This window comes from Gymnoscopelus braueri (genome assembly GCF_963280865.1).
Source record: "Gymnoscopelus braueri genome assembly, chromosome: 16".
Lineage (NCBI taxonomy): Eukaryota > Metazoa > Chordata > Actinopteri > Myctophiformes > Myctophidae > Gymnoscopelus > Gymnoscopelus braueri.
In genome coordinates, this window is record NC_137616.1 from 49,743,454 (window position 1) to 49,815,542 (window position 72,089).

Genomic DNA, 72,089 nt, shown 5'->3' on the forward strand with positions numbered 1-72,089 from the left:
GTTATTTTAATTGTTTTATACTATCTGCGGATCGTTTCTCTTAGCCAGTGGAGCATTAGTTACCATGAGCTGTGCTTTCTTTTTCTGTTCTTTTTCGATCTTCCAATCCTACATTCTCTTAACCCATTAATACCTGGGACGCATCTGTGTCACTTTTAGATTTCTTTAGGCTATTCAAAAATAGCAGATATACAAGCTCATAGCGCGGCACCGAGTGCCGCGCTATGAGCTTGTAGATCTGCTATTTTTGAAAAAATCGTGAAAATTATTTCTAAAATATATTTTTCCGATTTTTTTTTTTAGGATTTTGAAAATGTTTAGAAGCGGCCTCAGGTCTTAATGGGTTAAAATCAGCGTGAGGTTCCTTTTTGTTATTAGCGCGGTAGTTCCTGGCCAAACAGGAAACCAGTGCATTTCCGCCTCCGTTTTCCGGCCAGATGACGTCATTTTCCCGGGAAAGTCCCCCCCGTCACCGTTCAATAGAAAATATATAAATAAAAGGCTTCCGGGGGTGAAATTCATGGAGTGGGTGTTGCGAAACTTTTGCCACTCACAAAAGATATACAATTTAACTTTAGTTTTGTTGAACAAGTTACCTAGTATTACTTTAAGCATTCTGACTAATCTTTCAAGAACCACAGAATGTTTATCTCCAGTATGATTGATCCCCTGATGGTTACTAAACACTGAGGGTTTCACTGTTTCACCGTTTGCTTGTTATACCCAGTTGAAAGTAGCATGTTTACATAGTAAAACACAGGAGCTGAGATACACAATATTTCCCAAATACTTTAACCAGGAAGTGAATGGAGCAGTACATCTTTGATCACGTGATCTCCTGGTTCTGTGTGAAAAACAGAAAAAATAAGAAATGATGGAGATCTCCGTCAATGGCAGTGAATGAGTTAAGTGGTTAAACCTCTCTCTCTCTCTCTCTCTCTCCCCCCCTCCCCCCACACAGGAAGTGGCGTCCTCCTGTGACGAGGAGCTCCTCACGCTGCTCCTGGACGCCGGTCTCCTGGTGGGCGTGGCCTCCTCGGCGCTGTACCCCCCGCTGTGCTCCCACCTCCTCTCTCGGCAGCAGGAGCGCGGCTGGGACGTGGAGGAGGCCGCCGCCCGCCTCCTGGCGGCGGGCCACGCCCCCGAGGCGGGCTCTCTGCTCCTGGCGCACCGCGGCGCCCACCCGGCACAGAGCACCTTCAGCACCGCGCTGGCCGTCCTCAAGAAGTGGCTCTGATTGGACCACAGTGGCCCCTCCCCCTCTCTGCTGTAGCTCTGATTGGACCACAGTGTGTGTGGCCCCTCCCCCTCTGCTATAGCTCTGATTGGACCACAGTGGCCCCTCCCCCTCTCTGCTGTAGCTCTGATCGGACCACAGTGTGTTAGGCCCCTCCCCTTCTCTGCTGTAGCTCTGATTGGACCACAGTGGCCCCTCCCCCTCTCTGCTGTAGCTCTGATTGGACCACAGTGTGTGTGGCCCCCTCCCCCTCTCTGCTGTAGCTCTGGGACGATTCCGCTGTGTTACGATCATACTGGAAAAAAAACATCTGTTTAACCCATTAAAACCAGGAACGCATCTTTGGGCTATTCAAAAATAGCAGATCTACAAGCTCAAAGCGCGGCAGATCTGCCTGTAGATTGTAGATCTGCTATTTTTGAAAAATATTGTTTGTTTTTTTTGCAAATCTTTGAATACATATATTTTTAAAGCGAACATTTGTAAAATATTTTGTTCTGGAACAAAATATCCCCAAAATGTCCCAAGCGAACATGTGTAACTAAAATCTTTGCTTCTAGAAGTCCCTGGAACAACTTTTTTTTTTTACAAATGTTCGCTTTAAAAAATATATATTCAAATATTTCCCCACAAAAAAAATCACGATTAATACAAAAAATAGCAGATCTACAAGCTCATAGTGCGGCACTCGGTGCCGCACTATGAGCTTGTAGATCTGCTATTTTTGAATAGCCCAAAGACATCTAAAAAATGACACAGAGATGCATTGCCCGGTTTTAATTGGTTAATAATGATTCAGTGCATGTGTACGTGCACTCACTCACACACACATGGCCATGCATGTGAGAGATGAGACACACACACACACACACACACACACACACACACACACACACACACACACTTGCGTGCGCGCATACTGTACAGTATGATAAGTGAGTCATTCAGTGTGTGTGGTGTTATTGGTGTGTGGATATCAGTCTATTGTTCCATGACAGCGTTGGTTTTCCATCGTTTAGCAGCCTGCCTCCTCTCCATTGTTCTAACTCTAATAACCTCTAATTGATTCCATACAAACTAATTGGACCCGCAGCAGACCCCATGCTCCCTGTGTGTGTGTGTGTGTGTGTGTGTGTGTGTGTGTGTGTGTGTGTGTGTGTGTGTGTGTGCCTGTGTGTGTGTGTGTGTGCGTGTGTGTGTGTGTGTGTGCGTGTGTGTGGTATGTGTGGTGCCACGCCCCCATAGAGACCACATCTACAACATGTTGCCATGTGACACGTTGTGAGCTTGACCTGTGTGTTCCTGCACACACTCACACACACGCACACACACACACACGCACACGCACACCCACACACACACACACACTCGTTAATACAATGTCTCTGTCATAGTGTCACAGTTTGTCTTTGCCACGCCTCCTTTCCCTCACTGACTCCAAATAAAGAATAATCTAATCATATCAGTACACTGTATTGGGTGGTTTCATTGTATTGTATAGCATCTTAGCGTGTCGCATCGCATCGTATCCTATTGTAACGTATTGTATTGTTTATGTGGATAGATGGAGCAGCTGTCACAATGGGAAATTGTTTTCAAGGTTCTTTATCGTTCCATCTTGTTTACAGGTACATAGGAGTAAAACTGATTTTATTGTTCCATATAAGAGTAAATATGATTTGCATTTGGCTTCTTTAAACATTGCAGCAGCGATAATAGTACTGAAAGTAGTAATAGTATTTAAAGTAATAATAGTAGCTAAAGAAACAAACACAAAAGACAGTAGGATTATAAGAGAATTAATATATTTTTAAAAAATCAAGGGATGAACAATTGAATGCAAAGTATTATGTGCATGCCCTTCAGTGTGTAACACACACATATGCGTGTGCGCGTGCGTTCTGCATGTCTCTCTCTCGCTCTCTCTCTATCTCTCTCTCTCTGTGCGTAGACCTGCTGTTGTCAGCACTTCTTCATTGCTGATCTCCTGGGCAGAAACAAAGATGTTTAATGACAAGTAATCACTGAACGTAGCAATTATAGCAGCATTCACCCCCCATGTGCTGTACACTCCTACGTCTCAACCACACACACACACACACACACACACACACACACACACACACACACACACACACACACACAAACACAGGTGTCTGTCTTATTTCACTTGTGAGGACAAACTTTAAGTCAGCAACTTTATGAATATCATTTAAACTTTTTGTTTCCATTTTTAATCCTAACCCTACAGCCTGAGTTATACTTTGTTGTGAGACGGTGTCCCGCTCCCACGTCTACAAGCTTGTTGAAGGTCAGTGACACGATGGTTTTGGCAAGATGACATATAAAAAAAATTATTTTAAAGGCATTTATCAGGTTTGTTAAAATGTACATGTTGTAGTCATGTTGGTTTCAATTTTAAAATGAAAATGATATAATGTGTCTGAAAATGTCAAACGGTGTAACAGTGTAAAAATATTGAAATATTGAATATTTTATCCACTGGAAGTGAATGGGGGAAAAGATAATCTGACCTTATTTTAAATATCAAATGCAATGCAATGCAATGCGGTCTAGTCAAGCTTGTATCAGCTATTTTCAGCAGAGATTTAGTATAAAGGGAAGAAAAAACTAATCAGAACCCTGGATTACTATGTGGATCAGAGGACAAGAGGTTATAGATGACTATGTAGAGGACAATATGTTATATATGACTATGTTGAGCAGAGGACAAGAGGTTATATATGACTATGTAGAGCAGAGGACAGAGTCAGGACTGTAGTCCATGTATCTCCAGAACCGTCTCTCCGTCCGACCAACTTCAAACTTGAGTGAGGCGTCAAGTCGGTTGGATAGGTGATCCGCCGATCTAACTTGTATGACAATATATGGGCCTATGGCCTGTGGCCATATATATGGGCCTACTGATGACATTAAGTCCATATGTGGACTTAAACGGGACAAGGCCAGACAGACAGGTACAATGGGTAAAAAGGGTATTGCATAACCGTGCATTCCCAACTTGCATCGTTCCAGAATAGCACACGCAGAGATTTAGCTTTATTTATAGATATGTAGATGCATGGATTTCCTTAAAAAGCATCTCACGGCATCCATGTTTGTTTATATCATGTTGCCATGGTCGTCCAATATTTTTGTGGAGGTCATTCTGGAGCCGTGTGGAACTCCATATTTGGGCAAGACTGACGTCATATTTTATGAGGTGAGATCTCAGTCAGCTTGGTTTAAAAGCTGATAAAAGCTGTGAGGAGAATTAGTCAAAGAGAAGAGAGCCTCACACACTGAAAGACAGATCTTTAGATCCCACATGGAAAGATAAACCGTTTTAGAATCTTTCCAGTGTTTCAGTGTGTAGCAATGGCGCCCGCTAGCGGTCTGCTGTCTGAAGAGCACTTCCTGTGTTCTATCTGTATGGATGTGTTCACTGATCCAGTCGTCACTCCATGTGGACACAACTACTGCAAGACCTGTATCACACATTACTGGGACATTAATGATGTGTGTCAGTGTCCACTATGTGGAAATATCTTCTGTAAGAGACCAGAAGTATCTGTCAACAGTTTAGTTTCTGATATGGTTCATCAAATCAGGAATCACAAGTTGAAAGAAGAATATGAAGCAAAGACAGAGGCTGAAGTTCAGCAGATGATCCGGGAGAGACAAGTCAAGATTCAGGAGGTTAAACACTCAGTAGAGATCAGCAAGAAAGATGCGGACACAGCGATCAGAGTAGTCTTCACTGCTCTGATCAGCTGTATTGAGAGGAGCCAGGCTGAGCTCATTGATGTGATTGAAGAGAAGCAGAAAACAACAGAGAAACAGGCTGAAGGCTTCATCAAAGATCTGCAAGTGGAAATCATTCAGTTAGAGGAGAGAATCTCTGAGCTGAAGCAGCTCTCACACTGAAGACCACCTCCACCTCCTCCAGAACTTCACCTCCATCAACACCCCTCCACCCATCAAGGACTGGACAAATGTTAATGTCCATCAGTCATATGTAGCTGTGGCTCAGCTGGAGAAGGAACTCAGTCAAGAGATGGAGAAGAAGCTGTATAATGCTGAGCTGAGGATGATCCAGCAATATACAGTGAATGTGACTCTGGACCCTGATACAGCACATCCCTACCTCCTCCTGTCTGAGGATAGAAAACAGGTGTATGATGAAAACATATGGAAGAATCTCCCAGACAACAAAGAGAGATTCTCTGAATATGTCTGTGTCTTACAAAGCTTGTCCTCAGGAAGGTTTTACTATGAGGTTCAGGTTAAAGGGAAGACTGAGTGGGATCTAGGAGTGCTCAGAGAGTCCATCAATGGCTGCTGTTGGCCCTGCTGTCCTCCTCCCTGTAAGAGAGAAGATCCAGAAAGTGGGAGTGTTTGTGAATTATGAGGAGGGTCTGGTCTCCTTTTATGATGTGGAGGCGGGAGTTCATCTCTACTCTTTCACTGAGAAACTATATCCATACTTCAGTCCCTGTTTTAATGATGCTGGTACAAACTCTGCTCCTCTGATCATCTCTCCTGTCAACATGGATGTTCATCTTTATGGGGACGGAGGGAACATGTCCCCTCCTACTTCAAAAAGAAGAAAAACATAAATGTGTCCCCTCCAGTATAATATTTACTGTAGTTTTTATTTTAATAAAGTGTACTGAAGAACAATCCCATGACCCTATTTGCTCCCTCTGAGGTGTGTTGTCTCTGCTCACATTACTGAGAAATAAAAAGGATCCTCAATAGGATGAAATCCACTGAGGTCTGCTAAAGTGTGTTTAATAAAGAATAAACAAAACCACATAAAAACATGATCATCAAGAGAAGGAGGGGAACTCGCTCTCATATTTTCTGTCAAGTAGAAACCTCTTATGTTCCAAACTGTTAATTTTCAGGATTCAAATTCAAAAATAGCAAAAGTAGCAGATTTACAAGCTCAAAATGTGTCGCTTCACACTGCTATTTGAGCTTGTAGATCTGCTACTTTTGATGCTTTTGTGTGACGCTGTAGTATGATCAAGTAGGGCGATTTAATTTACGAAAAAACGAAGTAAAAATATGGAGATAAAAGGTTTCTGCCCGACAACAACGATATACCTATTTTTCTGGAATCTAAATTCCATTTATACACTCTCAGACTTACAGACCTGTAAAAGTCCATTTGTTTCCTAGCTATTTATCGTTTAGCTGGGGACCCCCCTGAACCCCCTCAAGGACCCCCTGGGGTCCCCGGACCCCACAATGTGAAAAGTGAACCAGTACTGTTTTTGTCAGTAAACGGGCTCCCTGCGCTCGTCTTTCCACCGAGACATTGTTTGTTTACATCCAGGGTTGAAAAAAAAATCTGTGGATTGTCAAAAAGACTCAAAATAAAGTAAAACCACTGGCATTGGTGGATTAATTCATGAATTAATACCTGGCTATGAATGTGTTAACAGTGTGAGTGTGGTGTATGAGTGTACGGACATTACGGGTCCATTTGGTTACATTTGTATACACTCTCACAGTTAGATATAGTTAAATAATCACTGAGGATTTGATTGTGTGCCAGCCTATTACCACCTGTCTGTCTGTTTTCCAGCCTGTCTGTCTGTTTTCCAGTCTGTCCTCGGCTTCCAGCCTGTCTGTCTCTATACCTGTCTGTCTGTTTTCCAGTCTGTCCTCGGCTTCCAGCCTGTCTGTCTCTTTCCCTCTTATTGTTTTTATTTCTTATTTTTTACATTGTGTTACATTGGTGTGAAGGGAGCCAAAGTGTTGCTATGGTATCCGGCACTGTTGTTCCAGCGTGTTCAACAAACCACTTTGTGGCTGAACTGTACATTAACGTTATGTTGACACTACTGTAGATCTGCACTTAAACGTTATGTTGACACTACTGTAGATCTGCACTTAAACGTTATGTTGACACTACTGTAGATCTGCACATAAATGTTATGTTGACACTACTGTAGATCTGCACCACATTGTTGTGCACACTGGCAGTAAAGTAGATCCATGTTGTTTTTTGTGAATATTATTTAACATTTTGTGAAGGGTCTCAGATCTCAGATCCACGTCCTGCTTCCCCTCCTTATTTTCTTTCACAGGCTGTTGATTTGTTTAAAATTTTCCTTGTTGATTTGTTTTTGTTTTCACAGTGTATTTATTTAGCTGTTGGAAGTCATGGCTGCCAGTTCCCACCTGAGGTCATGTGGGAGTTCCCACAGCTCCAAACTGTACTGAATAACTGCTAGCTTGCATAGCGTCTTCAGACTAGGACTTAAGTCTAATATATACAGGTCATTAGATTCTCCATATCCTCCAAATGTGATGATACGATCTCCCACCATGCAACAGCACATATCATACATCCCTGAACACGGGCCTTTCCCCTTGGGCTCAATCTTCTTCCAGGAGAAGGTCTGTGGATTTAATTTCCACATATCATTGAAATCTGAGTTCAGGTTTTGCTGGTTACGACCACCAAATATGTACAGCTCTCCTTTGTACGCAAAGGCTGAATGATCGTAGCGTCCTTCTGGAAGAAGTTGTTCAGAAGGCGTTCTCAGCCAACAGTTTGTCTCTGTGTCAAACACTCTGATGTTGTAGACAGTCCCCTGGTCCCCCGAGCCCCCAAATACAAACATCTTTGTCCCGATGATGGTGGCAGAGTGACAATCTGAAGCAGGTGGCACAGTTCCTCTGGTGTTAATTAAAGACCAGACCATTGTGGTGATGTCCAACTTGTAGATGGCATTGGTGAATCTATTCTGTGTATATCCTCCAAAGATATACATGACCTTCCTCAAGACACAGGCTGAGTGGTCGTACCTCGCCTCTGGAACAGTTCCAGATATCCTCGGCTTGAACCATCTGTGTGTGTCCACATCAAATGCATAAAGCACATTGTAGTACTTTCTGTATCCATTATTAGTTCCTCCCCAGATGTAGACGATATCTTCTACAAGCACAGCTGTGTGGCAACGGTGCAGGGAGGGAGCGTCATGGAGACGTTCTCCTCTTTCAGTTGTCACCGGTGGTAACTTCCTCCAGCATAAAGACACTGTGTTGAAGACGTACACATCAATCTGAGTATCATAGTCCCCTCCAAAGGAGTACAGCTTGTTTCCCACGGCAACAGCAGCATGAAGACGGTCTTTATTTGGTGCTTCATTGAGATGAACGGTCCACTGCATCATTTCACACATCAGCAACTTTAAGTGGATTCATCCAGTCCTAAAAGAATGGAGTTCTACTTTGTGTGAGACCACTTATATAAGTACAGCAGCACAAACATCATGGGACGTTTGTCCAATCCATGAAGCAGATGCCCTTCGTTCTCCCATATATGGTCAAGTGATCACCATAGCAACCATAGAACTGCTGATCCGACTGACTTCCCACTGGGCACCACACTACCACACACAGAGATTTGTGTAATTTATAGAGATTTTGAAATATTTAAACTTAAATGTTATAATGGAAGTTAAAATTGGTCCTAATATGGAGTCATACGTCATAGATACATCATAGGTGACTAATGTTACAGACTGGTTACATTAAGTTCAAGATCCGGTGGTTTGTAGTGTTGTCCGAGTTTGATCTCAAAAGCAGTTTTGTAAACAGCATTGGATCAAAGGGTGGAAATGAAGGGCATCAGTCATGGCATGGCGGAACATGCTATCAACTCACTTTTTTTTCCAGATGAAAGAAGAGATTCTAATCTTTCTTTTGAGATATTCCATGTGTTCATAGTCATAGCACAAAATATTCTGTGGGTCCTCAAAGATGAGTCAGAATGGTCAAAATTCCTGGCACTGACAGCAGCCTGTTCTAGATAGCCCTCTGACAGGGAATGTGTTAAAGTAGTTAAACTGGTTTTGATGCCAAACACAATGTTGAATACATGTGAATAACGATAGCATAATGTAGTTTTCCATCATCACACCAACTAGTCATCATGTTCATGTGTTTGTTGTTCATTAACTTCTCTTCTGATCTTCGTATCATAACATGCAGCGATGGCTGGAGGAGGTCAACGGTGACACCGTGACATCACACAAAGACGCCTGACTTAATATTCTGAGGCAAGTAAAGTTCCTATCGCACAAAGGTGTGCCGGCTCCCCCTGTAGTAACTCTGAGGACCCCTAGGGGTCCCCAGACCCCCTGTTGAAGACCATGCCATAGACAATGCATTGAAGCTGACTGCTTTCTCAAATAGCACTGCTGCTGTGAGTTCAGTCCAAACACTGGATGGTCAGCATTCCTCCCTGTTTATATTAGTTCATAATACTAATAATACATGTCATGTATACAATGTATAGCGCTTTTCTGAGTACTTAAATTCACTTTAAAGAAACAAGCTAAAAACGACTTTATTAGGGCAAAACATGTTAATTAACACATCGTGTGCCAGAGGTTTATTAATATAGGGTACATCCAGTGCCAGCATATCTTCCATCCACTTACGCTGATATGTTTCGTGCTGTAGAAGCCCCGACGCGGACGTGCATGTAAACAAAGCCTGCGTGCGAGACGGCGGAGGGTCCCGACTAACGCTTGGAACAATAATATTTCTAACGCGATCCTCCATTGCAGAGTGATCGCCGATCGAAAACGGCTCACTTCCACCACGTTAAAAAGAAATGGAGATATTAAGCTTTTAGTCAAGGAGTTAACATTGGAGCGGACGAACGGAAGCATTTTTGACATGGATCCACATCCGGCCTCTCCTTCTTAGAGACTCCTTGGATGATCCCAAAGTTTCGTTAGAGCGCCCTTGGGAAAAATATATATTTTTTAAATGGGCCAAAAACGTCCCGGACCGTCTATGGCACATAACTCATAGCTTCTCAAAAACGATCCGGTCCGGTCCGTTTTTGGCACACAATGTGTTAATTATATATATTAACACATTCCATGCCAGAGTTTAATAACATAATGTACTCACCACTGCCAGCGATTTATTGTAGTTTTTTTGTTTTTTTCACCTCGCCACAGACCTCGCTAAATACCTTATGATCGCGCGTTCAACTGTTTGTAGACACACAGGGTAGCTGTGTGAGGTGGCCCAGAGAAGACATTTTCAATCGGCGACATTCCATTTTGCAGTAGTCGCAGTTTCTATTAAACAGCGTTCAGCGCGGAGAAACACCGAGATAATGGTGATTTAGCGGAAGCTTTAGAGCGGCGGCGGATGGGAACGAAAATGTATGTCGATTGACATTCATTTCCGTTTCCGGTGTGCTACAATGAAATGTGTCACTGCGAGAGAGTGCTACAATGAAATGTGTCACTACGAGAGAGTGCTACAATGAAATGTGTCACTGTGAGAGAGTGCTACAATGAAATGTGTCACTACGAGAGAGTGCTACAATGAAATGTGTCACTACGAGAGAGTGCTACAATGAAATGTGTCACTACGGGAGAGTGCTACAATGAAATGTGTCACTGTGAGAGAGTGCTACAATGAAATGTGTCACTACGAGAGAGTGCTACAATGAAATGTGTCACTGCGAGAGAGTGCTACAATGAAATGTGTCACTACGAGAGAGTGCTACAATGAAATGTGTCACTGCGAGAGAGTGCTACAATGAAATGTGTCACTACGAGAGAGGCCTAAAATGAAATGCGTCACTGCGAGAAGAAAAAAAAGACCACTTCGCGTAGATCTACGCGACTCGCACGCAGCGCTGTTATTTAAGTTTGCGTAGAACTACACGATTGGCACGCAATATGTTAATAATAATATTATTTAATCATACAAAATAATTTATATAAATCTTTTTGGAGATCTCTATGGGGAACATCAATGGGCTTTCTATTTGTGGAACCACATAAATTGCCGCCAATGTTATGCCCTATGGAGGCAAATGCAGTAGTGGAGTCTGAGGACTGAAAGTCGCTTTACAGAAACAAGCTAAAAACAACTTTATAAAAATATCCTGTTATATTGTTATACAACTAGATTCTGCCAAGCCCGGAAAAGACGTGCTGTGATTGGCCAGTAGTCAGGAAGCTTGCCTTCTTCAAAATAGCGCCCGAGATACAGACGCCTCAGAGCCGGAGGAGGCGTCTCTCTTTATATGTCAATGGTTTACAAGGCTCTCTTTGTTCCCTGTATGCTCTCTGGGACCAAGCGTTTGCCACTGCCCCCCTGCTAGAACCGGCTGGAACCAGTGCCCAGGAGGACCAACATAGATTAATTTTCACAGTTACAACAGTTTTGACAAAATATCATTGTTAATACATCTTTCTTTGAGAGTTACATTAGACACAGACCAACAGACAAAGTGATACCTTTCAAAACGATCGGGTAGAAATGGCGGATTTTACCACAATTTCGCGATGTTTGGCACCCCATTCGGATGCTATCAATGCATTGAATGGGACATTATCACCTTTTATTAGACCATTGAATGGGCGAAGTAGGCGACATACTGCCCTACCCGCGATTTATCAGACCATTCATTGGGTGTTATCAAGACATACTGACCTACCAACGGAGATGACTTAAATAGTCCAGTCTCGGTTTTGGTTTTGGTTTCGGACCATGACGAAGGCGCGCAGTCTCAGGCGAACTTGAACCCTGTGAAGGACCACCAAGGGAGCTAAAGCGACCTAGTTGCCGTCCTGAACGGTGTGACGTTCGCCTGAGCCTACTCAGCGCCGTTGGAGTTCTGTACCGAGAGGCACAGAATCGTAAATCATGTTTTGGGGACTGCTCCGCCTCCAAGTAGGTCAGTAGCTCCTGATTAAGCCCAATGAATGGTCTGACAAATCGCGGGTAGGTCAGTATATCGCCTACTCGTCGCCTACTCGCTCATTCAATGGTCTGATAAAACTTGATAATCTCCCATTCAATGCATTGATAGCATTCGAAGCCGGTGTGTTTGGATGGAAACTGAGGATTTGGTTAGCAATGCTAGCAGTTGTTAGCTCTAACTTATATCTTAACTAGATGTTTATGCATTTATTTACATGCCGATTTAAGCTCTGACATTTTTGTCAGACATACTCTAGTATGTGAAGAGTCTAATTGGGCTATTATCTCATTTTGGAGAAAAAATAAAGTTTTTCTGATTTCCTGAAGAAAGGGCACCAGCGAGATGGCTGTCTCCCAGACAAAAACAGTCACATTATTTTGTACACACTCTCGCAGTTAGAAATCGATAAAAAAATCACTGAGGATTTGATTGCGTGCCAGCCTATTATCACCTGTCAGCCGGCTTCCAGTCTGTCTGCCTCTTTACCTGTCTGTCTGTTTTCCTGTCTGTCCTCGACCTCTAGCCTGTCTCTCTCTTTCCCTCTTGTGTTTTTTTTTTATTACTGTACTAGTACTGACACTACTGTAGATCTGCACCACATTGTTGTGCAAACTGGCAGTAAAGTAGATCCATATAGTTTTTTTGTAAATATTTTTTAACATTTTGTTAAGGGTCTCAGATCTCAGATCCATGTCCTGCTTGCCCTCCTTATTTTCTTTCATGGGCTGTTGATTTCCCCCCCGTTTTTTCTTGTTGATTTGTTGTTGTTTTCACTGTTTATTTATTTAGCTGTTGGTAGTCATGGCTTCCAGTTCCCACCTGAGGTTATGTGGGAGTTCCCACTGCTCCATACTGTACTGAATAACTGCTAGCTTGCATAGCGTCTTCAGACTAGGACTTAAGTCTAATATGTACAGGTCTTTAGAGTTGCCACCTCCTCCAAAGAGGATGATACGATCTCCCACCATGCAACAGCACATCAGATACATCCCTGAACACGAGCCTCTCCCCTTGGGTTCAATTTTCTTCCAGGAGAAGGTCTGTGGATTTAATTTCCACATATCATATCATATCCACCAAATATGTACAGCTCTCCTTTGTAGGCAAAGGCTGAATGATAGTAGCGTCCTTCTGGAAGTTGTGCAGAAACGACCCAATAGTTTGTCTCTGTGTCAAACACTCTGAAGTTGTTGGACACAGCACACAGGCCCTCCCTGCCCCCAAATACCAACATCTTTGTCCCGATGATGGTGGCAGAGTGACAATCTGAAGCAGGTGGAAGAGTTCCTCTGGTGTTAATTAAAGACCAAACCATTGTGGTTGTTTCCAACTTGCAGATTTCATTGGTGCGTCCATCCTTCAAAAAGAAGAAAAACATAAATGTGTCCCCTCCAGTATAATATTTACTTTAGTTTTTATTTAAATAAAGTGTATTGAAGAACAATCCCATGACCCTATTTGCTCCCTCTGAGGTGTGTTGTCTCTGCTCACATTACTGAGAAATAAAAATGATCCTCAATAGGATGAAATCCACTGAGGTCTGCTAAAGTGTGTTTAATGAAGAATAAACAAAACCACATAAAAACATGATCATCAAGAGAAGGAGGGGAACTCGCTCTCATATTCTCTGTCAAGTGGAAATCTCTTACGTCCAAAACTATTCATTTTCAGGATTCAAATTCAAAAATAGCAAAAGTAGCAGATCTACAAGCTCAAAATGTGTCGCTTCACACTGCTATTTGAGCTTGTAGATCTGCTACTTTTGATGCTTTTGTGTGACGCTGTAGTATGATCAAGTAGGGCGTTAATTTACAAAAAAACAAGTAAAACTATTAGTGGGGCGGCGTAGCACGACAATCGTTCACTTTTGTGATTAAAGCGCCAAATTTGGTAGAGGTGTTGATCGATAATCGATATATTGGGAACAAATCTGGATATTGGGCCATCACAAATTCTCACCCTTGTGGGCGTGGCAGCCATTTTTCAAATTGGCCACCAGCGGTTGATCAAATCTTCCTAATGTTTGTCGGAGTAGGCCGAAATGTTGCTCAAGTATGTGAGTATGAAGGTGTGTAATAATAATAATAATACATTTTATTTGTATTGCACTTTACATTTGAAACAAACCTCAAAGTGCTACAGTACATAATAAAACAGATAACGAAAACCATTTGCAAGAGAATCAAAAAAATCAAACAGTCTAAAACAGGATTAAAACATGTTTAAAACAAGTTTTAAAAGGAGAGACAGGGTTATTAAAACCGGCTTAAAAAGCTAACCAAATGCTTTGTTAAAATGGTAGGTTTTTAGTGCTCTCTTAAAAGTGTTCACAGTTTGAGGAGCTCTGAGATGGTCTGGGAGTGAGTTGTGTGGTGTGTTCATGCCAATTGCCTAAAAGGGGACGTTGCAATGGGAGTGGCCTAGATAACAGCAATATTATGGGAGAATTGTTCAAATGGTGATACAAGCGGGACAAGTCATCTTTGGGGATCACGCTTCGATATGCTTATATGGAGATAAGAGGTTTCTGTCCGACAACAACGATATACCTATTTTTTTCTGAAAAATCTCCATTCCATTTATACACTCTCAGACTTACAGACCTGTAAAAGTCCATTTGGTTTCTAACTATTAATCGTTTAGCTGGGGACCCCCCTGAACCCCCTCAAGGACCCCCTGGGGTCCCCGGACCCCACGATGAGAAATCAGAACAGTTTTTTTTTTTGTTTAGGAAACGGGCTCCCTGCGCTCGTCTTTCCACCGAGACATCGTTTGTTTACATCCGGGTTGAAAAAAAAAAAGATCTGTGGATCGTCGAGAATACTCAAAATGAAGTAAAACCACTGGCATTGGCGGATGAATTTATGAAATAATACCTGGCTATGAATGTGTAACAGTGTGAGTGTGATGTATGAGTGTACAGACATTACGGGTCCATTTGGTTACATTTGTATACACTAGCACAGTTAGAAATAGATGAATAATCACTGAGGATTTGATTGTGTGCCAGCCTATTATCACCTGTCTGTCTGTTTTCCAGTCTGTCCTCGGGCTCCAGCCTGTCCGTCTCTTTACCTGTCTGTCTGTTTTCCAGTCTGTCCTCGGCTTCCAGCCTGTCTGTCTCTTTCCCTCTTGTTGTTTGTATTTCTTATTTTATTACATTGTGTTACATTGGTGTGAAGGGAGCCAAAGGTAACCACGTTGCTATGGTATCCGGCACTGTTGTTCCAGCATGTTCAACAAACCACTTTGTGGCTGAACTGCACATAAACGTTATGTTGACACTACTGTAGATCTGCACATAAACGTTATGTTGACACTACTGTAGATCTGCACATAAACGTTATGTTGACACTACTGTAGATCTGCACATTAACGTTATGTTGACACTACTGTAGATCTGCACATAAACGTTATGTTGACACTACAGTAGATCTGCACCACATTGTTGTGCACACTGGCAGTAAAGTAGATCCATGTTGTTTTTTTGTGAATATTATTTTACATTTTGTGAAGGGTCTCAGATCTCAGATCCACGTCCTGCTTTCCCTCCTTATTTTATTTTGTGGGCTGTTGATTTTTTTCAGATTTTCCTTGTTGATTTGTTGTTGTTTTCACTGTTTGTTTGTTTATTTATTTAGCTGTTGGTAGTCATGGCTGCCAGTTCCCACCTGATGTTATGTGGGAGTTCCCACTGCTCCATACTGTACTGAATAACTGCTAGCTTGCATAGCGTCTTCAGACTAGGACTTAAGTCTAATATGTACAGGTCATTAGACTTGCCATATCCTCCAAAGAGGATGATACGATCTCCCACCATGCAACAGCACATCAGATACATCCCTGAACACGGGCCTTTCCCCTTGGGCTCAATCTTCTTCCAGGAGAAGGTCTGTGGATTTAATTTCCACATATCATTGTTCAGGTTCAGGTTTTGCTGGTTACGACCACCAAATATGTACAGCTCTCCTTTGTAGGCAAAGGCTGAATGATCGTAGCGTCCTTCTGGAAGAAGTTTTTCAGAAGGCGTGCTCAGCCAACAATTTGTCTCTGTGTCAAACACTCTGATGTTGTAGACAGTCCCCTGGTCCCCCGAGCCCCCAAATACAAACATCTTTGTCCCGATGATGGTGGCAGAGTGACAATCTGAAGCAGGTGGCAGAGTTCCTCTGGTGTTAATTAAAGACCAGACCATTGTGGTGGGGTCCAACTTGTAGATGTCATTGGTGCGTCCATTCTTTGTCAATCCTCCATGGATATACATGATCTTCTCCAAGACACAGGCTGAGTGTTCAAACCTCTCCTCTGGAACAGTCCCAGATATCCTCGGCCTGAACCATCTGTGTGTGTCCACATCAAATGCATAAGGCACATTGTAGTACTTTCTGTATCCATTGGTTTCTCCCCAGATGTAGACGATATCTTCTATAAGCACAGCTGTTTGGCCAGAGCGCAGGGAGGGAGCGTCATGGAGACGTTCTCCTCTTTCAGTTGCCACCGGTGGTAACTTCCTCCAGCATAAAGACACTGTGTTGAAGATGTACACATCAATCTGAGTATCATCGTCCCTTCCAAAGGAGTACAGCTTGTTTCCCACGGCAACAACATGACGACGGCCTTTATTTGGTGCTTCATTGAGATTAACGGTCCACTGCATCATTTCACACATCAGCAACTTAAAGCTGATTCATTCAGACGTCTGTAAAAGAATGGAGTTCTACTTTGTGTGAGACCACTTATATAAGTACAGCAGCACAAACATCATGGGACGTTTGTCCAATCCATGAAGCAGATGCCCATCGTTCTCCCATATATGGTAACGTGATCATCGTAACAACCGTAGAACTGCAGATCTTCCCCCTGGCACCACACTCCCACACACAGAGATTTGTGTAATTTATAGAGATTTTGAAATTTGAAATGTTATAATGTAAGTTAAAATTGGTCCTAATATGGAGTCATACGTCATATGTACCTCCTCATCATCGTTCCCAAAGTGTCCAGCTTCCTGGCCCTGCCCTTAAGTGCCAGGGACCCTAACCCTCAAATATAGTATAGTATGGTCAAATATAGTATAGATCTCAACTATTTCATGTAAAGGACCCCTAAATGTATGTATTTGGCCATGGAACCCGAACTGAAAACATGTAGTGCCAACTGACCCCCATAACATTTTCATTTTTTGCGTTACATTTATTTCAAGATAAAAAAAATAATTAAAAAAAATAGCTGATCTACAACATTTCAGTGGGTTAGGCACATTGTGAGCTGTTAGATTGTCTATTTTCAAATAGCCGATGTACAGGGTTAAAGTAGTTCAACTGGTTTTGATGCCAAACACAACGTTGAATAAATGTGAATAACGATAGCATAATGTAGTTGTGTTTTCCATCATCACACCAACTCGTCATCATGTTCATGTGTTTGTTGTTAAGTAACTTCTCTTCTCTTCGGGGCGCTCGGGTGGCGCAGTGGTTAAGTCCCTGCCCTCCACCACGGAGGTTGTGGGTTCGAATCCACCGCGGTGCATCCGGCTTTGTCGAGCGTCTACACAAACACAATTGGCCCGTGTTCAGGGGAGGGAAGCCGGGAGGGGAGGGTGAAAAGCAATTAATTGCGATTGGTCAGGGCTGGGTTGGAGCTAGGCGGGGCTTTTGGAGACAGGGTTTTTTACGCGAGAAGCTCCTCCTCGTGAGGAGGAGGAGGGGCTTTGATGCGAGGCGGCGAGAGGAGGAGGAGGAGGAGGAGGAGGAGGAGGAGAAGGCGCGAGGCGGAGCTTTGACGCGAAGCGGACCTGGCTTTTGTTGTTACCCCCGACATAGCAACCAGGAAGCTACGCTAGGGGAACACTGAACACACGTTCACTCGCACACGTGATAATAGTTATTGTCCATGACGGAGGCGCGCCGACTCAGCAGAGCTTGAGGCCGAGGAGGCACGCCCGAGCGCCTCTAGGTCGCTATTCGAATCAGCGCCGTTGTAAACCGATAGGGTGAGAATAGATCTTTTCATGGGTTATTATCCACGTGTGCGTGTGTGTCGTGGATAAGGTAAAACAAATGTTAAAAGCCAGAACACAATAAAATTATCTTAACAGTTATGCTTTCAATAAACCAAATTGAAAGCATGAGCATGCGTCCGTCCGCACGAGCGTGCGCTTGTGCATGCGTGCATGCACACGCATGCACGTTCATGTCTATGCACGTCTTAGCACGTAGTGGGACTTGCATTGCCCTCTAGTGTTGGTTCTACAGAATTGCATGGGGGGGCGGTGAAAACGAGCGCCCCTTTTTAAATTTCCCTGGAATGCCAATTTCCCTGTAACATATACACTGAAGAGCGTAATGCTGCACTCTATAGGTAATACTTATCCTCAATCTCACTCTCTCTCTCTCTCTCTCTCTCTCTCTCTCTTTCTCTCTCTCTCTCTCTCAGACGGGGAGTGCCCTGTTACTGAACAAACTCTCTGTAGCATCAGAATATATAGAAGTGTTTTTTTTTTAACCTGTGCGCTCGCCACCAGCTCCAGCATGTCGCCGGGTTTGCACATGGTCAACAAAGTTTTGGCGGAGTACACGTTGAGGTCCTGGTTCTCCTGCAGCTTGGAGAAGATGCACTCCTGGGAGCAGAAGGCGGAGTACTGCACCTCCTGCACCGCCACGGGGCCCTCCTCCTCCTCCTCCTCCTCCTCCATGTGCTCCTTGGTGGTGAAGCCGCAGTGGGACGTGGGCGTGCGGTCGTCCAGCTCCTCCTCCTCTTCGTCTGAGAAGAAGTAGGCACACCGACCCGCAGCTCGTCCTTCTCCAGCCCAGAGGATCCCCTGTGGGATCTACAGCTCGCTGTAGTTCAGGTCTGTGAGATCTGATCCAGTTGGTTTTCCCATCAACGACTTGACTTGAGGCATGGACTGCACTGTCTGGGAGATATGGAGAGAGGGAAGAAAGGAGGAATGGAGAGAGAGAGAGAGAGAGGGGGGGGTAGAGAGAGGGAGAGAATGACTCAGTGACCCAGACATGCTCCATAACAAACCCTCACCTACAGAGAAACTCTAGATAGATGCCCCTCCCCCTCAGCCAGCTGGTTCTGGGACTCTGGACTGTACACACATACAAGCAGAAGTGCAGATGGGGGGGGGGGGGGTGTTACGACCAGTTCCGGGGGCACAGCCACCAGACAGAAAACCCACACTATAACCACATTACAGTGGGTGGCCAGTGACTTTGACCAGTTTCACTTTCATAACCTTTGCATCATGCATGTCACACTAACAGAATGCGGGACACACAACACCAATGTTTTTTATAAGGTGGATTGTGGAAGTTAAATGGTGGATTTGTGGATAGGGCTCTATATGAACAAACTTGTTATATCAACAAAACGCATCGCATTCTGTTTGTGTGACGCAAAGTGTTTTGAAAGTGAAACTGGTCCAAGTCACTGGCCACCTACTGTATAAGAAGGGGAAGAATGTGAAAAAAAAGATACCTGACACATTGGAAGGAATCAAACCAAAACGAGAGCAAATTGGAGTTGAAAACCCCAAAAGTGAGCACAGTCTTGCGATGGAGAAAGGCCACTATATCAGACATGGCTCCCAAGAGAAGACTGCACACCCTCTGCACACAAGATGAGATGGAAACTGAGCTACACTTTCTAACTACCTACTGTACCAAGACATCATACTTCCCACAGATTACAATCACCAAAGGAGAGTTTGAAACATGACTAATGACAACAACAAAAAACATTCCCCATATCTGCAACTATGGTCAAACACAGCAGCACAATCTGTGAGCTGTTGTGACAGGAGAAGGATGTCTAATGAAATACAACCACCTTAAAGACAATCTGTGTGTATTCCAGTTAGTTTATTTTATTAGTTTATTAGTTTACTTTTGAATCTACTGTACTTGACATTGAAGTTGAATTGTTACACGGCTCTGTATATACAGTACATTTATTTATTGTAGTAGGCCTGTATTATATTATAACACTGCTTTACACTTGCAGTAAACGCACATTTCTCATAGAGAGAGAGAGAGAGCGAGAGCGAGAGCGAGAGAGAGAGAGAGAGAGACTCTGAGGCTCCCGTCAGTAGATACAGCACAACACTTGTCAGCAGTCACCTAGATGGAGAGAGAGGTAATCTCTCTCTCTCTCTCTCTCTCTCTCTCGTTACAGAGCCAACAGAGTGAGCTCCGCTAAAAAAAAAAAATCAATGATTCACTCCCTTCACACCCATTAGTCAATCATTCATTCTAGTGGGCTTTAAAACAGCCTCACAGAGGAGACCAAAGAAAGACCACAAGAATGCTTACAGTCCTCTGGGTTTAGTCCCTTTAAATAGAGGAGAAACAATAGACCAATAGAATGGTTACAGTCCTCTGGGTTTAGTCTCTTTAAATAGAGGAGAAACAATAGACGAATAGAATGGTTACAGTCCTCTGGGTTTAGTCCCTTTAAATAGAGGAGAAACAATAGACCAATAGAATGGTTACAGTCCTCTGGGTTTAGTCCCTTTAAATAGAGGAGAAACAATAGACCAATAGGTCCATTATTGGGTCATTTAAACACGCAGCGCAAATGGGAGAGAAACAGGAGGTAAAGTGCAGGTACCTGTGAGCTCCCCAGACAAACAGTTAAACATCCTTCTGTTCCATGGACGCTTTGACTCACATGTTCCCTTCATTGGGTTCCTTCTCTTCTCCTCCTTCTGTCTCTCTTCTTCTCCTCCCTCTGTCTCTCACTCTCTTCTTGTCACAGTCCTGTGTGTCTCTCTCTCTCTCTCTTCTTGTTACAGTCCTGTGTCTCTCTCTCTTCTTGTTACAGTCCTGTCTCTCTCTCTCTCTCTTCTTGTTACAGTCCTGTGTCTCTCTCTCTCTCTTCTTGTTACAGTCCTGTGTCTCTCTCTCTCTCTTCTTGTTACAGTCCTGTGTCTCTCTCTCTCTTCTTGTTACAGTCCTGTCTCTCTCTCTCTCTCTCTTCTTGTTACAGTCCTGTGTCTCTCTCTCTCTTCTTGTTACAGTCCTGTGTCTCTCTCTCTCTTCTTGTTACAGTCCTGTGTGTCTCTCTCTCTCTTCTTGTTACAGTCCTGTGTCTCTCTCTCTCTCTTCTTGTTACAGTCCTGTGTCTCTCTCTCTCTCTTCTTGTTACAGTCCTGTGTGTCTCTCTCTCTTCTTGTTACAGTCCTGTGTCTCTCTCTCTCTTCTTGTTATAGTCCTGTGTCTCTCTCTCTTCTTGTTACAGTCCTGTGTGTGTGTCTCTCTCTCTCTCTCTCTCTCTCTCTCTCTCTCTCTCTCTCTCTCTCTCTCTCTCTCTCTCTCTCTCTCTCTCGTAGTGTCAGTTACAGTTGAAAACTCACTGTCAATGTCAATCATTCTACAGTGTCAATGGAGGACAGATCGGGCTGAAACTTTGCCCGAATATGGAGATGACTGACGTCATAGTACTGACATCATAGCAGTGATGTCAGAGACTGTCCAATGACGTCCGAGATCCACATGGAAGCCACACCCTGATTAAAACTCCATCTTGTTTATTATCTACACCAGTCCAACGGCAAAGGAGATTATGTTTTCGACCCTGTCTTGTCTGTCTGGTATGTCTGTCTGTGTAAACTCCCCACAATCTATTTTTTTTAAAGATTTTTTTTGGGAGTTTTTCAGCCTTCATTGACAGGACAGTGGGCTGACAGGAAACAGGGAGAGAGACGGGGGGGGGGGGACACAACAAAGGTCGTCGGGATCGGGAGTCGAACCTGCGACACACTGTCAAGCTGGATTACCAGCATATGTGGTTTGAGCCTGGACCGCTAGGCAATCTTTTTGTGTTTATTTTTAAGGTAGATATATTTATATATATTTTTAATCAAAAATAAAAGTGCTTAAGTGCGTCTGTGGGGTTTAGAAATGTTGAACCAAAGAAAAGTTTATTGTAAAAATAACGGTTTTGGACATACAAGGTTCCCATACGACAGTGACGCTATAGCCTATTGGAAGTCAATGGAGGTTGGATTGGGCGGAAACGTTGCCCAAATATGGAAATGACTGACGGAGCACATTATCTCCTGGTGGAGATAATGTGCTCCACTGAGCACATGCCACCTTTCTAGTTATTTATTTTATTGTTTAATGTTCTATCAGTCATGGCTGCCAGCTCCCACCTGAGGTCATGTGGGAGTTCTGACTGCTCCAGACCGTACTGAATAACTGCCAGCTTGCATACAGTCTTCAGACTAGGACTCATGTCTAAGACATACAGGTCATCATATTTGGATCCTCCAAAGAGGATGATACGATCTCCCACCATGCAACAGCAGCCACGAGACATTTCAAATGGGCCGTTCCCCTTGGGCTTAACCTCTTTCCAGGAGAAGGTCTCTGGATTGAATTTCCACAGATCATTCAAGTTGTGCACGTTTCTGCCACCAAATATGTACAGCTCTCCATTGTAGGCAAAGGCTGAATGATCATAGCGTCTTTCTGGACGAAGCTTTGCCGAAGGCATGTTCAGCCAGCTGTTGGTCTCTGTGTCAAACACTCTGACGTTGTTGTCCTGGTACCCTCTGACCCCCCAGCCCCCAAATACAAACATCTTTGTCCCGATGATGGTGGCAGAGTGACTATCTGAAGCAGGTGAGGGAGTTCCTTTGGTGTTAATTAAAGACCAGACCATTGTGGTGGTGTCCATTTTGTAGATGTCATTGGTGCATCCATTCTGTGTCCATCCTCCATGGATATACATGACCTTCTCCAAGACACAGGCTGAGTGGCAGTGTCTTCCCTCTGGAACAGTCCCAGTAATCCTCGGTTTGAACCATCGGTGGGTGTCGACATCAAATGTATAAAGCATCTTGCAGTACTTTCTGTCACACTCATACCCTCCCCAGATGTAGATGATATCTTCTATCAACACAGCTGTGTGGGCCCTGTGAATTTTTGGAACCTCAAGGTGACTTTCTCCTCTTCTAGTTGTCACTGGGGGCAACGTCCTCCATCTCAGAGACACTGTGTTGAAGACGTTCACATCAATCTGAGAATCATCGTCCCCTCCAAAGGAGTACAGCTTATTTCCCACGGCAACAGCAGCATGAAGAAAGTCTTTATTTGGTGCTTCATTGAGATGAACGGTCCACTGCATCATTTCACACTTCAGCAACTTAAAGAGGATTCATTCAGACTTCTGTAAAAGAATGGAGTTCTACTATGTGTGAGACCACTTATATAAGTACAGCAGCACAAACATCATGGGACGTTGTCCAATCCATGAAGCAGATGCCCATCGTTCTCCCATATATGGTCAAGTGATCACCATAGCAACCATAGAACTGCTGATAGAACCAAGATTTGTGTAATTTATAGAGATTTTGAAATATGTAAACTTAAATGTTATAATGTAAGTTAGAGTTGGTCCTAATATGGAGTCATACGTCATATGTACCTCCTCATCATCGTTCCCACAGTGTCCAGCTTCGTGGCCCTGCCCTTAAGTGCCAGGGACCCTAACCCTCAAATATAGTATAGTATAGTCTATAGTATAGATCAGTGGTTCTCAAACTTTTTCATGTAAAGGACCCCCAAATGAATATGTATTTGGCCATGGAACCCGAACTGAAAACATGTAGTGCCAACTGACCCCCATAAAATATTAGGTTTTTGCGTTACATTTATTTCAAGATAATAAAAAAAAGAATAAAAAATAGCTGATCTACAACATTTCAGTGGGTTAGGCACATTGTGAGCTGTTAGATTGTCTATTTTCAAATATCCGATGTACAGGGTTAAAGTAGTTCAACTGGTTTTGATGCCAAACACAGCGTTGAATAAATGTGAATAACGATAGCATAATGTAGGTGTGTTTTCCATCATCACACCAACTCGTCATCATGTTCATGTGTTTGTTGTTAAGTAACTTCTCTTCTCTTCGGGGCGCTCGGGTGGCGCAGTGGTAAAGTCCCTGCCCTCCACCACGGAGGTTGTGGGTTTGAATCCACCGCGGTGCATCCGGCTTTGTCGAGCGTCTACACGAACACAATTGGCCCGTGTTCGGGGGAGGGAAGCCGGGAGGGGAGGTGTGAAAAGAAATTAACTGCGATTGGTCAGGGCTGGGTTGGAATGTGTTTACGCATACACGCATGCTCATTCATACATTCATAAAATACACCATATGGTAGAATGTATTTCTTATTAAACAGCCTATAGGTAGATTTCAGTAACATGATCAATCACTCACTCTCTCTCTCTCTCTCTCTCTCTCTCTCTCTCTCTCAGACGGGGAGTCCCCTGTTACTGAACAAACTCTCTGTAGCATCAGAATATAAAGACGTTTATTTGTGGGCGGTGAAACCGCCCCTATAAGTGAGGTTTGGATATTTGTACAACAAATCCTGCGCTGTGATTGGCCAAAAATGTACCCCGCCTAACCCTGCACCGTGATTGGCCAATCACAGTCTATTCAGGACTGTGATTGGACAGTGTCACATGACACATGTGCATAGCCCTATATAAGAAACCATAACTTTAAAAAAAACATAAATTCGTTTTTTTTAAGTTATGGTTTCGTCCATCATAAAGAGTGTTTCAATAAATGTATTTATTTTTTGTACATGATTGGTTGACTCCATTCAGTATTGTGATTAGCTAGCAAGACACCGCCCACTTCACACAGGGTGTGATTTTTTAAAAGATTATCAGAATATATAGAAGTTATTTTTTTTTAAAGATTATCAGAATATATAGAAGTGTATTTTTTTAACCTGTGCGCTCGCCACCAGCTCCAGCAGGTCTCCGGGCTTACACATGGTCAACAAAGTTTTGGCGGAGAACACGTTGAGGTCCTGGTTCTCCTGCAGCTTGGAGAAGATGCACTCCTGGGAGCAGAAGGCGGAGTACTGCACCTCCTGCACCGCCACAGGGCCCTCCTCCTCCTCCTCCTCCTCCTCGTCCTCCATGTGCTCCTTGGTGGTGAAGCCGCAGTGGGACGTGGGCGTGCGGTCGTCCAGCTCCTCCTCCTCTTCGTCTGAGAAGAAGTAGGCGACACCGACCCGCAGCTCGTCCTTCTCCAGCCCAGAGGATCCCCTGTGGGATCTACAGCTCGCTGTAGTTCAGGTCTGTGAGATCTGATCCAGTTGGTTTCCCATCAACGACTTGACTTGAGGCATGGACTGCACTGTCTGGGAGATATGGAGAGAGGAAAGAAAGGAGGAATGGAGAGAGAGAGGGGAGGGGGGGGGGGTAGAGAGAGGGAGAGAATGACCCAGTGACCCAGACATGCTCCATAACAAACCCTCACCTACAGAGAAACTCTAGAGAGATGCCCCTCCCCCTCAGCCAGCTGGTTCTGGGACTATGGACTGTACACAAATGAAAGCAGAAGTGCAGATGGGGGGGGGGGGGGCTGTTACGACCAGTTCCGGGGGCACAGCCACCAGACAGAAAACCCACACTATAACCACATTATAGTGGGTGGCCAGTGACTTTGACCAGTTTCACTTTCATAACCTTTGCATCATGCATGTCACACAAACAGAATGAGGCACACACAACACCAATGTTTTTTATAACGTGGATTGTGGAAGTTAAATGGTGGATTTGTGGATAGGGCTCTATATGAACAAACTTGTTATATCAACAAAACGCATCGCATTCTGTTTGTGTGACGCAAAGGTTTTGAAAGTGAAACTGGTCCAAGTCACTGGCCACCTACTGTATAAGAAGGGGAAGAAAAAAAAAGATACCTGACACATTGGAAGGAATCAAACCAAAACGAGATCAAATTGGAGTTGAAAACCCCAAAAGTGAGCACAGTCTTGCGATGGAGAAAGGCCACTATATCAGACATGGCTCCCAAGAGAAGACTGCACACCCTCTGCACACAAGATGAGATGGAAACTGAGCTACACTTTCTAACTACCTACTGTACCAAGACATCATACTTCCCACATATTACAATCACCAAAGGAGAGTTTGAAACATGACTAATGACAACAACAAAAAACATTCCCCATATCTGCAACTATGGTCAAACACAGCAGCACAATCTGTGAGCTGTTGTGACAGGAGAAGGATGTCTAATGAAATACAACCACCTTCAACACAATCTATGTGTATTCCAGTTAGTTTAGTTTATTAGTTTATTAGTTTACTTTTGAACCTAGTCAACCTACTGTACTTGACAATGACATTGAAGTTGAATTGTTACACGGCTCTGTATATATAGTACATTTATGTATTGTAGTAGGCCTGTATTATATTATAACACTGCTTTACACTTGCAGTAAACGCACAGAGAGAGAGAGAGAGAGAGAGAGAGAGAGAGAGAGAGAGAGAGAGAGAGAGAGAGAGAGAGAGAGAGGAGAGAGAGAGAGAGAGAGAGAGAGAGAGAGAGAGAGAGAGAGAGAGAGAGAGAGAGAGAGAGAGAAAATTATAAAAATGCTGCTATTAATTCACATTTAGCCTTCATAAAAGTGAATCTCACAACCTGTCTTCTATTTTAGAGAGTGAGACTCCCGTCAATAGATAGAGAACAACACTTGTCAGCAGCAGTCACCTTGATGGAGAGAGAGTTAATCTCTCTCTCTCGTTACTGAGCCAACAGAGTGAGCTCCGCTAAAAACCCCAATCAATGCTTCACTCCCTTCACACCCATTAGTCAATCATTCATTCTAGTGGGCTTTAAAACAGCCTCACAGAGGAGACCAAAGAAAGACCACAAGAATGCTTACAGTCCTCTGGGTTTAGTCTCTTTAAATAGAGGAGAAACAATAGACAAATAGAATGGTTACAGTCCTCTGGGTTTAGTCCCTTTAAATAGAGGAGAAACAATAGACGAATAGAATGCTTACAGTCCTCTGGGTTTAGTCCCTTTAAATAGAGGAGAAACAATAGACGAATAGAATGGTTACAGTCCTCTGGGTTTAGTCTCTTTAAATAGAGGAGAAACAATAGATGAATAGAATGGTTACAGTCCTCTGGGTTTAGTCCCTTTAAATAGAGGAGAAACAATAGACCAATAGGTCCATTATTGGGTCATTTACACACGCAGCGCAAATGGGAGAGAAACAGGAGGTAAAGTGCAGGTACCTGTGAGCTCCCCAGACAAACAGTTAAACATCCTTCTGTTCCATGGATGCTTTGACTCACATGTTCCCCTCATTGGGTTCCTTCTCTTCTCCTCCCTCTGTCTCTCTTCTTCTCCTCCGTCTGTCTCTCACTCTCTTCGTGTTACAGTCCTGTGTCTCTCTCTCTTCTTGTTACAGTCCTGTTTCTCTCTCTCTCTTCTTGTTACAGTCCTGTGTCTCTCTCTCTCTCTCTCTCTCTCTCTCTCTCTCTCTCTCTCCTTGTTACAGTCCTGTGTCTCTCGCTCTTCTTGTTACAGTCCTGTGTGTCTCTCTCTCTTCTTGTTACAGTCCTGTGTCTCTCTCTCTCTTCTTGTTACAGTCCTATGTCTCTCTCTCTTCTTGCTCTCAGCACAATGCTCTCTGCTTCTCTCTGAACAGCCTGCTTCAGTACCATGGAGAGCTCCCCGTCACCACTGAACCAATCACAGACGCAGAGTCTCCTTCCTTCCGTCAAAAAACAACATCCAATGAGGTGTGAGTACAGGGGGGGTGGGCAGCTGTGTGGCATGTCTTTTGTTTTGTCAGAGAGAGAGAGAGAGAGAGAGAGAGAGGGGGGTTGGAATTCTCTACAATGTTCTTGGCATTTCAAGGCAACATTTACAGCTGATAACCATATATCAGTCATGGGGAGTATGAATATAACAGAGCTCTGTGCTGCATTGAACTCCATTCCTTTCTGCATCAACACATTCCCATGAGGATTGTGTTGAAGTCTTTGCTGTCTGCTTGAATAGATTGTTGTATATGTATGGTCATAGGTGTCTCTCTCTCTCTCTCTCTCTCTCTCTCTCTCTCTCTCTTTCTCTCTCTCTCTCTCTCTCTCTCTCTCTCTCTCTCTCTCTCTCTCTCTCTCTCTCTCTCTCTCTCTCTCTATCTATCTATCTATCTATCTATCTATCTATCTATCTATCTATCTATCTATCTATCTATATATATAGATATGTATATATAGATATATATATATCTGCCTCGTAGTGTCAGTTACAGTTGAATACTCACTGTCAATGTCATTCATTCTACAGTGTCAATAGAGGACAGATCGGGCTGACACTTTGCCCAAATATGGAGATGACTGACCTCATAGTAATGACATCATAGCAGTGATGTCATGGACTGTCCAATGACGTCTGAGATCCACATGGAAGCCACACCCTGTTTAAAGATTATGTTTTTGACCCTGTCTTGTCTGTCTGGTATATCTGTCTGTGTGTCCATGACTAAGGAAGTAAATTACCCCCAATCTTCCCCTTGTTTGATTTTTTTTAAGTGAAAATAAAAGTGCTTAAGTGCGTCTGTGGGTTTCATAAATATTTAACCAAATAAAAGTATTAATAGGAGATTGTAAAAGTAACGTTTTTGGACGCCACCTGACAGTGACACTACAGCCTATTGGAAGTCAATGGAGGTTGGATTGGACGGAAGCGTTGCCCAAATATGGAGATGACTGACGTGCCACACCTCCTGGTGGAGATAATGTGCTCCACTGAGCACATACCACCTTTCTAGTTATTTATTTATTTTATTCTTTGACTTCTATCAGTCATGGCTGCTAGTTCCCACCTGAGGTCATGTGGGAGTTCTGACTGCTGCAGATCGTACTGAATAACTGCCAGCTTGCATAATGTCTTCAGACTAGGACTCATGTCTAAGACATACAGGTCATCATATTTGGATCCTCCAAAGAGGATGATAAGATCTCCCACCATGCAACAGCAGCCACGAGTCATTTCAAATGGGCCGTTCCCCTTGGGCTTAACCTCTTTCCAAGTGAAGGTCTCTGGATTGAATTTCCACAGATCATTTAAGTTGTGTACGTTTCTGCCACCAAATATGTACAGCTCTCCATTGTAGGCAAAGGCTGAATGATCGTAGCGTCTTTTTGGAAGAAGCTGTGCAGAAGGCGTGTTCAGCCAGCTGTTGGTCTCTGTGTCAAACACTCTGATGTTGTTGTCCTGGTACCCTCTGACCCCCCAGGCTGGGGCTGGGGGCAGCCCCCAAATACAAACATCTGTGTCCCGCTGATGGTGGCAGAGTGACAATCTGAAGCAGATGGCGGAGTTCCTCTGGTGTTAATTAAAGTCCAGACCATTGTGGTGGTGTCCAACTTGTAGATGTCATTGGTGCGTCCATTCTCTGTCCATCCTCCATAGATATACATGACCTTCTCCAAGACACAGGCTGAGTGGTACAATCTCCCCTCTGGAACAGCCCCAGTAATCCTCGGTTTGAACCATCTGTGGGTTTCGACATCAAATGCATAAAGCATCTTGTAGTAAGGGCTGTTGTAGTTCCCATACCCTCCCCAGATGTAGATGATATCTTCTATCAACACAGCAGTGTGGACCCAGCTCATGTAGGGAACCTCAAGGTGACGTTCTCCTCTTCTAGTTGTCACTGGGGGCAACTTCCTCCATCTCAGAGACACTGTGTTGAAGACGTTCACATCAATCTGATAATTTTTAGATTTCCTACCAGAACCTCCAAATGAGTACACCTTGTACCCCACGGCTACAGCAGCATGATGCTGGTCCTTATTCGCTGCTTCTCTCAGTGCAACATTTGACTGCACAGCAACACTCTGGATAAATACTGATGTTCAGAATCCTTTTAAAAGAATGTAGTCTTATTGCATGAGACACCACTTATATTGGAGGCCATTCTATGACATCCATCATCTATGACGTCAGCACTATGACATCAGTAGTGTGACATCATAGATTCTCCATTATTAACATGGGGTGTGGGCGTGGTTAAAAGACACAAAACTTGACTTTAGGCAACGGATCATACTTGTCCGTCCGTCCGTAGGTGAAGGAAGTTCCATGATACTTTTCCTCCTCACATATTGTATATTTTAGGGTGACAGATGCCTATTGAAAACGATTCCTCTCTAGTTATGTAATACCAGCTGTACCCATTGTACACATTATGTCTGTTGTACCCGTTGTCACGGTACTTAGTGCAGTACCCATTATGATAGTTCTCTGGAGGCCAGTCTATGACATCAGGACCTCATATCGATGACATCAGGGAGCTCCATATATGGGGATTTGTGAATTCATACTGTGTAAATTAATCAAATAATCATTAATTTGTTTTATATATCAATAAACAGATTTTTAGAATTGACTATTGATTAGTCTGATTAACCACTTAAGCCAACAATGTTGTGCAGTTAAAGCTAAAATAGCTGATCTACAAGCAATGTGACATGTTGTGAACATGTAGATTGGCCAGTGTTGGGACTAACGCGTTAGAAGTAACGCGTTACTGTAACGCCGTTAGTTTTTTCAGTAACTAGTACTCGAACTCATTATTTTTTTAATTCAGTAACTCAGTTACCGTTACTACATGGTGCGTTACTCCGTTATTTTTTATATAGTATTTATATATACAGCGAGGCGAACAGTGACTGAGAATTGTACTTAAGTACAGTACTTGAGTAAATGTACTTATTTACTTTACACCAGTTTGTGTCACCTGCGGAGACCCGCTGTGGGCGGTTGACTTCCTGACCGGTTGACAATGACACGGCAGTTCATTCATTATCACCGCAAATCAGGCACATTTCAAATCCTCTGCTTTGCAAGCTCGCTCGCTCTTTCTTTCTCTCTCTCTTAACAGCGTGTGTATTTTTCTGGGAGAGAGAGAAAGAAAGAGCGTGTCACACTCACACGCTGTTAAGTTACACCTATTTCCTGTTAATAATAACCAGTGTAAAATGTGCTGCATTGGGACGTAAATGGGAGACACTTTATTGTGAAGGTATGACCGGAAAAACAGAGTTGTTTTTGCTGCTGCGTAGTTGTTGCGACATATTATATCTGTTGTCTGCACGACAGTCAGACAGAGACTGCGGTCCGGTTATATTATATCAAGTTGTGTATTTAACAGTCAAACACAAGTTGCGTTTTTTCGAGTTAGAATATGTCTCAGACACTAGGCTAATCGAGGGCACTTGTGAGTAAAGTTTAACAACAATGCAAGTTGAAGATGAAATATCCAACACAGATGCGTATATGTCACAGGGAAAATGGCATTCCAGGGAAATTGACAGGGGAGCGCTTGTTTTATAGGCACGGGGCGGTGCTGCGAGGCGGGGCTTTGATGCGAGGACGACGACCACAACAACAACATACTAACCAGGAAGCTACGCTAGGGGAACGCTGAAAATAAAATGGATAATATGAGAGAAATACTCAAGTAAAGTACGAATACCTCAAAATTGTACTTGAGTAAATCTACTTTGTTACTTTGCACCACTAGTACAAGCCTCAGTGGCGCACTTCGATAATCATTGGACTCCCCACCCACTTCCACTGGGAGCCGGGGTTTGACTCCAGCTTGGGACATTACTTTTTCAAACAACCGCGGACTACTTTTTTTTCGCTGATAAAGTATAGTTTTGGACCATGACGGAAGGCGCTCCGACTTAGCAGACCTTGAGGCCGAGGAGTCGCGCCCGAGCGCCTCCAGGCGCGAGTGCCCGCGACGACCGGCCGATGGTCTGCTAGTCGACTTAAGCGCCGTCCGAGTTATGTACCGATAGGCACAGAATCGTAAATGATGTTGTGTGGGGACTGCGTTTGCCCCAAGTGCCACTCACTGCACTAACATAGCCTGCCAGGCCCGCCCCCTGGAGTGTGTGTGTGTGTGTGTGTGTGTGTGTGTGTGTGTGTGTGTGTGTGTGTGTGTGTATGTGTGTGTGTACACGCGCGCGTGTGCGCATGCGTGTGTGCGTGCTGGTTTGTGCATGCGTGCGTGTGTGGTGTGGGGCTCATGTCTGGCTTGCATTGCCCTCTAGCGTTGATTCTACAGAATTGCATGAGGGGCATGAAAACAAGCGTACCCCTTTCAATTTCCCTGGAATGCCATTTTCCCTGTAACATATATACTCTTAACAGCTAGGCTACTGCAACTGTGGCATCCAGGTGAAATAGGCATCAACTGCCTATAAGGCTCTGCCACTGCCTAACTATACAGTATAACCTCCTGTGAGTTAGTAGTGGTCTATAATTTATTACCCTAACAGCTGATCCACGTTAGGATTAATCTGAAATGCCCATTTTTTTTGCAGTGCCCTTTGATTAGAAAATGCGTTCAAGCGCAATTGATCATTGAGAAACCATTACGCACGCAGCATGTGCAAATGGTAATGTAGGTAATTAATGTATTTGTGCAAGATGACCCTGCTACTGTATATAAAATTTGTATATTACTCGTTCATCATGGTTCATGTTCAAATAGCTCAATCAAAAATATAATGCTGTAGGCCTAAGTGTTAGGCTGTATTTACGCACCTGCTTGTAATTAATGCTTAAACATAATTATGACCGGTATTTTTTATCAGATGTCCGATAAATTTGAATCATTCCGGACATTGGGACCAGCAGATTACAATCCTATAGTGCGACCCCTGGTATAGACCACATTGCTTAGCAGAGTTCAGTGATGCAAATGCATGTAGAGTTGATCAACAGATTGTATTATTCTCCAATGCAATAACAGTACTGAAATGAAGGCTATAAGGGCAGTAATGGGAGCCTTTTTTTTTTAAGTAACTAAAAAGTTACTTTTCACAGTAACGCATTACCTTTTGGTGTAAGTAACTAGTAAAGTAACTGAGTTACTTTTAAATGAAGTAACTAGTAATGGTAACTATCTACTGGTTTTCAGTAACTAGCACAACACTGAGATTGGCTATTGATTATTTGTATTAACTGGTGTCCTAGTGGCCTTTCTTTGTAGAGTTTGCATGTTCTCCCCTCACAGCACATGTGAGGGGAGACTTTAATTAACACCTCTGGTGTTAATTAAAGTCCAGACCATTGTGGTGGTGTCCAACTTGTAGATGTCATTGGTGCGAAGGAAGTTCCATGACACTTTTCCTTCTCACACATAGTGTATTTTCTAGGGCGACAGATGCCCATTGCAAACGGTTCCCCCTTGTGAATTTATACTGTGTAATCTAATCAAATAATCAATCATTTGTCTTATATATCAATAAAATGATTTTTAGAATTGACTATTGATTAGTCTGATTAACCACTTAAGCCAACAGTGTTGTACAGATATAGCAAAAAAATAAGCTGATATACAAGCAATCTGACATGTTGTTAACATGTAGATTGGCTATTTTTGCTACAACTGATTATTTGTATTAACTGGTGTCCTAGTGGCCTTTCTTTGTAGAGTTCTCCCCTCACAGCACATGTGAGCTTGTGTGACACTGGCATGAAAAAACATGTGAAAATAATAAAAGTAAATAATTTCCTGTCCAGGGGGATTGAAATAAACAAACCATATACTTGGCAAAAACAGGAAGAATAAATGGGTAAATAATGGTTGAACATTTAACAACTACGTGTAGTGTATGTATGGAACAAATATGTTTGGTTGTTTTCAGTAAACATCCATTCATTCAGTGTGGTGCATGGCTAATTTTATAGGGGGCGCTGTGAGAAAAAGCAGCAGGTATTGTAGCCAATAGTTCCAGAAAGTGATAGCTGATTGTTCCAGGAAGTGAGGTAGGAACACATATCCAAGGTATATTAAAAGAAGGTACGGTCAACTATGTCATTTTCTCTAGCCAGCAGTTCCAGCTAGCAGATGTGTCACAATGGGAATAAACCACATGAAGAAAAGCAATGTCAACAAAGTGATAATTCACAAAGTGTAGCTAGATGATTTTAAAACCAGGCCCACTCTTCCTTGTGAGGTTTAAACATGGATCGGATCCAACTTCAAGCTTTTCACTGTTTTATCCTTGTAGAGAGTGACCTTACAAAGAATTAATGAATGCACAATTGTTTTGCAACCTTTGTAAAATACTCAACTTATAAATAAATGAAAGAAGACATCACACATTTATTTTCTGCGTTGTTTTCTGCTGGGTAGCTTTTCCATGTGCACACTGTATCATTATAGGAGGCATCTAAAGAGCACAACGTATGTTTCTGACTGTACAGTAAGTATGGGCTATGTCAATCACTCACAGCCTGACAACCTGAACCAAACCTCCATACTGCTGAGCCAGGAACGATAGCTGGCGCTGTTTAGATGCCTCAATAACATTATATGCTCATTGAAAAACGAGTGATCAGTGTGTGTTATTTTATAATCCTGAACAGATTATATAACGGTCTCAATCATTCAGAAATATAGTTTGTTCATAAGCTGGTCCAGCTGGCTCTTATTGACTGCAATGTATTTCATCAAACGTCCGGTTCCAGTTTGCCTCCCATTGTGCATCAATGCATCAAGGGTGCATCAATGGTGCATCAATGGTTCATGTCTGGCGTTGGACACGGCCCTTCCTTCATTTTAGTTTCCTTGCTGGTAACCAGGAAGTAGTCCAGGAACTTCAGGAAGTGAAAAGAGTGTGTTTGCTGTGTTTGGTCAAAGAAACTCTTTACACCCACAACTATAATTTAACATGGAAGTAGATGTGTTGACTTTAAATCATTTAATATGGAGGTAGATGTGTTGACTTTAAATCATTTAATATGGAGGTAGATGTGTTGACTTTAAATCATTTAATATGGAGGTAGGTGTGTTGACTTTAAATCATTTAATATGGAGGTAGATGTGTTGACTTTAAATCATTTAATATGGAGGTAGATGTGTTGACTTGTTGTCCTTAAGAATGGAAGCATTGTGGAAATAATGGGATATTGTGATGGTGGATATTATGGAATTTTTTGTAAAGGAGGCCGATGCACACCTCCAGGGTTGGCGACAGGTCCGTAAGTCAAAAAAGTATAAATTATGGAGGGGATCTCTGATGGTTAGGTCAAAGAATGGGACCCGCACACCGTCTGGAACTTGCAAAAAAAAAGTAGCTCTTTATTTCGACGTTTCGGTCGTTAGACCGAATCAGGACAGACTATGATGGATATTATGGACAGAAACAGAAATCAACAAAAGAACAAAGGAATCGTCTGGAGTCTCCTGAGGATGGGTGAGAGGAGTTTTATCTTTATGTAATGCATTGATGTTTTCTTTTAGGACTTCTGGGGATTACTTCTTATTTTTTTACATACTGTGTGTGTGTGTGTGTGTGTGTGTGTGTGTGTGTGTGTGTGTGTGTGTGCGCGTGCGCGCTGTTGGACATATGGAAATGTAGAACGTAATGTATGTTGAACAGCTCACTTTAGGATGTAGGCTTGAAATTATACTATCACTTCATTTGCCTGAAGAAGGATTATGATATTGACTGGTTGAAATGACGCTGGGGTTGCACTGGAAGGCTTGCAGCAGGCAGAGGCCTTTTGTGGTTTTACATATCCTGTATGTGAGCTGCACCCGCTGCCTACAGTAGGTGGCCAGTGACTTTGACCAGTTTCACTTTCAAAACCTTTGCATCATGCATCATGTCACACAAACAGAATGCGGCACACAAGTTAAAACACCAATGGTTTTGATCATGTGGATTGTGGAATTTAAATGGTGGATTTGTGGATAGGACTCTATACGAAAAAGAAAAAAAAACTTTAAAAAGAGAAATCTCACTTTAAAAACCCCTTTGTGACTCAACTCATAGACATTTTTCAGAACTTTGAACTTTCATCTAAAAGAAACCTTATTGCCTGTTCATGTTGTCATGAAAACCACATGAGAAGGTCCTAGTCTATCACTGGTAAACATATAACTAGATATATTGTTCCTGAAGAAACAATGTGGGCTCGCTTTAAAGCCAAAAAACTGTAGTTATATAAAGTACAAATGCAGTTTGACTTTGTATATCTGTCTTTGTGTTGTGTGTGGGTGTATTCTTGCCTCTGGTTGATCAGATTGGGAGCACCCGTTATCATTCTCCTAATTGTCATCAGTTACACACCTGCTTGCATAGCTGATGGTAGTAAGGGGATGGAGGGGTATAGGGGGCGGGAGTGATGGGTGCGGGGTGCTCCCCCTGGATCGAGTGTGTGTGTGTGTGTGTGAGAGAGAGAGGGGGGGGAGGGGAGTTATGTTGAACAATACACACCATTAGAGTTGAATTGGAGCTTGAAATTTACAAGATTATTGCCATCAAAATGTCACCTTTTTACACAAATTCTGGGGGAGCCTGGGATTGAACAGGGAACCTTGCAGTTGCCATCCGGCCGCTCTACCGGCCACTCTACCCCTGAGCGACTGCCGCCCCCTGTACTCACACTTTCAAAAGACTGTAAAGCTTTTTCCAAAATAGCAGATCTACAAGCTCACAACGCATCACATTGTAGATTGGCTTTTTCCGAATAGTCAAAGTATGACAGAGGGAGGGGTATGTCATGTGGTGTGGGTGGTGGGGGGGCGGTGGACTATGGTGTGTGTGTGTGTGTGTGTGTGTGTGTGTGTGGGGTTGTGTTAACTCCGGGAAGAGCCGCGCCAGAGGACTGCATGGTGAGCTTGCCATTAGAGACACTGGTCAGGCGCAGCATGCTCGACCTGCCCAACTTGGTTGTGGCGTGCCCGACCTAGGTTGTAGTGTGCCCGAAACGTTATGTTGACACTACTGTAGATCTGCACATAGACGTTTTTTTGACACTACTGTAGATCTGCACCACATCACACTGGCAGTAAAGTAGATCCATGTTTCTTTGTGAATATTATTTTACATTTTGTGAAGGGTCTCAGATCTCAGATCCACGTCCTGCTTTCTCTCCTTATTTTCTTTCACGGGCTGTTGAATTTTTTCAATTTGTTCTTGTTGATTTGTTGTTGTTTTCACTGTTTATTTATTTAGCTGTTGGAAGTCATGGCTGCCAGTTCCCACCTGAGGTCATGTGGGAGTTCCCACTGCTCCAAACTGTACTGAATAACTGCTAGCTTGCATAGCGTCTTCAGACTAGGACTTAAGTCTAATATGTAAAGGTCTTTAGATTCGCCATATCCTCCAAAGAGGATGATACGATCTCCCACCATGCAACAGCACATCAGATACATCCCTGAACACAGGCCTTTCCCCTTGGGCTCAATCTTCTTCCAGGAGAAGGTCTGTGGATTTAATTTCCACATATCATTGAAATCTGAGTTCAGGTATTGCTGGTTACGACCACCAAATATGTACAGCTCTCCTTTGTAGGCAAAGGCTGAATGATCGTAGCGTCCTTCTGGAAGAAGTTGTTCGGAAGGCATGCTCAGCCAACAGTTTGTCTCTGTGTCAAACACTCTGATGTTGTTGTAGAGCGCCTGAACGCCCCCAAATACAAACATCTTTGTCCCGATGATGGTGGCAGAGTGACCATCTGAAGCAGGTGGCAGAGTTCCTCTGGTGTTAATTAAAGACCAGACCATTGTGGTGGTGTCCAACTTGTAGATGTCATTGGTGTATCCATTCTGTGTATATCCTCCAAAGATATACATGATCTTCTCCAAGACACAGGCTGAGTGGTCGAACCTCGCCTCTGGAACAGTCCCAGATATCCTCGGCTTGAACCACCTGTGTGTGTCCACATCAAATGCATAAAGCACATTGTAGTACTTTCCGTATCCATTATTAGTTCCTCCCCAGATGTAGACGATATCTTCTATAAGCACAGCTGTGTGGCCAAAGCGCAGGGAGGGAGCGTCATGGAGACGTTCTCCTCTTTCAGTTGCCACCGGTGGTAACTTCCTCCAGCATAAAGACACTGTGTTGAAGACGAACACATCGTCCCCTCCAAAGGAGTACAGCTTGTTTCCCACGGCAACCGCAGCATGAAGACGGTCTTTATTAGGTGCTTCATTGAGATGAACGGTCCACTGCATCATTTCACACATCAGCAACTTTAAGTGGATTCATCCAGTGTTCTGTATAAGAATGGAGTTCTACTTTGTGTGAGACCACTTATATAAGTACAGCAGCACAAACATCATGGGACGTTTGTCCAATCCATGAAGCAGATGCCCATCGTTCTCCCATATATGGTAACGTGATCACCATAGCAACCATAGAACTGCTGATCCGACTGACTTCCCACTGGGCACCACACTCCCACACACAGAGATTTTTGTAATTTATAGAGATTTTGAAATTTGAAATGTTATAATGTAAGTTAGAGTTGGTCCTAATATGGAGTCATACGTCATATGTACCTCCTCATCATCGTTCCCACAGTGTCCAGCTTCGTGTTCCTGTCCTTAAGTGCCAGGGACCCTAACCCTCAAATATAGTGTAGTATAGTCTATATAGTATAGATCTCAAACCTTTTCATGTAAAGGACCCCCAAATGAATATGTATTTGGCCATGGAACCCGAACTGAAAACATGTAGTGCCAACTGACCCCCATAAAATATTAGGTTTTTGCGTTACATTTATTTCAAGATAATAAAAAAAAGAATAAAAAATAGCTGATCTACAACATTTCAGTGGGTTAGGCACATTGTGAGCTGTTAGATTGTCTATTTTCAAATAGCCGATGTACAGGGTTAAAGTAGTTCAACTGGTTTTGATGCCAAACACAGCGTTGAATAAATGTGAATAACGATAGCATAATGTAGTTGTGTTTTCCATCATCACACCAACTCGTCATCATGTTCATGTGTTTGTTGTTAAGTAACTTCTCTTCTCTTCGGGGCGCTTGGGTGGCGCAGTGGTAAAGTCCCTGCCCTCCACCACGGAGGTTGTGGGTTTGAATCCACCGCGGTGCATCCGGCTTTGTCGAGCGTCTACACAAACACAATTGGCCCGCGTTCGGGGGAGGGAAGCCGGGAGGGGAGGGTGAAAAGAAATTAACTGTGATTGGTCAGGGCTGGGTTGGAATTGTCCTTAATCCGTGTGTGTGTGTGTGTGTGTGTGTGTGTGTGTGTGTGTGTGTGTGTGTGTGTGTGTGTGTGTGTGTGTGTGTGTGTGTGTGTGTGTGTGTGTGTGTGTGTGTGTGTGTGTGTGTGTGTGTGTGTGTGTGTGTGTGTGTGTACGCACGCATACACGCATGCTCATTCATACATTCATAAAAGTGTGAAACAGCGCTGCACACACACATTTTATTTTGTATTTATTTCCCTGCAGTTAGCCTGCTGCAACCCTCCTGATTTCGTGTATAAAGGGGCGGGTGTAAAGAGCCGGCGAGAAACTGCGGCTGATCCCATTGGTTCACCGATCTGTCCGTCAACCCCCGCCCCGTTAACACAACATTACGAGCGACGCCCACTGCACTCTGGTTGGTTGGGAAGTGAAACACTTCCTCATACCCAGTACGGGCTATCGTTGGGCCAGGCTTTTATTTTTTAGCAAAACTAAGCAATAAAAGCCTGGAGATCGAGGCTACCCTGCAGTCTATACACTGAAGAGCGTAATGCTGCCCTCTAGAGGCAAAAATACTTATCCTGCCCCCCCCCCCCCCTTTCTCTCTCTCTCTCTCTCTCTCTCTCTCTCTCTCTCTCTCTCTCTCTCACAGACGGGAGTCCCCTGTTACTGAACAAACTCTGTTGCATCAGAATATATAGAAGTTTATTTTTTTAAAGATTATCAGAATATATAGAAGTTTATTTTTTTTAAAGATTATCAGAATATATAGAAGTTTATTTTTTTTAAAGATTATCAGAATATATAGAAGTTTATTTTTTTTAAAGATTATCAGAATATATAGAAGTTTACTTTTTTTTAAAGATTATCAGAATATATAGAAGTTTCTTTTTTAAAGATTATCAGAATATATAGAAGTTTATTTTTTTTAAAGATTATCAGAATATATAGAAGTTTACTTTTTTTTAAAGATTATCAGAATATATAGAAGTTTCTTTTTTAAAGATTATCAGAATATATAGAAGTTTATTTTTTTAAAGATTATCAGAATATATAGAAGCGTATTTTTTTAACCTGTGCGCTCGCCACCAGCTCCAGCAGGTCGCCGGGTTTGCACATGGTCAACAAAGTTTTGGTGGAGAACACGTTGAGGTCCTGGTTCTCCTGCAGCTTGGAGAAGATGCACTCCTGGGAGCAGAAGGCGGAGTACTGCACCTCCTGCACCGCCACGGGGCCCTCCTCCTCCTCCTCCTCCTCCTCCTCCTCCTCCTCCTCCATGTGCTCCTTGGTGGTGAAGCCGCAGTGGGACGTGGGCGTGCGGTCGTCCAGCTCCCCCCCCCCCCCCTCGTCTGAGAAGAAGTAGGCGACACCGACCCGCAGCTCGTCCTTCTCCAGCCCAGAGGATCCCCTGTGGGATCTACAGCTCGCTGTAGTTCAGGTCTGTGAGATCTGATCCAGTTGGTTTTCCCATCAACGACTTGACTTGAGGCATGGACTGCACTGTCTGGGAGATATGGAGAGAGGAAAGAAAGGAGGAATGGAGAGAGAGAGGGGAGGGGGGGGGGTAGAGAGAGGGAGAGAATGACCCAGTGACCCAGACCACCGGAAACGTTTTTTTTCGACAGATCCCCTGTGTGTTTAGAACCAAATGAACGCGCACTTTTAACTTATTTAGCGAGGTCTGTGGCGACATGAAAAAAACAAAAAAACAACAATAAAACGCTGGCACTGGTGAGTACATTATGATATTAACCTCTGGCATGGAATGTGTTAAGAGTGGCCTGGTTTCCTAAATCGAAGCGTGATCCCCAAAGATGATTTGTACCAAATGTCCCGCTTGTATCACCATTTGAACAATTCTCCCATAATATTGCTGTTATCTAGGCCACTCCCATTGCAACTTTTAGGCAATTGGCATGAACACACCACACACCTTCATACTCACATACTTGAGCAACATTTCGGCCTACTAGGACAAAAAATGGGAAGATTTGATCAACCGCTGGTGGCCATTTTGAAAAATGGCTGCCACGCCCACAAGGGTGAGAATTTGTGATGGCCCAATATCCAGATTTGTTCCCAATATATCGATTATCGATCAACACCTCTACCAAATTTGGCGCTTAAATCACAAAAGTGAACGATTGTCGTGCTACGCCGCCCCAATAATAGTTTTACTTGTTTTTTCGTAAATGAACGCCCTACTTGATCATACTACAGCGTCACACAAAAGCATCAAAAGTAGCAGATCTACAAGCTCAAATAGCAGTGTGAAGCGACACATTTTGAGCTTGTAGATCTGCTACTTTTGCTATTTTTGAATTTGAATCCTGAAAATGAATAGTTTTGGACGTAAGAGATATCCACTTGACAGAGAATATATGAGAGCGAGTTCCCCTCCTTCTCTTGATGATCATGTTTTTATGTGGTTTTGTTTATTCTTTATTAAACACACTTTAGCAGACCTCAGTGGATTTCATCCTATTGAGGATCATTTTTATTTCTCAGTAATGTGAGCAGAGACAACACACCTCAGAGGGAGCAAATAGGGTCATGGGATTGTTCTTCAATACACTTTATTTAAATAAAAACTAAAGTAAATATTATACTGGAGGGGACACATTTATGTTTTTCTTCTTTTTGAAGTTGGAGGGACATGTTCTTTTTCTTCTGCTTGTATTTGTGTACAGTCCAGAGTCCCAGAACCAGCTGGCTGAGGGGGAGGGGCATCTCTCTAGAGTTTCTCTGTAGGTGAGGGTTATTTGTCTTCAAAACCCATAAGCCCTGCATGGTGAAATAACTCCTGTTTCTCTGCATTGATTTTGTCGACTGGCAGCTTGTGGATTTTCTTTTTTTGTGTGTGTTTGTAAAAATCAGAAAGAGACAGAGAGAACACTATATAATTTAAAGAGGAGAGACAGGGGGAGTTTTGGTTAGTGCCCTATTGTGTGTGTGTGTGTGTGTGTGTGTGTCTGTGTCTGTGTCTGTGTCTGTGTGTGTGTGCGTGTGCGTGTGCGTGTGCGTGTGTGTATGCGTGCGTGCGTGCGCAAATGCTAGCCAGATATCAGGAGCGCTTAACGAGGCTGGACCCACACACCTGTCTACCTGCTCTGACAACGGCCCAGAGCTGTGAGCATACATTTACATATTAATTTAACTGGCTGGAGCCATTAATTACCCAGCAGGGATGAATAATGAGCAGCCACTCAAAGACAGGTGACTCAGGTTACTGCACGGACCACATGCTCCTCGTTACTTGTGATGACGCAGGTTCAAATCCCACTCCCATCACGTGTCTGGTTTCATCTCTCTCTCTCTCTCTCTCTCTCTGGGTTTGTGATATTTGCTGCTGAAGGATGTGGCCTTATTTAAAGGTTAAAGCAGTCTACTATCCCTGTCTGTGTGTGTGTGTGTGTCTGTGTGTGTGTGTGTGTGTCTGTGTGTGTGTGTGTGTGTGTGTGTGTCTGTGTCTGTGTGTGTGTGTGTGTGTGTCTGTGTGTCTGTGTGTCTGTGTGTGTGTCTGTGTGTCTGTGTGTGTGTGTGTGTGTGTGTGTGTGTGTGTGAGAGAGAGTGAGGTTGACATTAACACAAAGGGACCAGACATAATGTGTGTGTGTGTGTGTGTGTGGTTTAGTTATGAGCCTGGTGAGAGATTAAATGAGCGATGGTTTGAGGAACGCTGTTGTTTAGCTGGATTTGAGCTCAGTCTGACTGAACCAACAGCACTCAGTCTGGACTGAGGCTGGTCAGAGACCAGCTTTAACCCATTAAGACCTGGAAAGCATCTGTGTCACTTTTTTATATGAGCTAAAAAGCATTATTCTACACTTGGGCTATTCAAAAATAGCAGATATACAAGCTCATAGCGCTGCACTCGGTGCCGCGCTATGAGCTTGTATATCTGCTATTTTTGAATAGCCAAAGTGTATTTTTTGAGCGATGTAACCGCTCCTATAAGTGGGGTTGGAAAGTTGTTTTTTCGCTGTACTGTGATTGGCTGATAAGTATTCAGACCCTTTGGCGGGGTACTGTGATTGGCTAGCGAGACGCATGATGAAATTCATAACCTATAAATAGCACCACGCACTTCAAAAAAAGTACAAAGTGAGCTTCCATCACTGTGATATACACCGCTCATTTCACACTGGGTGTAATTTTTTAAACTTATGAAGTTTTTTTTTGAGGGTCCTCGGCATGGAAACGTTTGTGAACAGTTGTCTTTATGTGGAGGTCATTCTGGAGCCATGAGGAACTCCATATTTGGGCAAGACTGACGTCATGTTTGATGAGGTCAGATTTCAGTCAGCTTGACTTAAAAGCTGATTAAAGCTGTGAGGAGCATTAGTCAAAGAGAAGAGAGCCTCACATACATAGAAAGATAAACCCTTACAACTGCATATTCTGCTGTAATCACATCATAAACATTCCTGGACTGTAAAGACAGACATCACTGGTTGAAGACACCCCAGCACCACTTGTTAAGAAACCTATAAGAGACCAAACGTATCTGTCAATAGTGGTATTTCTGAAATGGTTAATCAGTTCAGGAATCATGAGTGGAAAGAAGAATATGAAGCAAAGACAGAGGATAAAATCCAGCAGATGATCCAGGAGAGACAAGTGAAGATTCAGGAGGTCAAACACTCAGTAGAGATCAGCAGGAAAGATGCAGACACAGTGATAGCAGGCAGTGTGCAGGTCTTCACTGCTCTGATCAGCTGTATTGAGAGGAGCCAGGCTGAGTTCATTGATGTGATTGAAGAGAAGCAGAAAACAACAGAGAAACATGCTGAAGGCTTCATCAAAGATATGCAAGTGGAAATCACTCAGTTAGAGAAAAGAAGCTCTGAGCTGAAGCAGCTCTCACACACTGAAGACCACCTCCAGAACTTCACCTCCATCAACACCCCTCCGCCCACCAAGGACTGGACAAACGTCAATGTCCATCAGTCTTCATATGTGGGGACTGTGAGGACAGCTGTGGCTCAGCTTGAGAAGATACTCAGTGAAGAGATGAAGAAGCTGTATGATGCTGAGCTGTGGATGATCCAGCAATATGCAGTGGATGTGACTCTGGACCCTGATACAGCACATCCTGAACTCATCCTGTCTGAGGATGGAAAACAAGTGAGTCATGGAAACATATGGAAGAATCTCCCAAACAACAAAGAGAGATTCTCTGGATGTATCAGTGTCTTAGGAAAACAAAACTTCTCTTCAGGAAGGTTTTACTATGAGGTTCAGGTTAAAAGGAAGACTAAGTGGGATCTAGGAGTGGCTAGAGAGTCCATCAACAGGAAGGGATCAATCACACTGAACCCCAACAATGGTTACTGGACTATAGTGTTGAGGAATAGAAATGAGTATGAGGCTCATGCTGACTATGCTGTCCTCCTCCCTGTAAGAGAGGAGGTCCAGAAAGTGGGAGTGTTTGTGGATTATGAGGAGGGTCTGGTCTCCTTTTATGATGTGGAGGCGGGAGTTCATCTCTACTCATTCACTGGCTGCACCTTCACTGAGAAACTATATCCATACTTCAGTCCCTGTTTAAATGATGGTGGTACAAACTCTGCTCCTCTGATCATCTCTCATGTCAACATGGACGCTGATCTTCATGGGACGGAGGGAACATGTCCCCTACAACTTCAAAAAGAAGAAAAACATTACATTGATCCCTCCAGTAAATTATTTTAAAAATACATTAGGCATATATTAAATATAAGCTGAGTCCACACGTGCCTTAATGAAACAAATACATTAAAATACATAAATAAAATAAAATTTGCATTTAAGGACAGTACGTGAGCCTCACAGTACATGTCTTTTCACTGACCTAAACGGTGATGTGCATCTGAGTGATAGAAAAAAAAGTGCACAATTTGGAACATCACCTTTTTTTTTTTTTTCCACAACTGGCACCCCCATCAAGACGGCACCTGCAGGTTGCTGGTGCCTTTGCATGGTTTCCTCCACTCGCCTGTGTGTGAATGTGTCAAATAATGACAGAAGGGTGAGATCTGAATAAGCAGAGTAAACAGGAACTCTAGTCAACAAACAAGGTAAACAGTCACATGGTAGCAGAGAGAACAATGTAGCGTTTTAAATAAACTAGGATACCAGGTAAATATCTGTCTAAACAATATGCTATCTAAATAATATTATAGAAAATATTATATTCCGGTCGGGTGAAGTTTTCATCATTTATTAGGAAGATTTCAGCAGAGCATCAGCATACAGATCATGAGAAGCAGGCCTCCAGGCCTGCTCCTGCAGCCCCTCGGGCACAAGCCTCCTGAACACCCATCTAACACAGTTCTTTATAGTCCACATTGTACCAAAGATGCTATTCTAAATGGTCATATAAGGTATGTACTAAAGATAAGAGCGACACAAACATAGGTACACAAATACAAATAGCAATGACCATGTATATTATCACAGGACAAATGATATGCTGACACATAGAATAGCATGGAGGATTCAGCTCAGCTGTTAGATTGACAGCTGTAGCTGATTTAGAATTAGCACATTCATGTGAAGAGTGGTTGACTAGACATTCAATGAGATTGAATTGGAAGGCCAACAAATACACTATTATCTATACATTCCTGCCACCATATTCCACAGCTTTTTGTTTTTGTACATGAATAATCATATTCATGTACATACGACAGGAGATTTATAGAATGACAAATCCATAGACATTTAAACAACTACATGTTGATATAGCTATATATTTACTCCACCATTTACTGTATGATCAATCAGACAAAAATATCAGGACACAGGACGTGCGACTTATAACTGATGCATAATTGCCTGACACAGAAGGCATCACTGAGACTGCCGTTAACCTAATAATAATGTCCAAAGTAGATCTACTTGTTTGGGTTTGAGAATACAGATAAATATCAAACATATCACATGAAACATATTGAAGGTACAGGAACTATTCTTAGCTCACGGTTTTAATCTTTTATCGCCTTTCACGATTCGATTTGTAACTCCTCTCACGGATTACCGACTTTCACGATTCAATTTATAACGCCTCACACGATCTAACTAAAAGAGAACTCGTCCTGTCCTTTATCTCTGTTTTCAGTTGACTCACACCATTGCTTAATGTCTCTTCTATAGTGATCTCCACTGGGCTGGTGGTTCCCCTGTTCAGTGGCTCTCAAATGCAGCATGTCTCTCTGTGGCTTAGTCCTCCTGCTGTGACAAAGTCTCTTGTTGTTTGACATGGTGTCGATTTTGTCACCTCCGCTGTTAAATGGTGACAGTGGTGACATTGTTGGTGCTGCTCTCATGGCTGGTGAACACGCACGCTCTGCTGTGGAAAACACACGCTCTGCTCCTTCCCTCTGGCACTTGAAGCCTGTGGTTTCCTTGTTATCATCACAGACAGAATAGATCGGTCTGGGAGGTTCCAATCGTGTAGACCTTGTTGAAGATCATCAGAAGTTGATTCTGTATACCTTGCTTCTGTAGTGGTCTCGTCTTTGTCCTCCATTGTCTGGATCTGGTCCGGATCTGCTTTGAAAGAATCTTCTTCCCAAAACGTCCTTCACCCTCAAGTTCTTTTGATCAAGTATCCATAATCATGTTTATGATGATGAAATATCGATCCCATCCTCGTCGCTAAATATTACAGAAAATATTATATTCCAGTCGGCAATGTCTCTCTCTAGAGGGATACTCCCCATCCCCCAGCTTCCTTGTGTCATGTTGAGAACCACATTATAAAAATACTCTGTTACAAGTAAAAGGCCTGTGTTCAAAATGTTACCTGAGTAAAAGAACAAAAGTATTGGCATCAAAATATACTCAAAGTACCAAAAGTAGAAGTAATACATGTTTGAAAATAGAAGATCGGCTATTTAGCCTAGGTATAACATGGGGCTAAAGTGGTTAATGTATGTTTCATTGTTTTATAATATAATGATTTATATCGGCAAGGTAAATGGTAACTAGTAAAAGTACAATATTTGCCTCTGAGATCCCATGGAGTAGAAGTAAAAGTACAGAAAATTGGAAATACTCCAGCAAAGTAAAACAAATACCTCAAAACTGTACTTGAGTACAATACTTGAGTACATGTACAGTACTTGGTTACTTTTCCACCACTGCTGATCACATCCCTGATGGATGTGATCTACATAACCACACTGCTCCTTAGGGCTTTCACCAACTAGTCCACTAGTATAACCACTAGTCAACCTTGTTGGTACCAGTCGAGTAGTTGATTTATTTTATTGTATTTTTGTTCCATTGTTTTAATGCCATTACTATTATTCTTATCCTCCTGCCTTTATTTTTTATCAAAAGGGGGTCAAAAGTATGCCCAATAATAGCCTATTATTGGGCAATAACCCTCTTTTGAGGATCCTTGGAGACACTGCTGTGCCAGAAGTGCTTCAGGCAGGAGGATAATAATAATAGTAATTGTATGTATGTATGTATGTATGTATGTATGTATGTATGTATGTATGTATGTATGTATGTATGTATGTATGTATGTATGTATGTATGTATGTATGTATGTATGTATGTATGTATGTATGTATGTAAATAGGTAAACTCGACTAGTTGTCTACCACTGGGTCAAATTAATCGACCAGTAGAAATCTCTAGTCGTGATGAAATAATGTTGTATGAAGACACCACATGACACTTTAATGTCCTGCTCAGGCTGCCGTAGTACGCGTACCAAATTTTAAAGTACTTTGTTTTAAAGTCATACTTTGCGGCGACCAAAAAAAGCAATAAAGACAACCTCGGTAACCTGAACACCAGTTGGACAGTGGCCATTTTAATTTACCGAACTGACGTCTTTCAATGATGGATTTGACTTCCGCCATTTTCTTGTAAAGATTTTTATGATAAATTGTATAACGGTGTAAGAACACGCACGCACGCACGCACACACGCACGCACACAGGCTTTTTGGAGGTCCTTGGCATGGAAACGTTTGTGAACAGCTGTCTTTATGTGGAGGTCATTCTGGAGCCCTGTGGAACTCCATATTTGGGCAAGACTGACGTCATGTTTGATGAGGTCAGATTTCAGTCAGCTTGACTTAAAAGCTGATTAAAGCTGTGAGGAGCATTAGTCAAAGAGAAGAGAGCCTCACACACATAGAAAGATAAACCCTTACAACTTAATATTCTGCTGTAATCACATCATAAACATTCCTGGATTGTAAAGACAGACATCACTGGTTGAAGATACCCAGACACCACTTGTTAAGAAACCTATAAGAGACCAAACGTATCTGTCAATAGTTGTATTCCTGAAATGATTAATCTGTTCAGGAATCATGAGTGGAAAGAAGAATATGAAGCAAAGACAGAGGATGAAATCCAGCAGATGATCCAGGAGAGACGACTGAATATTCAGGAGGTCAGACACTCAGTAGAGATCAGCAGGAAAGATGCAGACACAGTGATAGCAGGCAGTGTGCAGGTCTTCACTGCTCTGATCAGCTGTATTGAGAGGAGCCAGGCTGAGCTCATTGATGTGATTGAAGAGAAGCAGAAAACAACAGAGAAACATGCTGAAGGCTTCATCAAAGATCTGCAAGTGGATATCACTCAGTTAGAGAAGAGAAGCTCTGAGCTGAAGCAGCTCTCACACACTGAAGATCACCACCACCTCCTCCAGAACGTCTCATCCATCAACACCCCTCCACCCACCAAGGACTGGACAAAGGTCAATATCCATCAGTCTTCATATGTGGGGACTGTGAGGACAGCTGTGGCTCAGCTGGAGAAGACACTCAGTCAAGAGATGGATAAGCTGTATGATGTTGATCTGAGAATGATCCAGCAATATGCAGTGGATGTGACTCTGGACCCTGATACAGCACATCCCAGACTCATCCTGTCTGAGGATGGAAAACAAGTGAATCATGGAAACATATGGAAGAATCTCCCAAACAACAAAGAGAGATTCTCTCCATGTATCGATGCCTTAGGAAAACAAAGCTTCTCCTCAGGAAGGTTTTACTATGAGGTTCAGGTTAAAAGGAAGACTAAGTGGGGTCTAGGAGTGGTCAGAGAGTCCATCAACAGGAAGAGACAAATCACACTGAACCCCAACAATGGTTACTGGACTATAGGGGTGAGGAATAGAAATGAGTATGAGGCTTATGCTGACCCTCATGTCCTCCTCCCTGTAAGAGAGGAGGTCCAGAAAGTGGGAATGTTTGTGGATTATGAGGAGGGTCTGGTCTCCTTTTATGATGTGGAGGCGGGAGTTCATCTCTACTCTTTCACTGGCTGCACCTTCACTGAGAAACTATATCCATACTTCAGTCCCTGTTTGAATGCTGGTGGTACAAACTCTGCTCCTCTGATCATCTCTCATGTCAACATGGACACTGATCTTTATGGGGACAGAGGGAACATGTCCCCTACAACTTAAACAAGAAGAAAAACATGACATTGCTCCCTCCAGTAAATACATTATGCATATATTCAATATAGGCTGACTCCACATGTGCATTAATGAAACAAATACAATACATACAGTACGTGAGCCTCACAGTACATGTCTTTGTGCAAAATGTATTATTCATTTACAAACTAGAATCAGACCAGCCACTCCAATAAGGTTCACTGACACGAACGGTGACGTATATCTGAGTGATAGAAAAAAAACTATTGTGCAAATGTTACCCATTCAGAATTGGGCAGATCTTTTTTTTCTTGCAACAACTGGCACCCCCATCGAGATGGCCTCTGTATTGTGTTGGAATATGTTGACAGAGTCTAATGTCGTTCACACACACACACACACACACACACACACACACACACACACACACTATTCTTATCTCCCACTGGGACGGTGACTCTCGGGAATTCCCAAAAAGTGACGTTGAGTGCCAAAACCGGGATTTACCGTGAAGTCAATCCTTTTTTTTTCCACAACGGGGTGGGGGGGGGCAGCGCAGCTCTGGAATCACCCACGGTGACTCTTAGAAGGAAGGGACTGATGGATCACCGTGCCAAAAAAACAGGCTCCCGTCCGCTCCCATTCTATCTCCTTGCAAAAAAGACTCCATATTTCCTTAACTTTTTACAGTGGAGAAGGCCACTCATTTTCGATGCGCGATCACTCCGCCGCGGTGACTCGCGTGAGAGATGTTATTGTTCCAGGCGTTAGCCAGGACCATCCACCATCGTGCACGCATATATTGTTTACAATCGGGTGCTTGTCGTGGAGTCTGCAGCTGTAGACAGCATAGCGCTACAAACGGTGGCACTCAACGTCACTTTTTTAAATAAAACTCTGGCACCCAATGTGTTAACAGGCTTCAATATTTGATCAAAAGGGGTCCTGGGTTGTGAACCCTGTAGCTTTGGGACCCCCGGTCCCCCTCCCTCCCCTCATTAGGGCCACAGGGGTCCAGTGAGTGTCTTTCTAAATGATTGATCAAACACCATACTTAAGTAAATATACTTTTATTAAGTAAAAGTATCAATACTGCAATTTAGAAATACTCTGTTACAAGTAAAAATCTGGAATAAAAAATTTACTTGAGTAAAAGTGCAAAAGTATTGGTATCAAAATGTACTTAAAGTACCAAAAGTAAAAGTATTATGCAGACTGTTCCATTTCACAAGTTTTCAAATAAATATTTAGAAAATAGCAGATCTACAAGCTCACAATGTGTCGCATCGCGACGCATTGTGAGCTTGTAGATCGGCTATTTTCAAATGGCTGAAATGGTTAATGTATGTTTTGTAATAATAATCCAAATCTACAAAGTAACTAAAGTTTTCAAATAATTGTAATGAAGTAAAACTACAATATATGCCTTTGAGATGTAGTGGAGTAGAAGTAAAAGTACAGAAAATTTGGAAAACTCCAATAAAGTAAAAATACCTCAACACTCTACTTACATACCAGGTGTCTAAATCCTCTTGTTGTTCCTTCCTGTCAGGTTGAAATGGAGGACGTGGAGAACGAAGACAAGCGATACGCCCTCTTCCTGGACCTGCTGGACCACGCCCGCAAGTGGGAGGAGTTTCAGTCGCTCATGCTCCTCCTCCAGGCGTGGCCGCCCATGGCGAAGGAGGAAGTGTAAGACCCGTCAATATACGTAGTGTTTTATACACACACGCACGCATGCATGCACGCTCACGCACGCACGCACAAACGTCTGCCTGACAATCTACCTCTTTTTGTGTGATACCGGGACACAACCAAGTATAAATGAAGTATAACACTAGAGCTGTAAACACAAAGACACATGATGCACATAGAACACATTTCTCATTATTTGCACCAAGAAAAATGTATGGAAGAAATTCAAGATAAAAAAGTAGCCAGAGGGCAATAACACATTCCCTGTCATTCACAACATCTACGCCCATTAACCCAGAATTAATTCTGGCTATGTGGTCCCAGTGCCAGAGATTTTTTTAATTTATCTTAGATTTTCAAGTAGTCACAGAATTTGCATATCCAGTATTATCGATCCTAGGGTGGTTGCTAATCACTGAGGGTTGCACAGTGTGGTTTCACAAATGTCAACGAGGTCATCGCGACCTTGTTGACATTAATTGTCTACTTTTGAAAATAGCATGCCTGGGCCAAAGATACATAGTAAAAAAAAAGTGCTCAGGAGCAGTGTTGGGCAGTAACGAATTAATAATAATATATTACTGTAATATTATTACTTTTCCCAGTAACGAGTAAAGTAAGGTATTATTCTGCCAAAAGAGTAATATTATACCATATTACTCCGACAAAAAAGGCCTCGTTACTCGTTACTGATGACGAGCGTCATTTATTTTAGCTCATTCATTCATTTAATATGTACTCTCTCCGTCTCTCGTAGAGGCGAGTTGTCGCATCATGCAAAAATAGAGTAGATCTACAAGCTATCAACCTACGTCAACAGAGATGCTTTTTAGCTTGCAGATCAGTTATTTTTAGCACGCAGCCTGCGCACAGTTATGACGTAGCGCATGACCCGTATGCGACCGCTGCGTCGTGTATTTCTCCGCCGTTCATTAACTTCAAAAAGCTCTCAAACTTCTATTTTGAGGCACGGAATTTACTTCGGTATAGATATCGTTCGGATAGAATTTAGTTGTTTAACTTCATGTATATGGTCAATTAATCATGACAGGGCCTATTTAAAAATAAAAATTCAGAGAACCGGCAGGGGCAGGCAGTGACACGCATTGTATCCGAATAAAGCAACCTATTTTCGGCATGGCCCTTTCAGAGGTCCCCCTGCGTCACTTGTCTGGTGGTCGGGGAAACGAACTGCTGATGAGGAGAGGAAACAGTGTTCCTCTCCTCTCCTCTCCTCCTCTCCTCTATATCTCCTCTCCTCTCTCTTCCCCCCCTTGCACTTTGGCTAACTAATATTGACTGGTGTAAGATATGTTGAAAAGGTTAAGAAATGTTCAAAAAGTTTACTTTATTGTTTCAGTTTTTGAGAGGCTGCAGCCAGTGTGTGCAGTTCAGATTGATGTTGTTCCTGTAAGGATAATTATTGTTTTTTGCAGCAGCAAAATACTTAAAAGGATAAAGACTGTTGACTTTTTTCTATTGTTCCATTAAATTGGATTCAGTTCTAAAAGGCTAAAAACTGTACATGTCTTTTCTTTTGCGGGGGGGGGGGGGGGGGCGGGGAAAGTAATATAAAGTAATACGTAATATACTGTTGATTCCAAGTAATAAGTAATATAATATTATTACTTTTCAAAGGAGTAATAAGTAATAAGTAACATATATATTAGTAATATAGCCCAACACTGCTCAGGAGCCAAGATACAGCCTTTTTCAGTAATAAGTTAAACAAGAAGTGAATGGAGCAGCAAATCTTCAAAACATGATATCTTGGGTTCTGAACGTTTTTTAAATTTGTTTTAATTTTTTTTGCGGTAAAACACGTGAAACACGTCATTGGCACTCAATGAGTTGTTAAGTAAAAAGTACCACCGGACGGACGGACGGGCGCACGCGTGCGCGCGCGCACACGCACACGCACACACACACACACACACACACACACACAAACCCTCGACCCCCCCCCCCCACAGTTATTATAATGACCCCCCCCATTCATTCAGTTTAATCCATTCTGCAAGTAATAATAATAATAATAATAATGGATTTTATTTATAACGCACTTTACATTTCAAGAAATCTCAAAGTGCTTACAGAAGGCAAAAATTAAAAACAGAAACATCACACCAATAAGAAAACAACAACTAAGAAACTGAATAAAACAATTAAAATATGGGGGCATAAAGCCTAGAGGTAAAACCAGCTAAAAGAATGCTTTGCTAAAAAGGTAGGTCTTTAATCCTCTTTTAAAGCAGTCGACCGACTGTGGTGCTCTCAGGTGGACAGGGAGGGCGTTCCACAGTTCGGGGGCGACCGAGCAGAAAGCCCGGTCGCCCATGGTGCGTAGATTGGCCTTGCGGGTGTTGAGGAGGTTGGTGTTTGAAGAGCGGAGGTTGCGGGTCGAGGGTTGCAGGGAGACTAGGTCCTTGAGGTATGAGGGAGCGTTGCCGTGGATGCACTGATGTGTCAACAGGGATATTTTGTATTGGGTCCGGAAAGCAACGGGAAGCCAGTGGAGTGAACGGAGGATGGGTGTGATGTGCTCATGTTTGCGCACTCTCATCAGGACCCTAGCAGCGCTGTTCTGAATATACTGGAGCCTTTGAAGGCTCTTGCTAGGGATCCCGATGAGAAGTGCATTGCAATAGTCCAACCTGGAGGAGACAAAGGCGTGGACGAGCTTTTCTGAGTCTGCTAGCGTGAGTGTGGGACGGAGTTTTGAAATGTTTCTGAGGTGAAAGAAGGATGTTTTGCATAGGAATTTGACGTGGGCCTCGAAGTTAAGGTGAGGGTCCATTTTTACTCCCAGGTTTGTGACAACCGATGAGAGGGGGAGGTCCTGTCCGGAGAAGGTGATGCTGGTTATGGGGGATGTTTTTATCTGGTGTGGGGTGCCTATAAGAATGACTTCAGTTTTGGAACTGTTTAACTGCAGAAAGTTGTTACTCATCCACGCCTTTATCTCCTCCAGGCAGGTGGTGAGAGCGGATGATGATGATGATGAAGATGATGGAGCGGCAGAGGGGGTTTGCTTGGTTTTTATGTATAGTTGTGTGTCATCAGCATAGCAGTGGAAAGATATTCCATGCCTGCTGATGACACGGCCAAGGGGTAGCAGGTACAGGGTGAACAGGGTGGGGCCGAGGACAGATCCCTGGGGGACACCACAGGTGACAGGCTGGGTGAGAGATGTTGCACCTCCCAGGGAGACATACTCTGTCCTGTCAGAGAGATAGGACTTGAACCAGTCCAATGCTGAACCACTGAGTCCGATGGTGGAGTGAAGGAGGGTGAGAAGGATGCCATGGTCGACTGTGTCAAACGCCGCGGAAAGGTCCAGGAGTATGAGCAGAGATGGGGAGCCATCATCGGCTGCCATTAGGAGGTCGTTTGTGACCCTAACCAGGGCGGTTTCCGTACTGTGGGCGGAGCGAAAACCAGATTGAAATGTTTCATAAAGATTGTTGAGGTTGAGATGGTTTTGCAATTGTATGGATACTACTTTCTCCAGAATTTTAGAGAGGAATGGGAGATTTGAGATGGGCCTGTAGTTGGTCAGAATGTCTGGGTCTAGGGAGGGCTTTTTGAGGAGGGGTGTTAGAATGGCAGTTTTAAGAGCGGGTGGAATGTGGCCGGTCCGGAGAGAGAGGTTGATGGTTTTGGTGATCAGGGGACTTATTGCAGAGATGTTGAATTTGACTAGGGCGGTGGGAATGGGGTCCAGGGCACAGCTAGAGGGCTTCATCCTTCCAACAATATCCTCAACCTCCTGCTGCGTGGTGTTGGAGAAGCAGGAGAGCAGGTGGGAAATCCCAGACTGTGGGACAGCAGTTGGGACAGGTGGAGTGACGGGGCCGGAGAGGAGAGAGCGGATGTTTTCTACCTTGGTCCTGAAGAAGTTGAGGTAGGTATTGCACTGTTCCTCTGTGGTGTTGGTGTGTTTAGGGGTTTGTGGTTTCAGAAAGTGGTTTATGGTGGAAAATAGTGTCTTAGAGTTGCCAGGGCTATTGTTGATGATATTTGAGTAGAATTGTGACTGTGCCTCCCTGAGGGACCTTGAATAGGCCTTCTGGTGCTCTCTATAGGCCAATCTATGGACAGTTAGTCCAGTGGCTTTGAGTCGACGCTCGAGGACACGCCCAGCTGCCTTCATTTTTCTCAGCTCGCCGGAGAACCAGGGGGCTGAGCGGGAGAAAATGACAGTTCTAGTTTTGACAGGGGCGTGGAGGTCGAGGAGGTTTTTCAGGTTGGTGTTGTAGTAGTCCACTGCTTCGCTGGCTGATGAGGGGGTTGTAGAGGAGAGATGCTCGAGGTCTGAGGTCATGGTGTCCTGGTTGATATGTTTGAAATTTCTAAATGTGATTTGGCGTTTGGGTTTGGCATGAGAGGGGGGAAAGGGCAGCTCCATGGAGATGACCATGTGGTCGGACACACCCAGTGAGTATACCATCAGATTGCTGATGGGGGCGGAGTCAGTGATGACCAGGTCGAGCGTGTGTCCCTTTTTGTGTGTGGCGGTATTTACATGCTGAGTGAGGTTGAGAGAGTCCAGTATTTGAAGGAAATCAGATGCAAAAGGACAGGATGGGTTGTCCACGTGGATATTTATGTCGCCAAGTATTTTGATGCTGGCAGAAGTTGTGCAGAGAGTGGTGAGGAGGTCGTGAAATTCTGAGATGAAAATTGAGTTTTGTGTTTTTTTGGGTGGCCGGTAGATGAGAAGCAGGGTCATGGAAAAGGGGGGTTTACATTTAAATGCAAGGCACTCACATGATGACAACGATGGTATGGCAAGTGAAGATGGTGAGAGATTAAATAAAGGTAGAGGGTTTGATCAATCATTTAGAAGGACACTCACTGGACCCCTGTGGCCCTAATGAGGGGAGGGGGGGGGGGGAGTACCTGGGGTCCCAAAGCTACAGGGTTACCAACCCAGGACCCCTTTTGATCAAATATTGAAGCCTGTTAAGAGAGTCACCGTCCCAGTGGGAGATAAGAATTGTGTGTGTGTGTGTGTGTGTGTGTGTGTGTGTGTGTGTGTGTGTGTGTGTGTGTGTGTGTGTGTGTGTGTGTGTGTGTGTGTGTGTGTGTGTGTGTGTGTGTGTGTGTGTGTGTGTGTGTGTGTGTGTGTGTGTGTGTGTGCGTGCGTGCGTGCGAGAGAACGACATACTGTATGTATTGTATTTGTTTCATTAATGCATGTGTGGAGTCAGCTTATATTGAATATATGCATAATGTATTTACTGGAGAGGGCAATGTCATGTTTTTTCTTCTTTTTGAAGGTGGAGGGGACATGTTCCCTCCGTCCCCATAAAGATCAGTGTCCATGTTGACATGAGAGATGATCAGAGGAGCAGAGTTTGTACCACCAGCATTAAAACAGGGACTGAAGTATGGATATAGTTTCTCAGTGAAGGTGCAGCCAGTGAAAGAGTAGAGATGAACTCTGGCCTCCACATCATAAAAGGAGACCAGACCCTCCTCATAATCCACAAACACTCCCACTTTCTGGACCTCCTCTCTTACAGGGAGGAGGACAACAGGGCCAGCAGCAGCCTGGTACTCATTTCTATTCCTCAACCTTATAGTCCAGTAACCATTGTTGGGGTTCAGTGTGATGTTTCCCTTCCTGTTGATGGAATCTCTGGCCATTCCTAGATCCCACTCAGTCTTCCCTTTAACCTGAACCTCATAGTAAAACCTTCCTGAGGAGAAGCTTTGTTTTCCTAAGACACTGATACATGGAGAGAATCTCTCTTTGTTGTTTGGGAGATTCTTCCATATGTTTCCATGACTCACTTGTTTTCCATCCTCAGACAGGATGAGTCTGGAATGTGCTGTATCAGGGTCCAGCGTCACATCCACTGCATATTGCTGGATCATCCACAGCTCAGCATCATACAGATTTTTCATCTCTTGACTGAGTGTCTTCTCCAGCTGAGCCACAGCTGTCCTCACAGTCTCCACATATGAAGACTGATGGACATTGACATGTGTCCAGTCCTTGGTGGGTGGAGGGGTGTTGATGGATGAGACATTCTGGAGGAGGTGGAGGTGGTCTTCAGTGTGTGAGAGCTGCTTCAGCTCAGAGCTTCTCTTCTCTAACTGAGTGATTTCCACTTGCAGATCTTTGATGAAGCCTTCAGCCTGTTTTTCTGTTGTTTTCTGCTTCTCTTCAATCACATCAATGAGCTCAGCCTGGCTCCTCTCAATACAGCTGATCAGAGCAGTGAAGACCACCTGCACACTGCCTGCTATCACTGTGTCTGCATCTTTCCTGCTGATCTCTACTGAGTGTTTGACCTCCTGAATCTTCAGTCGTCTCTCCTGGATCATCTGCTGGATTTTATCCTCTGTCTTTGCTTCATATTCTTCTTTCCACTCATGATTCCTGAACGGATTAACCATTTCAGAAATACAACTATTGACAGATATGTTTGGTCTCTTATAGGTTTCTTAACAAGTGGTGCTGGGGTGTCTTCAACCAGTGATGTCTGTCTTTACAATCCAGGAATGTTTATGATGTGATTACAGCAGAATATTAGGTTGTAAGGGTTTATCTTTCTATGTGTGTGAGGCTCTCTTCTCTTTGACTAATGCACCTCACAGCTTTAATCAGCTTTTAAGTCAAGCTGATTGAAATCTGACCTCATCAAACATGACGTCAGTCTTGCCCAAATATGGAGTTCCACAGGGCTCCAGAATGACCTCCACATAAAGACAGCTGTTTATAAACGCTTCCATGCCGAGGACCCCCAAAAAGCATCTTGGTCACTTTTCTTAAAGGGGTCTGCAACTTTCAGCTTCATTAACTCTTTGACTGCGGACGACGCGATAACGCGTCAAGTGCTACTTTGTCCAGTTGGCCGTCGACGCGTTCGACGCGCTGGACGCGCGTTCATTGTTTAATCTCTGATTGCGCTATGCTGCTTAATATTCAATGTTATTTTCGAGTTCCACTTACTTCACCCACATCTGCATCCGGTTTCATGACCTGGATTCCGTTTCCGGTTTTAGATTTTTTTCCCCGGTCATTTTCGTCCAAAATAGGTAAACAAACGTTTTTTCACACGGTATAACAGACAAACGGACAGGTTCTCTTCTATAATCTATGGTCTGGGTGACGATCAGTCATCGCCGTCGTGTATCACATCGTAATTTTGGCCGATCAGACAATCTGGGACTACGTCACATCCGTTTTCATGTTTTTCCCTGTCTAATCTCCCAAGAAGGGTGACAGTGACCCAACGACCTGATCAAGCTGTCATGTGCTGCTCTCTAGTGGCGGATTTGTGCTGTGCCTTTAAATTATGTGTCTTTAAATTATTTTCATGAAAAAAAATCAAAATAAAAATTGCTGGCACTGGGGGAGTACTTTATGAAAATACTCTGGCAGTCAAAGAGTTAACTACGTGTGCGCACGCACGCACGCACGCACGCACGCACGCACGCACGCACGCACGCACGCATGCACGTGTGTGTTACTCAGGGTAATCATCAGTCCCTCACAACTCCATGTCCCTCTCTTGTCTTTGAAGAAACATCTCCTATTCATTACCTATTAGCTGCACGTCACTATCAGATGGAGAGGTTGTGTGTGTACGTGTGTGTCTTTGTGTGTGTGCGTGTGTGTGTCCGTGTGTCCGTGTGTCCTTACACCGTTATACAATTTCTCATAACAATCTTGACAAGAAAATGGCGGAAGTCAAATCATCATTGAAAGCTGTCAATTCGGTAAATTAAAATGGCCGCCGTCCAACTGGTGTTCAGGTTACCGAGTTTGTCTTTATTGTTTCTTTGTCGCCACAAAGTACGACTTTAAAACAAAGTACTTTAGAAGTCGGTACGCGTACTACGGCAGCCTGAGCAGGACATTAGAGTGTCATGTGGTGTCATCATACATCATCATTTCATCAGGAGCAGAGTCATTATGTAGCTCACATCCATCAGGGATGTGATCAGCAGTGGTGGAAAGTAACTAAGTACTGTACATGTACTCAAGTACTGTACTTAAAGGGTTAGCTCAGATTTTTTGAGTATTTTCTGTAAGAAATACTTACCATTAATGTAGTGGTTGCAAAGGTATTAATTGATTGCCCGAGTCCCGTGGTCAGAGTTATGGTCCGGTTCTGATAAATATGAAGTAGTTACGGTAGATTAGTAGATTTGGTGGGGGCCGCTCATTCAAAATAAATGAATATAAAAACTAGCGTCATTTGTACTGTTGACCTATTTCTACCATATAGAGCAGGTTTCGTTCGATTTCGACCCCTCTGTCACATGGTACTAATGTTTGTGTCCAGAATCACTGCGCCGCGGCAGCCTACTCACCCACAAAATATATGACACAAAAAATAGTACCATGTGACAGAGGGGTCGAAATTGAACGAAACCTGCTCTATATGGTTGAAATAGGTCAACGACACAAATGACGCTAGTTTTTTTAATTAATTAATTTTTAATGAGCGGCCCCCACCAAATCTACTAATCTACCGGAACTACTTCATATTCATCAGAACCGGACCATAACTCTGACCACGGGACTCGGGCAATCAATTAATACCTTTGCAACCACTACATTAATGGTAAGTATTTCTTACAGAAAATACTCAAAAAATCTGAACTAACCCTTTAAGTACAGCTTTGAGGTATTTTTTACTTTGCTGGAGTATTTCCAATTTTTTGTACTTTTACTTCTACTCCACTAGATCTCAGAGGCATATTGTACTTTTACTACACTACAATTATTTAAAAAACTCAAGTTACTAGTTACTTTTCAGATATAAATTATTATATTATAAAACATACATTAACCACTTTAGCCCTATTTTATACATAGGCTATTTGAAAATAGCCGATCTACAAGCTCACAATGCGTCGCATCGCGACGCATTGTGAGCTTGTAGATCTGCTATTTTCAAATGTATTACTTTTACTTTTGGAACTTTAAGTATATTTTGATGCCAATACTTTTGTACTTTTACTCGGGTAACATTTTGAACACAGGCCTTTTACTTTATGTAACAGAGTATTTTTATAATGTGGTATTGCTACTTTTACGTAAGTAAAATATCTGAGTACTTCTTCCACCACTGCTCAGTAATACTAAACATGTCTGGACTTGAGAAAAAAAACTAAAACTACACAAACTAGAAAAGGGTGCGTATCTCCACCAGGCTGGGTTGCCTAGCCAGGGCTGTGTGTGGGTTTGTTCTCAACAGGACACGAGGAAGCTGGGGGGAGGGGGAGTATCCCTCTAGAGAGAGACATTGTTATTTAGATAGCATATTGTTTAGACATTTTGTTTACCTCGTATCCTAGTTTCTCTGAAACGCTACATTGTTCTCTCTGCTACTATGTGACTGTTTACCTAATCTCTCAAGAAGAACAGATCCATCGCTGCGTTTGAATCTGTCGGTAGCCGTGTTGAGAACCCGTGCACAATTGGCAACAAGTGGGCGTGCCATCGGATCAGGAAGCAGGCCGCGCTTTACCCAATCAAAATATAGTGGGTGGGATTTACGTGTGTGCGGCTCGTTCCAAAACAAACCGAAACTCATTTAACAATAGCGTCCTCGGAGCCGACAAAACCACAGAAAGTTAGTTAACATTTTAACTTGCTCTTTCATCATAGAAACAAGTGGGCTTATAACCAAAACGATCCATGTTCTTTGGGAGAAATGGTGTTAGTGTTCCGTGGAGAAATATTGTTAACATAGTTGCACCACCGGAAGTGGAAGGCTGAAGGCAGACCAAAACCCCGGTTTCCCTGAGCACGGGTCCTCCGTACAGCTCCGCCCAGAGCCAAATGAATAAGTGAAAAACAGCAGAGGGCGCTGTTTTTCCTTTTTATTTGACGATGGGTTCCCATATTGCTGTTTACCTTGTTTGTTGACTAGAGTTCCTGTTTACTCTGCTTATTCCGGTCTCACACTTTAACTCACTCTGGATAAAACCATCTGCTAAAACATTTAAATAAAGCATCTCTAACTGTAACCATCATTTGCAGGACGTACTGGGGTACTGTTCACATGTGTGGTGTCCTTATTGGACAGAAGAGAGAGGTGTATGGGAACCAGAGTGCCAGTCGAGCCCTGGGATCCGGGTCAACTTGCTTTCACCTGGCCTTTACTGAGCACGCTCTGAACGACTTCATGAATATGCATGAGCTGCTCTGCTATAACGTCCTCAGTGACAGGCAGGAGAACGTAGAGGTCAAACAGAGGTCAAACACAAAGGTCATCCACCACAGATACCAGGCTAAAACTCTGTGTCTGTGAAGCTCGCAGGTTTTCTTGAAGATGTGCCTTCATTCAGTGCCTCATGTCCATAATGTTGGTGATGATGTAATTATATCTTAACCACATGAACCCGAGTGTCCGTATTCAGACAGAGAGCGGTTCCATCCCCAGCTCCTCCTGGATGCACGTCAAAGTGTCCTTGAGCAAGAAGACACTGAACCCCTAACTGCTCCTGGTGAGCAGGTTGCTGGTGCCTTTGCATGGTTTCCTCCACTCGCCTGTGTGTGTGAATGTGTCAAATAATGACAGATATCTGGGTGGGACTGTCCTATGGTGTCATGTACCTGCTGACACCTCTAGATACTGAAACCGACACATTCATAGTGATGCAGGCACTTGTATTAAGAAAAATCATGTTTTTAGTGATTACGCTAGAGGGCGCTCTTCGCCAACCTGTGAATGATGCCTTGACTGCGAGAGAACGATAGAACTGGAAATGATGTCCTCAACAAACAAAAAAAATGACCCCGCCCACTCCAATGTTTAGAAAAACACCTAACTCGGATGTCTTCTCCCAGACTGCGTTTTTTGGTGAAAACGAGCCTTATTCAACTGCCGATAACAACAGAACGGACGATCACGGTTTAATTGTTTTTGTTCCGGTGGAAAGTGGAGAGACTCGTCTCGCCACGGAGACATCGTTTGTTTACATCCGGATTGAAAAATAAGATCGGTGGACTGGATCCTCAAAAAGACAAAATAAGGTAAAACCACTGGCAATGGCGCATTAATTAACTCATTGCCTGCCATGGATGAGTTAATTCGTCAAATTCTGCTATGGCTCAGCCTGCCAACGACGAGTTTGGATTTATTTTTATTTTTTTCACTCAGAACCAGAGATAACGCGATTCGAAGATTTACTGCTCCATTCACTTCCATTCATTTTTATTACTTAAAAATGCTGTATCTCGGCTTCTGAGCATTTTGTTTTACATGAAAAGGCAGATAATTCATGTCATTTGTGAAACCACACAGTGCAACCCTCAGTGATTAGCAACCATCAGGGGATCGATCATACTGGAGATAAATATTCTGTGACTACTTGAAAAATTAAGAAATTCTCAAAATCTCTGTCAGTGGGTGAGTGTTAATGAGTTAATACCTGGCAGTGAATGTGTTAAAAAAGAAACGGCACACTTCCGTGTCAGACGTTTTCTCCACAACCTCCTCCTCCTCCCCTCCAGGGGTTCGTTCAACATTTACCCAGCAGTGCAACGCTTGTCACACTGATAGCGTGACTGGGTGGCAGGTTAGTTAGCGGTGGCATTTAATGACGTGACTGGGTGGCAGCTAGCTAGAACCGTGCGCCCGGCTGTTTGTTCTCCTGCCAATGAAAAACAAACTCGTTATGAATGTCATTCCGTCGGCGTGTTCCCGGACACGCCACGGCGTTGTGTTCTGTGGAGGGTTAAATGCCAACGAAAAAAGGAGGCTCACATTGTCCTTTTCCAGAACATAAATATTTACATCCCCGCCAGCGCCCTGCAGCGGAGCGAGGCTTGAAGCTCTCATATTGAGAAGCGCTGGGCTTTGCGTTAGCAGCACCTCATGTAAGCTGAGCACCTCTGTGCTGCAACAACTACAGCTGTTCACCTGTTTTGTGTCGTGTCGTGTTGGGCAAGTTACTGAGGATGTGTTCTAAGTCACTAGTTACTTATTACTCCTTTAAAAAAGTAAAATATACACCACTTATTACTTGGTATCAAGAGTAACTAATATTATAACTATTAAGTTATTTATTTTATTTTTTATTGTTTTAATCTAAAATGTATAGTAGCCAATTATGTTTTACCCCTTTTTCTCCCCAATTTACTTGTTATGCCAATTGATTCCTCTCCACACATGTCTGTGTTGTCACTGCTGTCGTATCCTACTGTCCCCCCACCAGGAGGACGTAGAGCATTCGAACCCACAACGTCCGTGGTGGTGGGCAGTGACTTTACAACTGCGCCACCCGAGCGAAATTATAATATGTTACTTTTGCTAATCTAAGGCAACTCTCCTACCAGAAGAAGGCGAGTTGCATTGGCAGACTAGACACTCTGCATTGGTAGAACTCTGCATTGGTAGAACTCTACATTGGTAGAATTCTGCATTGGTAGAACTCTGCATTGGTAGAACTCTGCATTGGTAGAACTCTGCATTGGTAGAACTCTACATTGGTAGAACTCTGCATTGGTAGAACTCTACATTGGTAGAACTCTACATTGGTAGAACTCTGCATTGGTAGAACTCTGCATTGGTAGAACTCTACATTGGTAGAACTCTGCATTGGTAGAACTCTGCATTGGTAGAACTCTACATTGGTAGAACTCTGCATTGGTAGAACTCTGCATTGGTAGAATTCTGCATTGGTAGAACTCTACATTGGTAGAACATTGGTAGAACTCTACATTGGTAGAACTCTACATTGGTAGAACTCTACATTGGTAGAACTCTGCATTGGTAGAACTCTGCATTGGTAGAACTCTGCATTGGTAGAACTCTACATTGGTAGAACATTGGTAGAACTCTACATTGGTAGAACTCTACATTGGTAGAACTCGACTCTCTGCATTGGTAGAACTCTGCATTGGTAGAACTCTGCATTAGAACTCTACATTGGTAGAACTCTGCATTGGTAGAACTCTGCATTGGTAGAACTCTGCATTGGTAGAACTCTACATTGGTAGAACTCTGCATTGGTAGAACTCTGCATTAGAACTCTACATTGGTAGAACTCTGCATTGGTAGAACTCTGCATTGGTAGAACTCTGCATTGGTAGAACTCTACATTGGTAGAACTCTGCATTGGTAGAACTCTGCATTGGTAGAACTCTACATTGGTAGAACTCTACATTGGTAGAACTCTGCATTGGTAGAACTATGCATTGGTAGAACTCTACATTGGTAGAACTCTGCATTGGTAGAACGCTGCATTGGTAGAACTCTACATTGGTAGAACATTGGTAGAACTCTACATTGGTAGAACTCTACATTGGTAGAACTCGACTCTCTGCATTGGTAGAACTCTGCATTGGTAGAACTCTGCATTAGAACTCTACATTGGTAGAACTCTGCATTGGTAGAACTCTGCATTGGTAGAACTCTGCATTGGTAGAACTCTACATTGGTAGAACTCTGCATTGGTAGAACTCTGCATTAGAACTCTACATTGGTAGAACTCTGCATTGGTAGAACTCTGCATTGGTAGAACTCTGCATTGGTAGAACTCTACATTGGTAGAACTCTGCATTGGTAGAACTCTGCATTGGTAGAACTCTACATTGGTAGAACTCTACATTGGTAGAACTCTGCATTGGTAGAACTATGCATTGGTAGAACTCTACATTGGTAGAACATTGGTAGAACTCTACATTGGTAGAACTCTACATTGGTAGAACTCTACATTGGTAGAACTCTGCATTGGTAGAACGCTGCATTGGTAGAACTCTACATTGGTAGAACATTGGTAGAACTCTACATTGGTAGAACTCTACATTGGTAGAACTCGACTCTCTGCATTGGTAGAACTCTGCATTGGTAGAACTCTGCATTAGAACTCTACATTGGTAGAACTCTGCATTGGTTGAACTCTGCATTGGTAGAACTCTGCATTGGTAGAACTCTACATTGGTAGAACTCTGCATTGGTAGAACTCTGCATTGGTAGAACTCTGCATTGGTAGAACTCTGCATTGGTAGAACTCTGCATTAGAACTCTACATTGGTAGAACTCTGCATTGGTAGAACTCTGCATTGGTAGAACTCTGCATTGGTAGAACTCTGCATTGGTAGAACTCTACATTGGTAGAACTCTACATTGGTAGAACTCTGCATTGGTAGAACTCTACATTGGTAGAACTCTACATTGGTAGAACTCTGCATTGGTAGAACTCTGCATTGGTAGAACTCTGCATTGGTAGAACTCTACATTGGTAGAACTCTGCATTGGTAGAACTCTGCATTGGTAGAACTCTACATTGGTAGAACTCTGCATTGGTAGAACTCTACATTGGTAGAACTCTACATTGGTAGAACTCTACATTGGTAGAACTTTATTCATCCCTGAGGGGAAATTAACGACAGACCAAACACTCCTAAGAGTCAAATGGCTTGAATTCAACATCCACCTCCATCCTTATAAGCCTGGTCAAGCCAACCAGATGAGGAGTTGTACAGTCTTATTGCTGCAGGCAGAAATGAGCCTCAAGAGGTGGTTGTCTGTGGCTTCAGTAGAGTCAGTGCTGCTGTATGGAGACATGTATCATAGACATAGACTCTATAGGGCTGAGACACAGACATGGACATAGAAGACATAGACATAGAAGACAGACATAGAAGACATGGACATGGACACTCACAGCACAGCAGGAAAGGGCCCTGGATGGAGTCTACACAAGAATGCTACCTAGGGACCTACATACCTACCTACCTACCTACCTACCTACCTACCTACCTACCTACCTACCTACCTTGCTCTCAGTCGGGTCTTTCTTTCAGACCTGTCTTGCTCTCAGTCGGGTCTTTCTTTCAGACCTGTCTTGCTCTCAGACCTGTCTTGCTCTCAGTCCTGTCTTGCTCTCAGACCTGTCTGTCTTCATGTCTCTCAGGTGTGAGACAGAGCGTAACCCCTGGGTGATGTTGACCTCCGCCCTGCTCACACACTGCCTGGGGTCAGAGGTCAACGTGGGTCAACAGGTCGTCACCATGATCCGATCCCTCTACAACACCAAACACAAGCTCCCTGCACAGGTACCAACACTGTGTGTGTGTGTGTGTGTGTGTGTGTGTGTGTGTGTGTGTGTGTGTGTGTGTGTGTGTGTGTGTGTGTGTGTGCGCGTGTGTGCGTGTGCGCGCCACACTATAAGAACCTTTAATGTCATTCTGTATGTCTAGCAGCTCCACAAGCTGACTGTGATATTAGTTTAGCGGTAATGCTATTCAGCGTGAACAGCCTGTACTGTCTGGATGGATGTCTAATATTAGTGTGTGTGTGGGGGGGTTACAGTAAGGGGGGGGGGGGACAAGGGGAGCCTTTTACGGATGGATGTCTAATATTAGTGTGGGGGTGTGTGTGTGTGTGGGTTACAGTAAGGGGGGGGGGGGGGACAAGGGGAGCCTTTTACTTGTGCCTCTGAACAGCTTTAATTTGAATCTGCTGGAATGAAACCGCCGGAGCGTGGGGAGAGTCAGATTGCATTGTGTTATCCATATATTACACTGTGTGTGTGTGTGTGTGTGTGTGTGTGTGTGTGTGTGTGTGTGTGTGTGTGTGTGTGTGTGAGTGAGCACGTGCGTGTGTGCAGGCGGGCGTGTTTCTTCTTAACCCATTAAGACCTGAGGCGATTCTTAAAAATGTTTTCTAAATCCTAAAAAAACATAAAAAAATAAAATAAAAATAAAACATTTTTTTTTATACAAGCTTGTATATCTGCTATTTTTGAATAGCCAAAGAAATCTAAAGTGACACAGATGCGTTCCCGGTCTTAATGGGTTAAAAGCATTATGTGGCTGTACAGTCTCTGAACATCGATTAACCTTTACTGTCTGTTTTGTGCTTACTCTACTCTCTCTCTCTCTCTTTCTCTCTCTCTGTCATATTATTCTCCCCCCCCCCCTCTCCTCCTCTGTGTTGTACAGTGCATCCTCCACACAGCCTCACTGCTCCAGGATCATCCAGGTCTTCAGCTTCCAGCCCTCAAGCTGATGGCCGAGAGCCAAGACCAACAGCTCCTCCAACTGACCCAGGATCAGATCAACTCCATGTCACAGGTACCATGTGTCCACAGCCTGTAATGAACACTGTTTATGTTACTTACACAGCCTGTAATGAACACTGTTTATGTTACTTACACAGCCTGTAATGAACACTGTTTATGTTACTTACACAGCCTGTAATGTACACTGTTTATGTTACTTACACAGCCTGTAATGAACACTGTTTATGTTACCTACACAGCTTGTAATGAACACTGTTTATGTTACTTACACAGCCTGTAATGTACACTGTTTATGTTACTTACACAGCCTGTAATGTACACTGTTTATGTTACTCAACATGAAAAGCAGATTCATGTTGAATAACCTTGATATCATGGAGCTGAGTGGGGAAAGGAATCCACAGATTCAATTCAAACCTAAATGGTGCAAAAGCGTGTCGGTGTTGGTACTCAAAAACTATTCCCAAGGTTGGCAGGTATGTAATAAGAGATTATCAGAGGGGTCTTACAGATCACATTCAGTACTGTGCACGCTCCTGGCCACTGTGCACGCCCCTGGCACTGTGCACGCCCCTGGCACTGTGCACGCCCCTGGCGCTGTGCACGCCCCTGGCACTGTGCACGCTCCTGGCACTGTGCACGCCCCTGGCACTGTGCACGCCCCTGGCGCTTTGCATGCCCCTGGCACTGTGCACGCCCCTGGCACTGTGCAAGCCCCTGGCACTGTGCATGGCCCTGCCACTGTGCACGCCCCTGGCACTGTGCACACCCCTGGCACTGTGCACGCCCCTGTTCTCTTACTGTGCTTTGTGTGCGAATCCTACAGATTCCAGTGCAACAGCAGCAACACATTCATATTGTCTGATTGTTTTTGTTTTTCAAGCTCTGAACGAAAACAAAACTAATCCCAAAACAGTGAAAAACTAAAATTCAATGTCTAGGTTTGGGTGTGAAGATTACATTTGTAATTAAAATGTCATTATGAGAAACATGAGAAAAAATAAAGAGCAAATGAGAAAAGGTAATTGATGTGGCTGCAGTGAAACATATTTAGTTTGTTTTCTCCACTGTAATTTATTCTACTGGTCGATGTGTGCTAAGCCCTGTTGTTGTGAGAGGAAAACAGAGGAGATAATGAGAGATGGAGAGACAAAGAGAAGAGGAAGGTAGATGGAGAGGAGAGGAGGTTACAGATATAACAGAAGGTGTTTAGTTGCTTTGACAACACCTGTATTATCGTACAAAATGTAACAAACAACGGTTAAAATTATCATTAGATTCTTCTATCTGTCGCATGAAATACACACTCCTGGTGGAAAAAGGGCAGAAACATCTGGGCTCTCCATACATGGGGAATAAAAGAGAGACAGACCGACAGATATGGAATGAACTCCCCATTGCAATTAGAACTGCTGACTCACTCCCAATCTTCTGCCGTAATCTGAAGACCTCTTCAGACTCCATCTCAGCCCGTAGCACTTTGTTCTCCTAGCCTTGACCACCTTGCAGGATTATGCAAAGGCTAAAGTGTAACTTAGATAGCATGTTATGTAGACAGATGCCAGGTCATTGTTGGCCTGGCATCCTATAGTGTCTATAGTTTCAATGTACAGGCTGATGATAGGTTATTGGTTTACGTGTGTATTAGTTATTATTAGATTATTGGTTTACTTATGTATTACTTTATTATTAGATTACTATTTTTATGCATTTGATGTATTATTAATGTAATGTAATGTAATGTATTATTAATGTATGTATTATGATGTATGATCTTGTGTCCTTGCTTACTGTAAATCGCTCTGGATTAAGAGCGTCTGCTAAATGCCTAAACTGTATATATGGTTATAGAATGGAGACAGACAGACAGACAGACAGACACAGATACACTTCTATTTCCTAATATTCACTCCGATGTCTCGCTACGGGAGAGAGCGCCCTCTGGCGTGATCACAGAAGCATTACTTGTACACTTGGTCGCCCTCTTGACAGGAGGTCCCGCCCTCTTGACAGGAGGCCCCGCCCTCTGACAGGAGGCCCCGCCCTCCTCAGTGTATTAATCAGAGGCGTGTCAGCTCCTTCAATCGTGTTTTCTTCTCGTCGATCGACAGAAGCGTCCCTCGGTCCCTCATCAAGTCGAACGAGCTGAGAAAGTTTCACAAAGGACAGGATCACATCTCTGTAAACACTGAGAACACGGTTTGGACGTGTTGCACGTCCTTGGCACTGAATGTGTTAAGTGGTTAAACCTCTCTCTCTCTCTCTCTCTCTCTCTCTCTCTCTCTCTCTCTCTCTCTCTCTCTCTCTCTCTCTCTCTCTCTCTCCCCCCTCCCCCCCCCCCCTCCCCCTCCCCCCACACAGGAAGTGGCGTCCTCCTGTGACGAGGAGCTCCTCACGCTGCTCCTGGACGCCGGTCTCCTGGTGGGCGTGGCCTCCTCGGCGCTGTACCCCCCGCTGTGCTCCCACCTCCTCTCTCGGCAGCAGGAGCGCGGCTGGGACGTGGAGGAGGCCGCCGCCCGCCTCCTGGCGGCGGGCCACGCCCCCGAGGCGGGCTCTCTGCTCCTGGCGCACCGCGGCGCCCACCCGGCACAGAGCACCTTCAGCACCGCGCTGGCCGTCCTCAAGAAGTGGCTCTGATTGGACCACAGAGGCCCCTCCCCCTCTCTGCTGTAGCTCTGATTGGACCACAGTGGCCCCTCCCCCTCTCTGCTGTAGCTCTGGGACGATCCCGCTGTGTTACGATCATAATCTGTTTAACCCATTAAAACCAGGAACGCATCTTTGGGCTATTCAAACATAGCAGATCTACAAGCTCAAAGCGCGGCAGATCTGCCTGTAGCTTGTAGATCTGCTATTTTTGAAAAATATTGTTTTTTTTTTGCAAATCTTTGAATTTATATATGAGCGAACATTTGTAAAATATTTTGTTCTGGAACAAAATATCCCAAATATGTCCCAAGCGAACATGTGTAACTCAAATCTTTGCTTCTAGAAGTCCCTGGAACATTTTTTTTTTACAAATGTTCGCTTTAAAAAATATATATTCAAAGATTTCCCCCCCAAAAAAAATCAAGATTAAAACAAAAAATATCAGATCTACAAGCTCATGCTTGTAGATCTGATATTTTTGAATAGCCCAAAGAAATCTAAAAACGGACAAATATGCGTTGCCCGGTTTTAATGGGTTAATAATGATTCAGTGCATGTGTACGTGCACTCACTCACACACACATGGCCATGCGAGAGATCACACACACACACACACACACAGTGTGTGTGTGTGTGTGTGTGTGTGTGTGTGTGTGTGTGTGTGTGTGTGTGTGTGTGTGTGTGTGTGTGTGTGTGTGTGTGTGTGTGTGTGTGTGTGTGCGTGCGTGCGTGCGTGCGCGCATACTGTACAGTATGATAAGTGAGTCATTCAGTGTGTGTGGTGTTATTGGTGTGTGGATATCAGTCTATTGTTCCATGACAGCGTTGGTTTTCCATCGTTTAGCAGCCTGCCTCCTCTCCATTGTTCTAACTCTAATAACCTCTAATTGATTCCATACAAACTAATTGGACCCGCAGCAGACCCCATGCTCCCTGTGTGTGTGTGTGTGTGTGTGTGTGTGTGTGTGTGTGTGTGTGTGTGTGTGTGTGTGTGTGTGTGTGTGTGTGTGTGTGTGTGTGTGTGTGTGTGTGTGTGTGTGTGTGTGTGTGTGTGTGTGTGTGTGTGTGTGTGTGTGTGTGTGTGTGTGTGTGTGTGTGGACACTGACAGCCTTGTTAAGGTGGATCTAATGATGAGTGATGTTTAAATCATATACTGTGTTGTATGTGTGGTGCCACGCCCCCATAGAGACCACATCTACAACATGTTGCCATGTGACACGTTGTGAGCTTGACCTGTGTGTTCCTGCACACACACACACACACACACACGCACACGCACACGCACACGCACACGCACACACATACACACACACTCGTTAGTACAATGTCTCTGTCATAGTGTCACAGTTTGTCTTTGCCACGCCTCCTTTCCCCCACCGACTCCAAATAAAGAATAATCTAATCATATCAGTACATGTGACTGTGTGGTTTCATTGTATCGTATAGCATCTTAGCGTGTCGCATCGCATCACATCGTTGTAACCCTTTTTTCACCAGGTGCCAATTTGCTAAGTGATCCTGGGCACTACACTCCCCCCACCAGCCTAGGGAGGCCAGGGCCGAGCTCATGCCTCCTTCAATGCATGAGAGCCAACTGACCTTCTTGTCACCTGACAGGGGGGAGTTTCCCTGGTAGGACGTAGCGCGTGGAAGGAACACGTTATTCCAACCAGTTCCTTTCCCCTCCATCAGGCGCCCCGGCTGACCAGGGGGAGGCAGTATAGTGACCAGGATCACTGCATGTTTTTGTGGGGGTATTAACTACCCTAGGAGACACGGGGAGAACATGCAAACTCCACACAGAAAGGCCCTTTCGCCAACCCCACCTAGGGTATGGGCGCTGGTGACGCGGAGGAGAAGACACGCGCCCAGCGCCCACAGGGTCCCCGGCGGGAATCGAACCCAGGACCTTCTAGCTGTTTCTGGGCGGATTCTGTTAGTTTATTTGGGGGTTTTGGTTACTTTATTTCGGTTATAGGGTTAGGTTTTTTAATTCATATTTTTGCCTGATTTTACTGATTTATTATAAAAAAAAATACTAAATAATGCTGCGCACATATATTATATATAATTTGCACAATTCCCAGAATTTCCCAGCATAACATTTGGGAAGGCTTAGCCTACCCTAGCCTTCATTACCCGCCGCCTATGAATTCACCCCTTCTTCCGGGTTGGAAAGTGTGATGGGCGAGGCCTATTTGGGGCCACTGTGACACGTTCTGCGTCACAGCAGTGACACGTTCTGCGCCATAGAAGTGACACGTTTTACGTCACAGAGGTGCGCGGCCCCGTGCGCAAGCTCGTGCTCGTGAGTCGAGCCCATTGGTCGAAACCGTTTTCGCTCGTACATTGTGCAGTGGCCCCATCCGTTTTAAGCTGCAGTACCTATGAATGGCCAGCATGTCCAATGCACTTCAATGCAACCACTGGGTTCTGGGGGCTTGATTGTAACGTATTGATTTGTTTATGTGGATAGATGGAGCAGCTGTCGCAATGGGAAATTGGTTTCAAGGTTCTTT

The 72,089-nt window shown here is 43.6% G+C and overlaps 2 protein-coding genes across 2 annotated transcripts in view; one reads left to right on the plus strand and one right to left on the minus strand.

Moving 5' to 3' along the window:
- nbas (NBAS subunit of NRZ tethering complex) overlaps positions 1-1,859 on the plus strand; it is a 245,306-nt gene extending 243,447 nt beyond the window's left edge. Inside the window, exon 51 of the mRNA XM_080452909.1 lies at positions 962-1,859. Within this exon, the coding sequence (XP_080309035.1) occupies positions 962-1,237 (276 nt within the window). The 3' untranslated portion in view covers positions 1,238-1,859. The remainder of the gene's footprint in view (positions 1-961) is intronic.
- A 13,777-nt stretch (positions 1,860-15,636) lies between these two features.
- LOC308103062 (kelch domain-containing protein 3-like) lies at positions 15,637-37,848 on the minus strand (the record flags this gene model as incomplete). Its single annotated transcript, XM_080452910.1, has 2 exons — positions 15,637-15,670; positions 36,875-37,848. 2 exons carry the CDS (start codon positions 37,846-37,848, stop codon positions 15,637-15,639), a joined length of 1,008 nt encoding a protein of 335 aa, XP_080309036.1.
- Positions 37,849-72,089: the final 34,241 nt, after the last annotated feature.